The sequence below is a fragment of the Mirounga leonina genome, unplaced genomic scaffold (assembly GCF_011800145.1).
Source record: "Mirounga leonina isolate KUSES-001 unplaced genomic scaffold, KU_Mleo_1.0 Mir_55, whole genome shotgun sequence".
In the NCBI taxonomy this organism is placed as follows: Eukaryota; Metazoa; Chordata; class Mammalia; order Carnivora; family Phocidae; genus Mirounga; species Mirounga leonina.
In genome coordinates, this window is record NW_023270816.1 from 6,516,390 (window position 1) to 6,588,478 (window position 72,089).

Sequence of the window (72,089 nt, forward strand, 5' to 3'; positions counted from 1 at the left end):
CTGTTGCCAATCTAATGTTTCTACCCTTGTAGGTTACATATCTCTTCTCCCAAGCTGCTTTCAGGATTTTCTCTGTCTATGAGACTCGTAAGTTTTACTATTAGATGTCGGGGAGTTGACCTATTTTTATTGATTTTGAGAGGGGTTCTCTGTGCTTCCTGGATTTTCATGCCTGTTTCTTTCCCCAAATTAGGGAAGTTCTCTGCTATAATTTGCTCCATTATACCTTCTGCCTCTCTCTCTCTTTCTTCTTCTTCTGGGATCCCAATTATTCTAATGTTGTTTCGTCTTATGGTATCGCTTATCTCTCGAATTCTGCCCTCGTGATCCAGTAGTTGTTTATCTCTCTTTTTCTCAGCTTCTTTATTTTCCATCATTTCATCTTCTATATTACTGATTCTCTCTTCTGCCTCATTTATTCTAGCACTTAGTGCCCCCATTTTTGATTGCACCTCATTAATAGCCTTTTGATTTCGACTTGGTTGGATTTTAGCTCTTTTACTTCTCCAGAAAGGGTTTCTCTAATAACTTCCATATTTTTTTCAAGCCCAGCTAGTATCTTTAAAGTGATGATTCTGAACTCTAGATCTGACATCGTACTAATGTCCGTATTGAGTAGGTCCCTGGCAGTCGGTACTACCTCTTGTTCTTTTTGTTGAGGTGATTTTTTCTGTCTTGTCATTTTGTGCAGAGGAGAATAGATTAATGAGAGAACAAAATGCTAGCAGAGTAACCACGTCCCCAGAAAATATACTCTAAACAAATCAGAAAAGACCTGAAGTAGTGGGATAAGAAAGGGAAAGAGAGAAAAGAGAAAAAGAAAAAAAAGAAAAAGATAAAAACAAAAACAAACAAAACAAAACAACAAAAACAAAAGAAAAACCAGAATGTGATCAAATATGATCTATTTGGTATATAGATCAGTGCCACACACTAGATTTGGTGTGTATTTTGGTCTTTTAAAAGAAAGTGCCTCCCAAAATTTTAAAGAAAGAAAAACTTATATATGTACAAAATAAGGGTTGATATGATGAAGGGATGGAATATGAGTGTAAAAATGGAAATTATAAAAAATTTTATAAAAGGAATTGATAAGAAGTTGTTTGAAAAAAGAAAGAAGAGGATTTAAAAAAAGAAAAAAGAAAAAGAAAAAAAAGGGAGAGGATGTGATCAGGCAGGGGAATAGAAAACACCATATACTAGAGATTTAGGGTATATTTTAATCTGTTAGAAGAAACTATCTCAAAATTTTAAAGAGAGAACAATTTATATATATAAGCCAAAAATAAGGTTAACTACTATGAAGGGATAGAATATGACTCTAAAAATGAAAAATAAAAATGTTCTTTTTTTTAAAAAAAGGGATTGATAAGATATTGGGTGAAAAAGGGAAAAAGAAAAATTCGAAAAGAAATAAAAAGACAAAAAGACAGTTAAAAAAATTAACTTTAAAAGACTAAAGAATCATGGTAAAAAAGCCGTGAATTCTATGTGCAGTAGTCCCCTAGCGCTGGAGTTCTGCTGTTCTCATTGATCAGTAAACTTGGTCTTGGCCGGCTGTTCTCGCTGATCTTCTGGGGGAGGGGCCTGTTGCCATGGTTTCCAAAAGTCTTTGCTGGAGGCGGAATTGCCCGCCCTTGCCCCCTCCCGGCTAAGTCATCTGCTCGGGTTTGCTCTCCGGGGCTTTTGTTCCCTGCGAGCTTTCCGTCCAGCTGTGGAGGCGGAGAGTGAAAATGGCGGCCTCCCAATCTCCGCCCCAGAGGAGCCGAGAACTCGGGGCCCCGCTCCTCAGTGCGCCCCCAGAGAAAAGCCGTCAGTCACTCCCGTCTCCCCGGTCCCCAGCCGCCCTCCGTGCTCGCCCGGCCTGTGACCGTGCGCCTCTATCTCTGGCACCCGACCCCGGTGGAGTCTCCAAACCCAGCAGATCCCTGCGGTGCCCTCCCGCGCGGCTCCTCCCGGGGGAGGAAGGTGAGTCTCCCCGGATCTGCCGCTTGTTGGGTCCCTGCTGGAGGAGCAGGGGCCCGACTGTGCCGTGGATCACGGTTTATGGCCACCCCGAGCTGAGAGCCCGCGCCTCGGCTCCGTCTCTAAAGCCGGCTTCCCGCTCCGATACCTGGGAGCTCTGCCGCACTCAGGCACCCCCGGTCTCTCTGTGACCCCGAGGGTCCTGAGACCACACTGTCCCGGAGGGTTCCACCCCCCGCTTAGCCACCAGGGTGACGTCCCTCAGCGGAGCAGACTCTAAAAGTTCCGATTTTGTGCTCTGTGGTTCTATCACTTGCCAGAAGTGGCCGACGGAGGCCCCTCCCCCGCCGTCTATCCTCCCGAATATCGCCTCGGATTCACTTCTCCGCACGTCCTACCTTCCGGAAAGTGGTCGCTTTTCTGATGAGAGAGTTGTTGCTCTTCTTTTCTTTGATCTCCTGTTGAGTTTGTCGGTGTTCAGAATGGTTTGATCCCTATCCAGCTGAATTCCTGAGAGGAGACCAAATCCAGGTCTCCTACTCCTCCGCCATCTTGCTCCGCCCCCCATATATAACATTTTTATACTTCTCATAATTAATGTCATCTTCATGATGCCTTGGGCTGCTGGGCACATCACAATTGCTTAATAAATATTCAACATAGAGATGTTAATAAATAAGTTATTCCTTAAAGAAAACAGCTATACCTCAGAAAATATGAACCCTGTTCTCAAAGGCTACATCTCTTTTGAGAGGCATGTGGTTGAGTGGAAGTTGCCTTGAGCTTGCAGGAGAAGTCCTGCGTCAGACATCGGCTTTGCTGCTTCCGCCGAGAAGATCTATTTTATACGTCAGATCTTGGTGTCCTGACCTATAAAACGAGGTAGCCAGATTAATATTCTCTATGGTCCCTTCTGAATTTGAAAACTTTATAATTCTATCAACTGTAACATCCTTTAACATTTTCAGTCTGACTTCCTCTTCTTGAACATTTTCTTCTTGTTATTTGAGTTTATCAGCTTCCGAATTTGTTTAATTTTCAAGCTCTGAACCATGGAAGAAAAATAATCTTCTACTTGATTTCTTACCAACTCAGAGACAACATGAAAGATCTCATTTGCATGAAGATTTCTGAGCAGAGTCTCAGGTTGGGAGACCTGCAGACACTTGGAGATGTCTGGTGTCCGCGTGGACTGCAGTCCAGCCTGGGCAGTGGGGCAGCTCCTGAGATATCCACGTGCTAAGTGGGTTTGCAGGATGTCTCCCTGCCCTCCCCAGCCTTCAGTAGAGCGAGTCCCTGCCCCACATCATAGGCAAGGCTGTGCCACAGTAAAGAGACCCTCCAGGGACGCCTGGGCGGTGCAGTTAGTTAATCGTCTGACTCTTGGTTTTGGCTCAGGTCACGATCTCAGGGTTGTGAGATCGAGCCCCACATCAGGCTCTGTACTAGGTGGGGAGTCTGCTTGAGAGTCTCTCTCTCGCTCACCCTCTGCCCCTCCCCGCTCTAATAAATAAATAAATCTTGAAAAAGAGTCACCTGAGTCTCAGTGCCAGCGCCGGGGGGTGGGGGGTGGGGGGTGGGGGGAGGGCATGAGAGTCAGGTTCCGTACACAGTTCTCTTTGGGCCTAAGGAGGACTTTCAGGTTGCTGTCCTCCTTCTCGGGGGCCTGGGTGTGACCATCTATCAGAAGCGGCTCCTGACCCCAGATATGAATTAGAAAGTGCCTAAAATGCACCAAAAGGGAAAGAGAGACCCAAACACACTGGACGAGAAGCACATTCAGGTGACCTTGCTGTCTGGAGCAGGTGTGCAGGTTGGGAGAATGGGCTCCTAGCCCAGCTCTGCTTCTCACAGCTATTGACCTCAGGTACCTCCCAGCCCTCTCTTGCCTCAGCTTCCTAATCTGTAAAATGGGATTGGCGACACTCTCTACCCCAAAGGGTTATGGGGATGGTTACTGAATTAATTCAGGCAAAGAGCATGGCGCAGTGCCTGACATACATAAGTACTCGATGAATGTTGCCCGTCATTATTTTGCTTTGTTCTTTACCTCCTAACTCATCTGTCAATCCCTAGAAACACAAGACACACTCATGCACTCAGCCTGTGCTACTGGAAGAGTGGGTCTGGTGATAGCTTTTAGGGAAAAGGTGTGATGATCTGGAAGCTGGTGAAGTAGATTCTGTCTCACCTTAGGCTTCTACACAACGTTGAGTCCTAACGGAATGGCAGGGACTCCCAGAGAGGGCAGGGGTGCATATTTTCTGCAAAGCTATTGATGGAAAGCCTCCATTCTGGGCTTTGACCTGGAAGGACACCCTTCCTAGACACTGAGCCTCAGAGCAACTTTGAAAGATGAGAACCCGAAGGGAAGGGCCCACTGAGTGCTCTGGAGAAATGGGCCTGTGTCGTCTGGAGAGGAATCTTGCTCGATATTCCTTTAGGCAGGAAATTAATGGGATTTTATAAGCTACCTTGCAGCGATCTGAGAATCCTATACTCTTGGATGAGCCCAGCAAATATGCGGGTTGCATTCATACATTAAAATTCTCTAAACTTGTGCATTCATATGTGGCTGCCACAAAGCTATGAATTTTCTGATTTTTGTCACACTCTGATAAGATTAAAAAAACACAGTTAGATGTGCTCTTGCTGGCTGAATTGCAGAAGTAATTTCTCATACAATTGAAATTTAAAATTTGGTAGATGTCTTGCCCAGTGGGACAGGAAGCAATTTATCAATTCCCATTAGCTTCAGTCAACAATCAGGAGGCTGCTTTGGTCTGCATTTTCTTCCGTTAGTATGGAGGACTCACAGCTCACTAATTTCCCAGGCTGACTGAGGTTTCGTAGAGCGGTTACCCTTGGTGCTGAACCTCTGGCCCGCTCGTCCGAAAGAGAGATCTCTGATCAAGTGGGACATGCAGACTAAATCCTGTACTGCCAGGCCTGCTGGGAAGACCCACGTGGAGGAGCGAGGTCTTTCAGGATTCAAAAGTCTCAATGGGGGTCTGGTGACGGTCATGTTTTTCTGAGTTCAGAACATCCAAGAGAAAGTTTCTTGTGTTTTTGAACTTCCAGTGGGGAAGCCTTTGCTAAGAGGACTAGCATAAATTTTAGTTTGTATCCTAAAACTTAGAAACACTAATTAGGGACCTGGCATATTTTTCTCCCTTGTTCTTTCCTTTCTCTGCATGTTTCCCTTTAAAACAAGTCCGTGTGGTCACCGGGTCTCTGTCAGGGCAAACCTCGGCATGAGCATGGATTTTCTGAAAGGAAACTAGACTCCCCACGGTTGGAGTAAGGAGTCTTCTGCAGAAGCTAGTTGTATTGATTTCTACCCCTACGGAAATTGGGAGGAAGTAAATATTTACTAAAAACACCGAGGCTTGAAAATAGCCTAGACTGGAAATCTTCATTTTTTTCTTCTTCATGTCCTAGGCTTCTTTTAACTGAGAGGAGGTCTGAAGACTATTCTGAGAGAGGGTTTTAGTGAATTGCCCTCATTACTAAATTTCAGAGCCGTCTGGCTTGGTGGCTGTCAGCAGGGCTGATGGATCGTGAGGCACGAGGGGGCGTCTCCAGGGAGGGCCTTCTGGTCTGCACACGGGTGCACAGGTCTGTGTGCTGCTTTGTGTGTTCCGTCATTTGTTCAGGGCTGGGGCAGTGACACAGAGACAGGGGCTGCTTGAGGCAGGAGTAGATGGATGCTGTGGGTCATCACTGTGATTGATTTATCTGTATTTCCATGGGTTTCCTCAGGCATGATCTGTCCGGGAGCCGCCTGTGAGTCTGAGCTAGATATGTGACTGAAGAACACAGCACTTCAGCCCCTGAGCAGTGGGCAGAACCCCCCCTTCACAGCAGTGTTGGCTGGGCGACCATGGGTTCCTGGCAGGTGGGCTGATAGCCTCATGGGTGTGAACATAGGCACTTGCAAGATGCTCACGTCAGAGCTGATTCAGTGGGGAGAGGGGAGGACAGGGATGCCTAGAGGTGCAAGGATCACACTCTCTACATTCCCAAGGGCTGTGGACCAGGCCCACACCAGGTGAGGCGAGAAAGGAAGATGTTTGGAGGGCTTTGAGCTCAGAAATTGGAGTAATTTCTCAGGGTAGAGGAGAGTCAGGGCCGCTCAGAAGAGGTACGTCCATCTCTGCAGAACAGGTCTGCCAGGAAGGGCCAAAGGCAGATCCTGGGGCTGGGGGCCCAAGGATTATTTTGGGAGATATGGATGAAGGAAAGTAGGTGAGAGTAAGTGCTTGAAAAGCAAGGCTGTCCTCAGCACGTATTTACTACACCAAGGCAAGGCTTTACAGACAGAAAATCTCAGCCCTCAGGAGCTGGGGTTTGATGTGGACCAAGAAAGGGCGGGACTGGGACGTGACCTGGAATGAGTCCAGGGCACACCGTGTGGCGTGGGCCACACTAGCTCCCATGATGCTTCGTGAAGTCCCTGCATGAACAGCTGGAGGCCTTGTCTTTGAAGAGAGGCTGCTTCTAATCCCGTCGAGTTCCCCAGTGGTGACATTTGAGGGCACCTGCAGTTCTGCATTGATTTCAGTTTGCATTTTATGATCCCAAAACATGAATCAGGGGTCTTGTCCATCTTCCTTCCTTGTATGCTCCAGTCCCTCACTTCTCTGCATTTTGGCCTTTTAAGAAAATTTAATTTTTTTTTTTAAGATTTTATTTATTTATTTGAGAGAGAGAGAATGAGAGACAGAGAGCAGGAGAGGGACGAGGGTCAGAGGGAGAAGCAGACTCCCTGCCGAGCAGGGAGCCCGATGCAGGACTCGATCCCGGGACTCCAGGATCATGACCTGAGCCGAAGGCAGTCGCTTAACCAACTGAGCCACCCAGGCGCCCGGCCTTTTAAGAAAATTTAATTTTCTTAAAATGTCAGTGGTAACAGGCAAAAGAATTTTGATTTTAACCTTAGAAGTAGGGGAGATAGATAATCTTGCTTGTAAGCAGTAAAATCTTAGACTTCTGAAGGATTCTGTTTAGGTCTCTTCCAAGAATCATAACTTGCCTTTCAGGCCAAATTTTCCACAGTCTAGACTCTCTGGATGCAAGTTACAGGACTTCCTAGTTCCCACAAGTGAGGGGACCCATGTCCTTTCTGAGGAATCACGTGAGCAGTATGGAGACCTGCAGCACAGTTGCTGGTCTTACTTCTCTTTCCCCAGTCACACTCTGTAAACTCTTTGATGGCAGGTTTGGTCCTCTTTTCAATCCCCAGTTCTCAGCCTAATACCTGTCCCATAGCTGATGTTCTGTAATTATCTGTTCAGTGACTTGTGTGAAAGCAAATGCTTTGTCTGTGAGCTTCTCATTAATTCACTATTTACTCACCTTATCTCTAGGGCAGCAGTAAGAGGGTCATACTATCCATATATCTTAAACACCTATAGTTTATGGCATTATGTCTGATTTCATGCATGAGGTAAAGGAGTCAAAAATTGGGACCTTGGATAAGTTGTTTTACTTTTATTGAATTACAGTGTCCTTACCTGAAACATGGGTATGAGGATGAAAAAGAGAAACATGAGTTCCTGTGGAAAGTGCTATCTCTCCATGCCCTTATATTTTCCAGGGCCATCTCTTGCCCCACAGCACCAGATGCTGGCTGGGCCACCAGAGCAGTGAGCACTTCGAATGCAAGGAGTCTTCTATGTGACAATTTTTTTTTTAATCATCAATAGATGTTGAATTTTGCCAAATGCTTTTTCTGCATCTCAGCACAGTCATTAAGATGTTCATATGATTTTTATCCTTCATTTTGTTAATGTGGTGGATTGCATTGACTGATTTGCAGATGTTGAACCATCCTTGCATCCCTGGAATAAACCCTACTCGATTACGGTGTATTATCCTTTTAATATATTGTTGAATTCAGTTTGCTAATACTTTGTTGAGGATTTTTACATCTATGTTCATCAAGGATATTGTCCTGTAGTTCTCTTTCCTTGCAGTGTCCTTGTCTGGTTTTGGTGTCAGGGTAATGCTGGCTTCGTAAAATGAGTTTGAAAGTGTTTCCTTCTTCTTCTATTTTTTGGAAGAGCTTGAGAAGGATTGGTATTAATTCTTTTAATGTTGAGTAGAATTCACCAGTCAAGCTGTCTGGTCCTGAACTTTTGTTTGTAGGGAGTTTTAAAATGACTGATTTAATGTCCTTACTAGTAATTGGTCTATTCTAATTTTCTATTTCTTCATGATTCAGTCTTGGAAGGTTGTATGTTTCTAGGAATTTATCCATTTTTTCTAGCCTGTCTAATTTATTGGCATATAATTAATTTTTCGTAGTAGCCTTTTGTGATCCTTTGTATTTCTGTGGCATCAGTTGCAGCATCTTCTCTTTCATTTCTGTTTTATTTGAGTCCTCTCTCTTTTTTCTTGGTGAGTCAAGCTAAAGGTTAATATTGTTCCTATTTTCTAAACCAGCTCTTGATTTCGTTGATCTTTTCTATTGTCTTTTTAGTCCCTCAATCATGTATTTCTGCTCTGATCTTTGTTATTTCCTTCCTTTTACTAACTGAGCTTCATTTGTTCTTTTCCTAGTTCCTTGGGGGTGTAAAGTTTGGTTTATTTGAAAAATTTTTTTTTTATTTCTCTAGGTAGGCATTTGTCACTATGAACTTCCTCTCAGGACTGCTTTTGGTGCATTTCATAATGTTGGTATGTTGTGTTTCCATTTTCAGTTTGCCTCAAGGTGTTTTTCTAATTTTACTTTTGATTTCTTCATTGACTCATTGGTTGTTCAGTAGCATGGTGTTTAATGTTCACATATTTGGGACCTTTCTAGTTTTCTTCTTGTGATTGATTTCTAGTTTCATACTACTGTGGTTGGAAAAGATGCTTGATATGATTTCAATTTCCTTAAAATTTTTAAGACTTGTTTTGTAGCTTGACATATGATGTATCCTGGAGAAAGTTCCATGTGTACTTGAGAAGAATGTGTTCTGCTGCTTTTGGATAGAATGTTCTGTATATATCTATGAAGTCCATCTGGTGTAACATGTTGTTTAAGACTGATGTTTCCTTATTGATTTTTCTGTATGGATGATCTATGCAGTGATGTAAGTGGGGTATTAAAATCTCCTACTATTATTGTATTGCTGTCTATTTCTACCTTTAGATCTGTTAATATTTGCTTTGTATATTTAGGTGCTCTTATGTTGGGTGCATAAATATTTACAAATGTTATGTCCCATTGTTGGATTGACCCTGTTATCATTATGTAATGCACTGCTTTGTCTCTTATTACGGTCTTTGTTTAACTTCTTTTTTTGTCTGATATGTCTACCCCAGCTTTCTTTTGGTTTTAATTTGCATGGAAATTTTTCCCCTTCCCTTCCCTTTCGGCCTCACTATATTCCTATATCTGTAGTGAGTCTCTTGTAGTTAGCGTATAGATGGGTCTTGTTTTTTTTTTTTTTACATTCATGCAGCCACTGGTATGTCTTTTAATTGGGGAATTAGTACACTTACATTTAGAGTAATTATTGATAGGTATGTACTTATTGCCATTTTGTGAATTGTTTTCTGGCTGTCCTGTAGTTCCTCTGTTCCTTTATTTCCTTTTGCTCTCTTTGTGTGTGGTTTGATGACTTTCTTTAGTGGTATGCTTAGAGTCCTTTCTCATTATCTTTTGTGTATCTATTATAGGTTTTTGCTTGATGTTTGAAATGAGGCTTGCATATAAAAATTTATATTTATAACAATCTACTTGAAGATGATAAAAACTTAAGTTTCTAATGCTTTCTAAAGCTCTTCCCCATCCATTACCCCATTTTATATTCCCATTGTAAAACTCAACCTTATTACTCCCTCCATGTCTTTTGTTTTTGTTGTCATATTTTATATCTTTTTATCTTGTGTATCCCTTAATTACTATAGTTACAATTATTTTTACTACTTCATCTTTTAACCTTCATACTAGCTTTATGAGTGATTAATCTACTACCTTTACTGTAAATTTACCTTTCCAGTTAGATTTATTCTTTCATACATTTTTCTTATTTCTATTTAGTATCCTTTCTTTTTGGCTTAAAGAAGTCCCTTTAAGAACAGTTTATTGGTGATAACTCCTTTAGCTTTTGTTTTTCTGGGAAACTCTTATCTTTTCCTCAATTCTGAATGATAACTTTGCTGGATAAAGTACCCTTGGTTGGAAATTTTTTCTTTCAGCACTTTGAATATACAGTGTCACTTTCTTCTGGCCTGCAAAGTTTCTGCTAAAAGTCTGCTAACAGTCTTATGATGGTTTCCTTGTACATAACAAATTGTTTTTCTCTTGCTTCTTGTAAGATTCTCTCTTTGTCTTTAACTTTTGACATTGAAGTATAATGTAACTTGGTGTATTTCTCTTTGGGTTCACCTTTTTTGGAACTCTCCAGAATTCCTGGATCTGGATGTCTATTTCTTTCCCCTGGTTAGGGAAATTTCAGCCAACATTTCTTCAAACAATTTCTGTCTCTTTCTCTCTCTCTTTTCCTTTTGGGACTTCTATAATGTGACTTTTATTGTGCTTGAGATTATCCCATTAAATCCCCTAAGTTATCTTAACTTTTATTCATTCTTTTTGCTTTTTGCTCTTCTGATGGGGTGATGTCACTGATCCCCTTTTTTTTTCTTCATCCTGTCTGCTCTTGAACCCCTTTAGTTTATTTTTAGTTCGATTACTGTATTATTGTATTGTATTGTTCAGTTTGCTTGGAAATTTCTTTTTTTTGTTTTTGACTTTTACAAACTGTTTATTTTCCATCAACCTTTTCCATTTCTATTTCCATTTTGTTTGCCTTTGTGGAAGAGCAGCTTAAGACCACTCAGTCGTTGTTCCTACCCATTCAGTGGCCTGAGCACTGGGAGCTGCAGACCAGTCTTCAGTGGCCGGCTGGGCGCTCCAGTCTTCAGTAGGGAGTTGCTGAATATGTACTGAGGGCACCTGCAGGCCTTCAGACCAGTGTGCGACTTCAGGCTGAGTAGCAGTGAACTCAGGAGCTGGAGCCGTCCATTCACCCTGAAGTTCCTCCTTGGTCACAGCCTTTTCAGCAGCGTCCTGCTCTTCCTTTTCAATCTCTTCAGGATCTCTGTAGAAGTAGAGATCAGTCATGACCTCCCATGGGTGTTCATGGGAAATAGTGCCACGCATGCACAGACTTCCCTGGCCAGCATCCACCACATCAGACCCACTGAGTGAGCTCCCTTGTTGTGGCAAGGGATGGCAATGTCCACATAGCACAGAGGAGAGTCTGTGTTACACAGAGAAATGGTAGGCAGGTTAACATAGGACGCCCCTGTAAGAGGCTGGTGGTCAGCCCTGGGATCAGTAACCACCAGAAGTCTCGGCTCCCAGAAGGCTGCCTGGACCTGGTAAGTGAAGGTTCCAGGAGTGAAGCGGCCGGCAATAGGAGTGGCTCCGGTAGCAGCAGCAAATTTCAGCACAGCTCGCTGGCCAGTATTCCTGGACAATATGACACTGACATCAGCTGTGTTTTCAATGGCAACGAAGACCTGAGCTGCCAGCAGAAGGTCTTCCCAGGTTCTCTTCAGATTTACGATGTAGATACCATCACTTTTTCTTTTGTAGATGTACTGTTCCATTTGAAAGTCAAGGTTGGTGCCACCTAAGTGGGTTCCTGCTGCAAGGAATTTGAGGACATCCTCCTCCTTCATTTGCAGGACATCAAGGACTCTGGACTTTGTGAAAGTTTCCCTTTGCAAAACAACGCCGTATGGACCCTTCCCTGAGCAGCTTGGAAAGCTGCTTGGAAATTTCTTATATTTTCCATCTCTCTGTTAAAATTCTCACTGTGTTTATCCACTCTTCTCTTGAGTTTGCTGAGTATCTTCATGATCATTACTTTGAACTCTTTATCAGGTAAATTACTTATCTCTATTTCACTAATACTTATTTTCTGGGATCTTATCTTGTTCTTTTGTTTGGAGCATATTCCTCTGTTTCTTCATTTTGCTTGACTCTGTTAGTTTCTATGCCTAAGATGACATTGCCATCTCTCCTAATCTTTAAGTGTTGGCATTGTGTAGGAAAAGAACCTTATCATTCAACCCTGCCCTAGCTGTTGGTGGTTGTCTCTCAAATCTTGGTCATTGTCCAAGCAGCCTATTTTATTTTTAATAGCTCCCAGTAGTTGAGGGTATGCCAAGACCAGTCACTGTCCCCAAAGGGGAGGGGATCTCATTTAGCACCTAGATTCAGGCTGATTGGAAGCCAGACCCTCTGGCAGTAGCTTTTAGAGAATGCAAATATATATAGTTATCTGGGATTGCAAATATAAGCCCTGCTGGCCACCAGAGCCAGATGATCTAGAAGTGTCCCCCGACAGCACTGACAAATATCAGCACCAGAGAAATGTATAAACTCTTTTCTTTAAGATACCAATGAGCTAGAGCAAGGCAGAGGGAGAGAACAAAGATTGCATCCACTGTTCCCCATTCCCTGAGAACACTTCTACAGGCCCTTCTAAGTGAGGCAAACCAGAAGCCTGTCCCTCAGGTCAAAGCCCCTAGTCAAGCAAATATACCTCTTTCTCAGAAAGACGAGGGATATGTTTCAATCTGCTATCTAAACAGTGCCCTAGGAGAGGTAATCTGCCAATAACTGTCTCTCTGATTGTTACAGTTCCGTGGACCCAGGAATGCAAACCCCCAGGCCTCCATATCTTGGTGATCAAGGGGTGTCCCCTGGGTTGAAGCTTCAAAAAGTGTGTCACCAGATGTAAAAACTGGGGCATCAGATGTGTGAGGAAGCTCCTCTCTGGGAGATACTGAAGCCCTGGCATGTGGCAGAAGAAAAGTGTGAAGATGACACCCATTGGCTGGAGTAAAGCAAAGGGGGAGTATAAGATGGTACCTGCCAATAAAAGAAAAAACAACAAAAAGGAAAATAAAAAAGAAAAACAGGAAAAAAAAGACACAAAAGAAGAAAAGGAAACACACACACTCACACACACATGGATGGCAATGGTGCCTGCTGGCTCTAGCAACAGAGGGAGAGCAGGAAGGAAGATGGTGCCCACCAGTCTCTGTCCCTGGACAGTGTCCCAGCAAGCCCCTGCTCCTCAGACCAATACTTTAAAGTTAGGAAATGAGTCTCCTTCAAATAAAGTCTGAGCACTTTTCAAAAGACTGCTTTTGTGCTGAGCCCCGTGGCAAATGAGTTTGCATACAAGCACTTTAAGAGCCATCCCTCAGCTTGCCACGGCTCCGTGGGTCCTGCGGGGAGAAGCCCCATTGGTCTTCAAAGCCAGATGTTTGGGGGGTTTGTCTTTCAGGTGCCAGTATGAAAAGCTGGGGTGCCTGATGTAGGGTACGAATCATCCCTCAGGGAGAAACTTCAGGTTTTGTGTTCCTTCTTCATCATGGGTCACTGCACCATCGATGGGTTTTATGGTGAAGTTGCATCTCAGCCTTTTCTGCTCATTTTGATGTAGTTTCCCTCTTGTGTGCCCAATGTGAAGGGGGTGCTCTACAGTTTTTAGGGTTTTTCAGAGAAAAATGTTTCATATATAGCTGAAGATTTGGTTTGTCCATGGGAGGAGGTGAATTTAGGAAATTTCTATGTTGCCATCTTGAACCAGAAGCCTGGTCATGTCTTCCCTTGACCTAAGACTTGTACAGGAGTTCAGGGGATGGGGCAAGATTGGGCCCAGAGCTCCTGGGTTATACTCCAAACTGCCCCTTCCCTCCGAGGAAGGGTCTAATACGGTGTCACTTCCAGGAGACTCCATGGTCCTTTTTGCAAGACTACTCCTAGCATCAGACCAGGATTGCCAGTGCCCCAGAAGTCCTCAGCATGTTGCATTTTTAGTGTAAGGACACAGAATAGGCTATTCTTGAGGTTTTAAATAAATGGTGACACTTACATCCCTGGATGCTATCTTGGGTCCTTGTATTGTGTGCCTGTTGCCAGGGAAGGGCAGGGCCACCTCGAAGGGAAGAAACTCTGCTGGGTGTTATGCATACAGATTGGTGTTAAATTCAGTTCTATTAAACATCTTTATTAATGATGTGGAAGTGGGGTGTAAACAGAACATTAATTAAGTGCCTGAATACTAAATTGGGAGGTGTTGCAAAAGACAGACTAATCACTTTATCATTTACTCAGTGTACGGAATTGCACAATTCAGTGGATCTCCTGATTAAAAGTAGAACATATCTTTGTTGACAACACTATTTGCTCAATTTGTAGCTGGCATTTTGGTTGGCTTTCTTCACATGCATGTTCTTATGCTGGAAACCTTTCTATTTATGTTAGCTTCAGAAGGATGAGTCATCCTATTTGTATATTAAGAACCCTGGAAGGGAGGACATATTTTTGAAAGGGTGAGGATATAAACAGTATCAGGGACAGAGAAGGACATACAGTAGTCAAGTTACCTCAAAAGTCTGAAGACTGAGGTGTCTATCCTGACCCTCGGTGAGGCCTCTCCTGTTCCTTATGCCGCAGCTACTCTTCTAGCGAGTGTAGAGCAGGTGAAGAACCTAGCACACTCTTTATACCCATGGTATAGATTTGGGGTCAGGAGCCCTGGATTTTAGTCCTCATTCTGCATTTTTCTGACTCCGTAGCTTTGATGAAGTCATTAAACCTCTGTGAGCCTTGGTTTCTTTATCCATGGAAGGGAAAGAATATGTTTGTCTCACAGGGCAATGCTGAGAGATGTAAATAGTGTGATATTCTTCAAAGAATTTTGTAAACTGTGAAACTGTCCAAAGTTAGTATGACCTTGGATTAATTTTCAGAGAATGAGGTGTATTATCCCAGTGCATATAATGTACTCCACATAATTATCAGCAGAGTGGCCAAGAACATTTAGAAATATGGATAGGAAATTCAATCTGGAAAAATGCTAGTAAATACTTAGGGACAGTAGAAAATTGGCAGGGTTTTGAGTTGGCAAAATTAATCCAACTATTTTTCAAATGCTTGGGTTCAACAAACTATAATGAGTTTGCCAAGCACCTTTTCTTATAAATTTTGGATCCTTTGTTTCAGCTAAAACATGATCCATAAGCTTCTGATTAATTTACACTTAATTTGCTAAAAGGCTATTTGTCAGCAGGACTCAGATGTTCCGGAAACCTGCTGGGCCCACAAAAAGATGCTTTCCAGATTTGTTTCTTCAGAAACGTTACTGGCCTGGTACACAAAGGACATATTTAAACATTATTTAGTCAAAATCCTGGTTTTAAAAATTCTTGAATATATATATATGTGTATATATATTCTTGAAAAATTCTTGAATATATATTCAATAATTTTTAAAATAAGGATATATATATATATATATATAATATTCAGGTGGAATTTATTGCTTGACTCCTACCACTCATCCTTCTCTCTCTTAGCAGTTCTGACAAAGTATAAGCAAATGCAAAGACTGCGCTAGTCAGAGCCCAGACTATGAACCCCGTTAAGGGAAGTCTGGGTTGGAGAGGGTTGGAGAGGTCCCCCATGGAGCTTCCCATGTCCTTGCCCTCACCCGGAGGGTACTTGACATGCCTACCTGCAGGCACGCTGTGAAGAGCAGAGCCTGGAAGAGTTAGCCTGCCCAGGCTGTAGGCCGTGCACACGCACCCCGGAGCTGGGGTGGGCCGTGGCGCTGCGTGGCGTTCACTGGCAATTTTGACGGATCATCTCCCCTCCCACGTCCCATGGGCTGCTTGCCACGAGGCTCTGTTTCTGGGTCCCAGATAAGAGTCTCCAGTCCACTCGGATGCCAGAAACCTTGTCTGCTCATCAGATCTTCTGCGACAGGTTCCCTTCTGGGGGGGTTGGTGGATTATATTCAAAACAGAGTTGCAGGAACAGAATGACAGAGAATGACAGCGAATGAGTTGTGACTGTTCCCCCCTCCCAGATGCTTTCATGAATGATCCTAGGACTCAAGGACCACAGCTGAGTTTCTGGTGTCTGTTATTCCTGCTCTGGGGTCGTAGAATGATGCTCACACCCCTGCCACTCAGCTGTCAAGAATAGAAGGTTAACAGTGCTCCCCTAAAAAGGCCTGCTGAGGGGACAACTTTGTCATTGTAAGTGACAGGGGTGCCAGGCTGCCCCGGGGGTGAGCACTGCCCACTGCTTGAGGCACCGTCAGGTGGACCAGTCATGACGGCTCATGGCTCACGTGGTGACCTGCATGCAGAGCCATGCACACTGTCCTCAGCCACAGGGAGACTCGTGGCTCGGCTCTGTCTGCCCCTCGTTTTCCTTCCAGCAAGCTCTCATTAGGCAAGAATGTTGTCTTTTCTGATTACATCGCATATGCGCCTAGAAGGATGAAAGGAAAGAAATCTTGGACAGCACATCGTATCCCTTGTCTGGGTTTGGGCTTCCACCTCCAGGAAGGCTAAGTGATGTGTATCCCAAAGAACCTGACTGGCATTTAGGCTTTGTCACCTGAACTCCGATGACTGTGAGCCACTTAATATAACCCGTTTAGCCTTGGTGTTCTCATTTGTAAGATGTAGATAAAAGAAATAAGTTTAGTGTGAAGATTTCATTTTTTAATGTATATAAATCCCCAAACCCAGTGTCTGGCACATGGAGGGTGTTTAATAGATGATAATTGCTATTATGGTCCATTTAATTTGGATTTATTTTTATTTTGCTTCCTTTTCTACGTCTCATGCCCTGAGGTTGTGGGCTCGCTCCCCTGGGGACAGCCTGCCTGGCACTGTGGGGAATCCCACACTGGAATTAGCTGGGGGCTGGGAGCTTGCTCCTGTGCTTTCTGTGGGTCATCTGAGATGCTCTGTAAATGGGGTACAGATGAGGCCGTCTGCAAGACTAAATCTCTTCATGTTCTAAAAGTCTGCATGAGTCCTATAGTATATGCATATTGCATTTTGGAAGTTGTTTCCTTCGCGTCCACATTTAGTTAGCGTTGGGTAATAAATTGGAAGTTAGTAAGCTGAATGTTATCCAGCTTGGTGTTCAGTGTTAAGAATTTTTCTAGGTTGTCACCTGCCAGAGAGCCTCCAGAACCCTGAGCTGCAGTTCTGTTCCCTGGACTTGCGCCTTCTCTCAGGTGCCCCCCTCCCCCTGCCCCAGAAGGTTGGTGTCACATGCAGAAGCAGCAACAAGGGCTGCCTTATCGCATGGGATGGATAATGGGAAACTGCCGTCTTCATAGAGTGGGTTTGCAATTAGAAACAGTCTTCTAAGAAGCTTGAAAAATTTCCAAGTGAAATGAGTGAGTCTTGTGATTCCCGGGCATACTTAAGAAAGCAAAAACAAAAGTAGTGCATATCCTTAACCCTTGATCTTAATACCTCTGAAGAAACAAAGTATGAAGTTTTCACTTTCGGAGTTCAGGGATTTAACGCTACTATATGACGGTGGTTGTTTTAAAGGTGTGAAGACGGGCGCCTGGGGGGCTCAGCTGGCGGAGCGTCTGACTCTTGATTTTGACTCAGGTCATGATCTCAGCGTCATGAGATCGAGCCTCACGTCGGGCTCCGTGCTCAGCACAGAGTCTGCTTGTCCCTCTCCCTCTGCTCTTCCCCCCACTCGCACTTGCACTCTCTCTCTCTCTGTCAAATAAAAAAATAAAATCTTAAAAAAAAGGTGTGAAGAACTGTCCATCCCATTCTGTATATTCAGGGAGCTTTGAAATGAAAATATGGACACAGCAAAGTCCTCCACAAGCATCCCTTAGGCTAGCTCCCAGAGACCAAACCCAGGCTGGCCAGATGCTACCTTGACATGGAAATCCTCACATGCCTGGGGGTGCTGAGCTGTGAGAGGTAAGTAGGGAAAGGTGGGGAGGGGAGTGGCCTCGTTGGCCGAGCACCACGGGGCCATCCACGGTGCCAGCTCGAGGGGGCTGCTGGAGTTACAAACCTCTGCATCTTATGAATTCATTTTGGCCCTGGAGAATCTGTCACAACCATGCTCATACTGCCATTGGAAGGGAAGAGGCGTGAAAACCAAACTGGATGATTTCTCTGATCCTCGTTCTGGAAATGTTTACACTGAGTTTGCCTCTCCATCAGAGATCGTAATTCAGTTAAACTTTGAGATATAAAGAGCATCTGATCTGGAACCAGACCCGGACTTAAGTGTTCATCTCATCCCTTAAAGCTGTGCAAGCTTGGGCAGGCTGCTTAACTTCTCTCGTTCTCGGTTTACTCATTTGTCCAAGTGGAATGAATGGCACCACAGGTTTCCCCGGACCCGTGAGAACCGAGGAAGACAGGGGCTGTGCAATGTGCCTCAGGAACTGTTGTGGGTCTCAGGGATGCTGTGGGGACAGGAAGCTTCCTTTTGAACCCAAGTACTATTTACTCAAAGTTCCAGACCCAGCTGGAGGGTCAAGGGTGTCCCCTGGGGCTCTCTGTGCATGAAGACCTGCAGAACACCCTGGAAACAAACTCATCCTAAGGCAAAAAAGTGAGAAATGGGAGAAAAGCCAGGACAACGGCTAATGGAGGGAAGAGGAAGGGAATTCTGAATGGAGGCTTGTTACCTGTCTTTTCCTATGCCTGCCTTCTCCACTCACCCTCCCACGGCACATGTGGAGGGGAGGCCTCGACAAGACTGAGAAAGCAAAGAACCACCTCTTGAAATCTCTGAGCAACCTGGTGGCTTTGCATGGACTCATCCAAAGGGCCAAAGCACCAAACGGGAGAGAGGCCTTGTCCAAGCTGGTTCCCAGCCCCAGCGCCACCTGCACGGCTGGCAGCCTGTCCCCGTCGGCGGCACCTCCTGCCGTGGCTCTCACGCTGTGTGTGGCTGGAGGCAGGGACAGCGCTGAGAGCCTGGCCAGCTGCTGGACTCAGCAAGAAGCAAAGCCCTTGGCCTGAGTTTGTGCAGCCTCTCGAGGGAAGCGGGGCAGACATTCTTAGAGTTACCGGTGGTGCAGGTGGAGAGAGGGCCAAGGGATGTTGCTGCACCAGAACACCCTAAAGAAGGCCGGGAAGGGGGACGGGGCAGATGGTGATGTCTCATGGCACTGACAGAGCTTGTTTATGAATCTGTCCCCACCAAGGACTCGGGAGGATTTGGGGTGGAGGATGGAAGTCTTGCAATTGCAAGGGAGGGCGAGAGAAAGACAAAATGCATACTGATGGCTTCTCCCAGTAGAAGGTTCTCTTGCAGAACCTGCCGGGAGTGGCCTTGGGAAGCCTGGCTCACATGACAAGTGTCATTAATGTCCGGTTCTCAAAATACTCTTTCCCTTTCAAAAACAGGTACCTGTGTGTTTTTGTCACTGAATAGAAATGCTTGTCCTCCTGATAACTCACAAACATCGAAATGGTTTTTGCTTCCTGACCAGGACTGAAAAGGGATTGGGGTGGTTGCGTTGCTATTGCTCAGAGAGCAATCCACTGGCAAGTTCTGGAGTGGTTTCATTAGCAAGGAGGTGACAGCACATCAGGGGGTGCAGGATTTTTCTCCATCTTAAAACCTTGCTATCTGGTTGGGAAAGTGAACACTCCACATGCAAAAGGCAATTCATATTAGCTTTGAAATTCAGAGATAGTTGGCACCCCGGAGGAGGCAGCCTTATCGGAGAGGAACGGTGTTCCCTATCGCAGACTTCCCCTGGCGAGAGGAGGGGTTGTGATCACCACCACGTATGCACAGAGGCACCGTTCCCAGAATTGGAATTGTGTTGCAATGAGCTTAAATATATTACCTTTAAAAGATGTTCTCATTTGTCTGATTCAAAACAAACCTGAGGGTTGGCTGCATGTAAACGCCCCGCAAACATCTATTTCTAATAACACCCTAGTTTCTTTTATGCTTTTGCCTCTGTCTGCCCTCTGCTCCCTCGGTGTATATTTAACACTCACATTATTGCAGAACAGCCTGGGATGAGCCACTTAGGATCGTCTCTGTTCCCATTACACTTATGTCTCTTAGTTAAGGATGCTAATTCTCCAAGCAGCTCTGCACTGCCTCTTCACTCCTCTGGATCCTGAAGGCGATGCTAATCAGCCCTCCTAACAGCTGTCTCGGCATCCCAAATGTCGCGAGAACATTCCTTCCTGCAGTAGCAGCAACTCTTCCAACCCGCTGCCATCCTCACATCCACTCCTTTCTCTTCAGTCGGGACTTCTCGCTGGAGAGCTATTTGATGTCTGGATTCTCCTGCTCTCCTCCCTTGCCAAGGATTCACTTCAAGTTATCAGTGCTGGGTAATATTTGAGCCTGGTTTTTTGGATAATAACCATGGGAAGGGAACTAGAGCCTTGATCTCTCCCGATCACGAGCCACCCACGTTTTGCAGGTGTCCCCTCAGGGCCGTCATGAGGTTGCTTAGAGTGCACAGTGCCTCCACGAGAGGAGACCCGTGGAAAAACCACGAGGTCTGGCCACTGACTCCTTCTTCCGGGCTGCTTTCCCTTCATGTGACCAAGGTCCGGGGCCTGACTCCCCAGTGCCTGGCCATGCACCTGCTCCTAAGAAGCTGTGGTTGGTTTCCTTGGGAAGCAACTCCTTTCCTTAATTGTAGTCTGGGGGCTTTCCCCTCTCTTCAGGTATATTTCGCATGGTAAGGCATTTCAAAGAACTGTTTGCTGATTTTCCACTGCACTACCAACTCCAAGAATCTCATGCCTGGATCCCTCGCCGTCCCAACAGCTGCTCATCCATTGCTGTGATTGTCTTAGCCTCTTCCAGGACAACGGGAAAGAATGGAAAGGACAAAAAAAAAAAAAAAGAGTTTGTTAGAGTGGAACCCAAAGTGTGGTAGCCGGATGACATCCCTATAATTGAAGTATTTATGTGTCTAAATAGTTCAGTATCGTCTGCAAATAAACACGAGGTGCGCAGAAGTGAGTCTATCACACCTGCTCAGGCGGGTCCACGCTTGCAACCTTGTGACTTTTCTTGGAACGCTGGAAGGATTTTCTCTCCTTGAGTTCCCATTAATTTAAATCAAAACTAAAGTTCCCTGTGCCTCTCTTTGCTAGTGACATTTTCCACTTCACACATTGTCAACCTCATTTAACATGTTGCTACTCGGCTGTGGTCACCTCAGAGGGGAATAGCGCACCCCAAACAGCCGTGGCTCTTCTTTGCCTCCTCCCTGCCTCCCCCTCCCTCCCCGTCCCTCCCCCTTCTCTCCCGGGAAGCACTCCCTGTGCTGAAGGCCCGAGTCCAGGTGTGTGGTCTGAGGAAGCTCGCCATTGGCATTGCCCGCTGCGGGCACCAGTGATGGTCAGCTCCCTTCTCTCTGTTCTTCTGGGCGTTTCCAATGGACTCAGATGTCTGGATCGCCTCATGATAAAATTAACTTAAGCAACAATCTGCACCATGGAGCATTCCCTGGAAGGCAGGAGAGAAAGACCAGAGGTAAAAAAAAAAAAACAAAACAAAGGCGAGGCAATGATAATCCACCAAAGGTCAGCTGAGAGTCCGTGGGCCAACTCAGGGCCAGGATTGTACTCTGTTGTACAGGGATTCGTTGTCAGCACTAAAATAGTGTCCGGAGATATCATTTAAAAATTCAGACTCTGGCTTCTCTGTAAATATCAGTCAGTCTGCCAATGCAGGGCCTGTGTTTCCCTATGGAAATGAGCTTGCTGGCCTTCAGTGGGGCTGACTCCGGATATGCCACCCTCCCGAGAAGACATCCTTCACTTAGTCATGGACCTGACCTATCCCTCTTGGCATTCAAACTCCCAGCTCCTGCCCTGAATTTGGTAATGCTGGAGGCTCCCATCTGCATGCTACCTTCGTCTGGAAGTTAGAGGAAAAGCTTGCACACTGTATGAATTTGATTGAGGCTTATTTCAATGCATACCTGAAAGTCAGAGGTAGCCTTTGAACACTTCTCATGATGAGTAGTTCCCTGGAAATATTTTTTCAAAAATGAGAAAGCCAACTTTAGAAAAGAATCTAGATTTCTTCCTAGAGTCAAATATCACACCAAGAGCAGAATTCACTGAACTCAATGCATACCCACTGGTGTGTGTTAGTCTCCCGCTGTAAGGCAGGCACTGGAGTGACTGTGCCTCTCTCCTCACCAGAACTCAGGCTCCCTGGGCAGGAACTTTGTCTCCCCCACTGTCCCAACCAGAGCCTGAGACATACACTTTTTGAATTGAATGTTGAGTGAATGTGAAGACAGAGGGAAAAATGGACAAGGCTCTTCCTTCAGGTGGACATCTAAACACAGAAGGGCAGGGGAGATTTCTCCAGTGAAGGTGAGAATGAGGCAGGGTGGAGGGCCCAGCATGTGCAAAGGCCAGGGGGTTAGAGAGAGTGGATGTGCATGGGGAACAGAGAGGAGCTGGGTTGCAAATGAAGAGAGAAGCAGCTGGAGGGCTAGGCAGGAGCCAGAATCTGGAGGACCCACAGAGTGAACACGGGAGTCTGCAACGGTTGTCAGAGGAAGAGGACAAGTGGAGGCAGGAAGGAAAGGGGACAGAGCAGGAGAGAACTGACCCCAAAGTCAAAGACCTTTAATTAGAGAATGAGGAAGCAACCAACTGTTGGGCAGCTTCAGCATTTCCAGTGGGGGAATGGGCGTCCCCCTGGGGTGCAGGGGGGCCCTGCCTCTGGGTGTAGTCAGGCTCCAGTTAACACTAGAAGGTGGACAAAATGTGAGCTTTTGAGTCAGATGGCCTTAATTTAAATTCCAGCTTTGATATTTGGTTGCTGCTGGGGAAAATCCTTAATTTCTCTGTGCCCTGGTTTTCTAATTTGCAAAATGAGGACAATAATACTTATTTTTAATGGTGGCTACAAAGATTATATAAGATTATAAGATGATGTATATAAACTTGACAGTAGTAGTGAGAAATGAGTAAATGATAGACACTACTTAGTACTGGAATCTTCTACATGTGATGGTCTACACGGAAGACAAAAACCTTCTCAAGGCCTTTCTGTTCCTTTGACTCAGTGAGGATGTCTGACCAGACAGGAAACCTGGACCCAAGGTGGCCTTCCAAAAACAGCTTTTGCAGATGAGGATGAAGATATATTAAGGCAAATGCATTAGTCTTCTAGGGTTGCTGTAATGAAGTCCCACAAACTGGGTGAGATGAACAACAGAAATTCATTGTCTCCTAGTTCTGGAGGCCTCAGGTCTGAGATCCAGGTGTGGGCAGCATGGGTTCCTTCTGAGGCCATGAGGGAGATCCCCTCCACACCTCTCCCCCTGCCCCCAGTGGGCTGCTGGCCTTCAGTGCTCCTTGGCTTGTGGAAACATGGCCCTGACCTCCACCTTCATCTTCACATGGCCTTCTCCGTGTCCATGCTTGTGTCCACCCTCATGGCCTCATCTCAACCTAGCTAGTTCTACTTGCAATGACCCTATCTCCAAATAAGGTCATGTTCCAAGTTCCTAGGGTTTAGGACTTCAACATTTGGGGGCACACATTTCAGCCCATATACATAACATAAATGTGATGGACAAAGCTTTAAAAAGTGCCCCTTCCTTTTTTTCTTGACAAATGAAGACTTTTGTCACTTGGGTTGTTGTTTGCCTCTCTACCCTGGTTCTGCCATACACTCCCAGTGTACACTTGATGGCCTGCCTTCCTGGCGTATTGAACCTCATAGTCCCAATGGTTCCCACTTTGCGATGGCCACCCTCTCACTTGATGACACACTGTCATTGCAGCATCACTAATAGACACGTCTGTCTTTGATTCACTCGGCTGCTCCCATTAAACTGTCTGACCCATCAGTCCAGTTATTCATTCATCTTAACCTTCTCCTTATCCATTAGCCCCTCTCTTTACTTCCTTCCATATCCACCTTCAATGCGGTGGTCCATCAAATTATCACTTACCTAATATACTCCCTGTCTTGTAACTTTGTTAGTCGTAACTCCAGCTCTAGGTGAACACAACAATATATTTTCACTGTGCTACTCAAGCATCTCAGGAAGGCAGAGAAATTCACACCATTGGGCAGCTAGGAGAACACCAGCCTTGAGTGGATCTCCACCCTTCCCGGTAATCCTTAATTACTCTTTCAAACTTTCTTCCCTCTTTCAGAAACTCTAAAGCCTCAACAATATCCTCCCTCTCAGAAGTGAACCCTGATTCTTTTCAGGGAAAATGAGAGTATTTCGATTCAAACTGATCAACTTTCTTCTACCAAGCCAATACACCTGCCTATCTTGTTCACTCCCGTCTTCATTCCCTCCTTCTGCACTTGGAGGAGGGAATCATCCTCCTGATGATGCTTCCATTCTGTCTGCATTCCACACTGTTATCTCCTCCCATCTTTGAGAAATGTCTCAGTATTGATTATTCTTTCTAGCTTTAATTCTCTCTTCTTCTACATTCTTATTAGTATTTAAATATGCTTAAGTGTCTACCATCTTTATAGAAGAAATGCATCTCTTTTGATCTGACATTTGTCTTTTAGTTTCTTCTTTATCTCTTTTCTCTTCCACAACCAAATTCCTTGAAAAAAGTGTATGTAATTACTAGATGATTTTTTAGCTACAGAAATATGTAATTTATTTTATCCTATCTACATATAAGGGTTACATTTTCATAAGTTTTTATTTTTAATTGTGGTAAAATACACATAACATAAAATTTACCTTCTTAACCATTTTTAAGTGTACAGTTCAGTGGTGTTAAGTATGTTCACAGTTCTGTGTAGCCAGTCTCCAGAACTTTCATCTCACAAAACTAAAATTTTTGCCCATTGAACAAGTGCCCCCCTTCACCCCTCTCTTCAGCCCCTGGCAACCACCATTCTGCTTTCTGTCTCTATGAATTTGACTACTCAAGCTACCTCATATAAGTGAAATCACACATTATTTTCCTTTTTTGTGCTAGCTTATTTCATTTAGCATAATGCTATTTATCCATGTATTAACATGTGTCAGAATTTCCTTCATTTTTAAGGCTGAATAATATTCCCTTGTATGTATAGACTACATTTTTAAAATTCATTCATCTGCCAATGTATGCTTGTGCTGCTTCTACCTTTTTGCTGTTGTGAATATGCATCTATGAACATGGTATACCAACATCTCTTCCAGACCTGGCTTTCAATTCTCTTGGGTATACACTCAGTAGTGGAATTACTGGATTATATGGTAGCTCTATCTTTAATTTTTTGAGGAACCACCACACTGTTTTCCACCAGTTTACCTTCCCACCAACAGTGCACAAGAGTTCTAAATTTTTAGTCCACATCTTCACCAACACTTGTTATTTTCTGTTTGTTTGTTTTCTTTTCATAGCAGACATCCTAATGGGTGTGAGGTAGTATCTTATTGTGGTTTTGATTAGCATTTCCCTGATTAGTGATGTTGAACATCTTTTCACTTGCTTGTTGGTTATTTGTATGTCTTCTTTGGAGAAATGTCTATTCAAGTCCTTTGCCCAGTTTTAGCATTCTCTTTGCAGCATTTGGTTTGATAGATCTCTACCTTCTTTTGTACCATTGGCTTCCTTGACATCAGATATTTCTATTTTCCCCATTCTTATGGCTGCTCCTTTTCAGTCCACTTTTCTGGCTCATCTTCTTCTACCATGCTTTTGCTTTTTGCGCAGGTTTTTTTTCTCAGGTCTCCTTTCCTTCCCACTCTACTCTTGCAGGGAGAGCTCATCCTTACTCATGGCTGTTGCAGTCTGCAAGCACCATTTATATTCCAGTGGCTCTTAAATTTAAATTTCTAGATCAGCCAGCTTCTCTGAATTCCAGATGCATATTGTCTAATTGCCCACTTGACATTTCCACTTGCATATGTTAAGGGTACTTCACCATGTTAAAAACTGAATCTGTGATCTGTCCCCAGAAGTCATTCTTCCGCCTGGATTTCCTACCTCAGAAAAATCACCCTTATCTATCTGGTTCCCAGAAACCTCAGAATTATGACATTGTCCTCCTTTCTTTTGAATCTTGAGGATTTCAATTATTAAAAATAATAAACAATTCATACATATATTTCTGCTCTTGCCTACTTATATTCATCCTCATTGCTACACACGTGTCTAACTCTTATTGTTGCTTTCTAATTCAATTCCTATATTGAATTTTCTGTTTATATACTGCATGCATAGTGATGTTTTTGAAATAAACATTGGAGTGTCCCTATCCATTTTCTAAAATCCTTTATGGACTTCCTTTTTATAAAAATTTTTTTATTGTTATGTTAATCACCATACATTACATCATTAGTTTTTGATGTAGTGTTCCATGATTCATTGTTTGTGCATAACACCAGTGCTCCATGCAGAACATGCCCTCTTTAATACCCATCACCAGGCTAACCCATCCTACCACCCCCCCTCCCCTCTAGAACCCTCAGTTTGTTTTTCAGAGTCCATTCTCTCTCATGGTTCGTCTCCCCCTCTGATTTCCCCCTCTTCATTCTTCCCCTCCTGCTATCTTCTTTTTCTTCTTTTTCTTTTTCTTAACATATATTGCATCATTTGTTTCAGAGGTACAGATCTGTGATTGAACAGTCTTGCACAATTCACAGCACTCACCATAGCCCATACCCTCCCCAGTGTCTATCAACCAGCCACCCCATCCCTCCCACCCCACCCCCCACTCCAACAACCCTCAGTTTGTCTCCTGAGATTAAGAATTCCTCATATCAGTGAGGTCATATGATACATGTCTTTCTCTGATTGACTTATTTCGCTCAGCATAACACCTTCCAGTTCCATCCATGTCATTGCAAATGGCAAGATTTCACTCCTTTTGATGACTGCATAATATTCCATTGTATATATATATACCACATCTTCTTTATCCATTCATCTGTCGATGGATATCTTGGCTCTTTCCACAGTTCGGCTATTGTGGACATTGCTGCTATAAACATTGGGGTACACGTACCTCTTCGGATCCCTACATTTGTATCTTTGGGGTAAATACCCAGTAATGCAATTGCTGGATCGTATGGTAGCTCTATTGTCAACTTTTTGAGGAACTTCCAAACTATTTTCCAGAGTGGTTGCACCAGCTTGCATTCCCACCAACAGTGTAGGAGGGTTCCCCTTTCTCCGCATCCCCGCCAACATCTGTCGTTTCCTGACTTGTTAATTTTAGCCATTCTGACTGGTGTGAGGTGGTATCTCATTGAGGTTTTGATTTGGATTTCCCTGATGCCAAGCAATGTTGAGCACTTTTCCATGTGTCTGTTGGCCATTTGGATGTCTTCTTTGGGAAAATGTCTGTTCATGTCTTCTGCCCATTTCTTGATTGGATTCTTTGTTCTTTGGGTGTTGAGTTTGATAAGTTCTTTATAGATTTTGGACACTAGCCCTTTATCTGATATGTCCTTTGCAAATATCTTCTCCCATTCTGTCAGTTGTCTTTTGGTTTTGTTGACTGTTTCCTTTGCTGTGCAAAAGCTTTTTATCTTGATGAAGTCCCAATAGTTCATTTTTGCCCTTGCTTCCCTTGCCTTTGGTGATGTTTCTAGGAAGAAGTTGCTTTGGCTGAGGTCGAAGAGGTTGCTGCCTGTGTTCTCCTTTAGGATTTGGATGGACTCCTGTCTCACATTGAGGTCTTTCAACCATTTGGAGTCTATTTTTGTGTGTGGTGTAAGGAAATGGTCCAGTTTCATTCTTCTGCATGTGGCTGTCCAATTTTGCCAACACCATTTGTTGAAGAGACTGTCTTTTTTCCATTGGACATTCTTCCCTGCTTTGTCGAAGATTAGTTGACCATAGAGTTGAGGGTCCATTTCTGGGCTCTCTATTCTGTTCCATTGATCTATGTGTCTGTTTTTGTGCCAGTACCATACTGTCTTGATGATGACAGCTTTGTAATAGAGCTGGAAGTCTGGAATTGTGATGCCGCCAGCCTTGCTTTTCTTTTTCAACATTCCTCTGGCTATTTGGGGTCTTTTCTGGTTCCATACAAATTTTAGGATTATTTGTTCCATTTCTTTGAAAAAAGTGGATGGTATTTTGATGGGGATTGCATTGAATGTGGAGATTGCTCTAGGTAGCATCTTCACAATATTTGTTCTTCCAATCCATGAGCATGGAATGTTTTTCCATTTCTTTGTGTCTTCCTCAATTTCTTTCATGAGTATTTTATAGTTTTCTGAGTACAGATCCTTTGCCTCTTTGGTTAGATTTATTCCTAGGTATCTTATGGTTTTGGGTGCAACTGTAAATGGGATCGACTCCTTAATTTCTCCTTCTTCTGTCTTGTTGTTGGTGTATAGGAATGCCACTGATTTCTGTGCATTGATTTTTATATCCTGGCACTTTACTGAATTCCTGTATGAGTTCTAGCAGTTTTGGGGTGGAGTCTTTTGGATTTTCCACATAAAGTATCATATCATCTGCAAACAGTGAGAGTTTGACTTCTTCTTTGCCCATTTGGATGCCTTTGATTTCTTTTTGTTGTCTGATTGCTGTGGCTAGGACTTCTAGTACTATGTTGAATAGCAGTGGTGATAGTGGACATCCCTGCCGTGTTCCTGACCTTAGGGGGAAAGCTCTCAGTTTTTCCCCATTGAGAATGATATTCGCTGTGGGTTTTTCATAGATGGCTTTTATGATATTGAGGTATGTACCCTCTATCCCTATACTCTGAAGAGTTTTGACCAAGAAAGGATGCTGTACTTTGTCAAATGCTTTTTCTGCATCTATTGAGAGGATCATATGATTCTTGTTCTTTCTTTTGTTAATGTATTGTATCACGTTGATTGATTTGTGGATGTTGAACCAGCCTTGCAGCCCAGGGATAAATCCCACTTGGTCGTGGTGAATAATCCTTTTAATGTACTGTTGGATCCTATTGGCTAGTATTTTGGTGAGAATTTTTGCATCCATGTTCATCAAGGATATTGGTCTGTAATTCTCCTTTCTGCTGGGGTCTTTGTCTGGTTTAGGGATCAAGGTAATGGTAGCCTCATAAAAGGAGTTTGGAAGTTTTCCTTCCATTTCTATTTTTTGGAACAATTTCAGAAGAATAGGCATTAATTCTTCTTGAAATGTTTGGTAGAATTCCCCTGGGAAGCCATCTGGCCCTGGGCTTTTGTTTTTTGGGAGATTTTTGATGACTGCTTCAATTTCCTTAGTGGTTATAGGTCTGTTCAGGTTTTCTATTTCTTCCTGGTTCAGTTTTGGTAGTTGATACATCTCTAGGGATGCATCCATTTCTTCCAGGTTATCTAATTTGCTGGCATAGAGTTGCTCATAATATGTTCTCATAATTGTTTGTATTTCTTTGGGTTGGTTGTGATCTCTCCTCTTTCAGTCATGCTTTTGTTGATTTGGGTCATTTCTCTTCTCTTTTTGATAAGTCTGGCCAGGGGTTTATCAATCTTGTTAATTCTTTCAGAGAACCAGCTCCTAGTTTCGTTGATCTGTTCTACTGTTCTTTTGGTTTCTATTTCATTGATTTCTGCTCTGATGTTTATTATTTCTCTTCTCCTGCTGGGTTTAGGCTTTATTTGCTGTTCTTTCTCTATCTCCTTTAGGTGTAGGGTTAGGTTGTGTACTTGAGATCTTTCTTGTTTCTTGAGAAAGGCTTGTATTGCTATATACTTTCCTCTTAGGACTGCCTTTGCTGCATCCCAAAGATTTTGAACAGTTGTGTTTTCATTTTCATTGGTTTCCATGTATTTTTTTAATTCTTCTTTAATTTCCTGGTTGACCCATTTATTCTTTAGTAGGATGCTCTTTAGCCTCCATGTAGTTGAGTTCTTTCTGACTTTCCTCTTGTGATTGAGTTCTAGTTTCAAAGCACTGTGGTCTGAAAATAGGCAGGGAATGATCCCAATCTTTTGGTACCAGTTGAGATCTGATTTATGACTTAGGACGTGATCTATTCTGGAGAATGTTCCATGGGTACTAGAGAAGAATGTGTATTCTGTTGCTTTGGGATGGAAGTTCTGAATATGTCTGTGAAGTCCATTTGGTCCAGTGTTTCATTTAAAGTCTTTATTTCCTTGTTGATCTTTTGCTTAGATGATCTGTCCATTTCAGTGAGGGGGGTGTTAAAGTCCCCCACTATTATTGTATTGTTGTCAATGTGTTTCTTTGCTGTTGTTATTAATTGCCTTATATAATTGGCTGCTCCCATGTTAGGGGCATAGATATTTACAATTGTTAGGTCTTCTTGTTGGATAGACCCTTTAAGTATGATATAGTGTCCTTCCTCATCTCTTATTACAGTCTTTGGTTTAAAATCTAATTTGTCTGATATAAGGATTGCCACCCCAGCTTTCTTTTGGTGTCCATTAGCATGGTAAATGGTTTTCCACCCCCTCACATTCAATCTGTGGGTGTCTTTGGGTCTAAAATGAGTCTCTTGCAGACAGCATATCGATGGGTCTTGTTTTTTAATCCAGTCTGATAGCCTGTGTCTTTTGATTGGGGCATTGAGCCCATTTACATTCAGGGTAACCACTGAAAGATAGGAATTTAGTGCCATTGTATTGCCTGTAAGGTGACTGTTACTGTATATTGTCTGTGTTCCTTTCTGGTCTATGTTGCTTTTAGGCTCTTTCTTTGCTTAGAGGATCCCTTTCAATATTTCTTGTAGGGCTGGTTTCATGTTTGCAAATTCCTTTAGTTTTTGTTTGTCCTGGAAGCTTTTTATCTCTCCTTCTATTTTCAGTGACAGCCTAGTTGGATATAGTATTCTTGGCTGCATATTTTTCTCATTTAGTGCTCTGAATAGATCATGCCAGTCCTTTCTGGCCTGCCAGGTCTCTGTGGATAGGTCTGTTGCCAGTCTAATGTTTCTACATTGTAGGTTACAGATCTCTTCTTCCAAGCTGCTTTCAGGATTTTCTCTTTGTCTCTGAGACTCGTAAGTTTTACTTTTAGATGTCGGGGTGTTGACCTATTTTTATTGATTTTGAGAGGGGTTCTCTGTGCTTCCTGGATTTTGATGCCTGTTTCCTTCCCCAAATTAGGGAAGTCCTCTGCTATAATTTGCTCCAATATACCTTCTGCCCCTCTCTCTCTTTCTTCTTCTTCTGGGATCCCAATTATTCTAATTTTGTTTGTCTTATGGTATCGCTTATCTCTCGAATTCTGCCCTCATGATCCAGTAGTTGTTTATCTCTCTTTTTCTCAGCTTCTTTATTTTCCATCATTTGGTCTTCTATATCACTGAATCTCTCTTCTGCCTCATTTATTCCAGCAGTTAGCGCCCCCATTTTTTATTGCACCTCATTAATAGCCTTTTTGATTTCAACTTGGTTAGATTTTAGTTCTTTTATTTCTCCAGATAGGGTTTCTCTAATAACTTCCATGCTTTTTTCAAGCCCAGCTAGTATCTTTAAAGTGATGATTCCGAACTCTAGATCAGACATCGTACTAATGTCCATATTGAGTAGGTCCCTGGCAGTTGGTACTGTCTCTTGTTCTTTTTGTTGAGGTGATTTTTTTTCTGTCTTGTCATTTTGTCCAGAGGAGAATAGATGAATGAGAGAACAAAATGCTAACAGGGTAACAACGTCCCCTGAAAATATACTCTAAACAAATCAGAAAAGACCTGAAGCCAGGGGAAAAGAAAGGGAGAGAAAGAAAAAAGAAAAAGAAAAAAGAAAAAGATAAAAACAAACAAAAACAGAACAAAACAAAACAAAAAAACACAATATGATCAAATATTATCAGGCTGGTGCATAGATCAGTGCCACACACTAGATTTTGGGTGTATTTTGGTCTGTTAGAAGAAAGTGCCTCCCAAAATTTTAAAGAAAGAAAAACTTATATATGTAATCATAAGGGTTGATATGATGAAGGGATGGAATATGACTGTAAAGATGAAAATTATAAAAAATTTTTATAAAAGGAATTGATAAGAAGTTGTTTGAAAAAAGAAAGAAGAGGATTTAAAAAAAAGAAAAAAAAGGGAGAGAATGTGATCAGGCAGGAGAGTAGAACAAAACCATACACTAGATATTTAGGGTATATTTTAATCTGTTAGAAGAAACTATCTCAAAATTTTAGAGAGAACAGCTTATATATAAATGCCAAAAATAAGGGTAACTACTATGAAGGGATAGAATATGACTCTAAAAATGAAAAATAAAAATGTTTTTTATGAAAGGGATTGATAAGATGTAGGTTGAAAAAGGGAAAAAGAAAAATTTAAAAAAAAAGAGTTAAAAAAAATTAACTTTGAAAGACTAAAGAATCATGGTAAAAAAGCCATGGATTCTATGTGCAGTATTCCCTTAGTGCAGGAGTTCTGCCGTTCTCATTGATCTGTAAACTTGGTCCTGGCTGGCTGTTCTCACTGATCTTCTGGGGGAGGGGCCTGTTGCCGTGGTTCCCAAATGTCTTTGCTGGAGGCGGAATTGCCCCGCCCTTGCCCCCTCCTGGCTAAGTAATCTGCTGGGGTTTGCTCTCGGGAGCTTTTGTTCCCTGCAAGTTTTCAGTGCAGCTTTGGAGGTCGAGAGTGAAAATGGCGGCTTCCCAATCTCCACCCCAGAGAAGCTGAGAACTCGGGGCCCCGCTCCTCAGTGAGCCCCCAGAGAAAAGCAGTCAATCACTCCCGTCTCTCCGGTCTCTGGCCGCACTCCGTGCTCACCCGGCCTGTGACCGCGCATTTCTATCTCTGGCACCCGACCCCGGGTGGAGTCTCCAAACCCAGCAGATCCCTGCGGTGCACTCCCGCGTGGCTCCTCCCAGGGGAGGAAGGTGAGTCTCCCCAGATCTACCGCTTGTTGGGTCCCCGCTGGAGGAGCAGTGGCCCGACTGTGCCGCGGATCACGGTTTATGACAGCCCCGAGCTGAGAGCTGGGCTCCGCCTCTGCAGCCGGCCTCCCTGCTCCGTTACCTGGGAGCTCTGCCACACTCAGCACCCCCGGTCTTTCTGTGACCCCGAGGGTCCTGAGACCACACTGTCCCGGAGGGTTCCACCCCCCACTTAGCCACCAGAGTGACATCCCTCGGCGGAGCAGACTTTTAAAAGTTCCGATTTTGTGCTCTGCAGCTCTATCACTTGCCAGAAGCGGCCGACGGAGGCCCCTCCCCCGCCATCTATTCTCCTGAATATCGCCTCGGATTCACTTCTCCGCACGTCCTACCTTCCAGAAAGTGGCCACTTTTCTGTTCAGAGAGTTGTTGCTCTTCTTTTCTTCGATCTCCTGTTGAGTTTGTAGGTGTTCAGAATGGTTTGATCCTTATCCAACTGAATTCCTGAGACCAGACGAAATCCAGGTCTACTCCTCCACCATCTTGCTCTGTCCCCCAAAATCTGGACTTCCCTTTGTTCTGGGAGTAATGTCTAGTGATTTCTTTTGCCACAGGGTGGGAGTGTAGGGGAGAACAGAAGGGGACAGAGGATTGCGCCCTTGAGAACTCCGCTCTGAAGGTCTGCAGAATGGGAAGTCATGGGAGAAATCATGGCTAGGAGGACAGGAGGAAGACCAGGAAAGGGAAGGAAACTGAAGTTAATGGAGAAGTGCTTCAGAAAGGAGGAAGGATCAGACGATACTGAAATGTGCAGAATGCTGAGGGCTGGGAAATGTCTAGAGTGTGTTGAGGACAGAATGTGATGTGAGTAAATGGAGACAGTTCTCCTGAGTTTTGCTGTGAAGAAGAATTAGATGGTGTATTGGTTTGCTAAGTTTGTTATAACCAATGCCACAGACTGGGGACTTGAATGACAGAAACTTACTTTCTCATGGTTGTGGAGGCTGGAAGTCTGAGATCAGGGTGTTGCCTAGGTGGGCTCCTCCTTGGATTTTGGACAGACTCCTTCTCCCTGTGTCCTCATGTGGTCTTCCCTCTGTTCTTATCTGTGCCCAAATTCCCTTTCTTATAAGGACACCAGTCATATGGAATTAGGGGCCACACTAAAGCCCTCATTTTAACTTAGTCACCATTTTAAAGGCCCTGTCTCCAAATGGGAGATAGTCCTAACTGGGAGTTAGGACTTCAACATATGAATCTCTGTGTGACACAATTCAGTCCCTAATAGATAGGGCAAGGGATCCAGGGTCATTATACCACCCCTAGGTCCTTTTTACATAAAAACTGTGGGAGTGACTTGGCTGTTTTTTATTTGTTTGTTTTGCCCAAATTCCTCCCTTTTCTCTTCCTAGTTACCCCTCATCACCCCTCCCAATAGATCAGTGAAGATGCTGGTTCTTTAGATAACACTTATCTGATCCTTTCAGCTGAGGGTCTGTCCCTGCAGTGATTCTCCCTGTTTACTAAAGTTCACTGGATAACACTCACCAGTTTGTTGTCTCTCTCCCTACTAGACTGTAAAATCAAGGACTGTAGGCTCTTAGGTATTCTGCTCACCACTGTATGCTGAGGATCCAGCAGAGTGCCTGGCACATCATAGGTGCTGAGTAAATATTTGTTACATAAATGATTGATTGAAGGAAAAAACCAACATGCTCCCTGGTAAACATTTATTTTAATTTTGCATACTTCTAAAAGTATATTTCAGAGGTTCAGTGACTCATGCAAATAAATAGAAACAGGCACAGTTAAGGGGGAGGTCAAGACCACCAACAATAGGAGACTGCAGTAGAAGGCACCTTTCTAACTTTCTGCAGATGGCCACAAAATGTTAATTATCCTTTCACCCAATGTCCTTATATTGCACCATACACCAGTTTTGTAACCCTTTATGTATTTGAAAGGTGTTATAAATGTCCCTTTTTTCCAACATGTGCTATGAATATACACTAAAGTACGTTAGCAAGAAAGTTACCTACTTGAAGTTATATCCACATTTAGTTTTCCAGCAATTCTAACTCTATCAAGGCATTGGGAGTCAGATCCAAATTCCTCCCCCACGCTGTGACATCTGGCACTGGCTTCACTGTCCCCATGTGCTCCACTTTCCCACTGCTGCTAGCCCATGCAGGTTCCTCCAGATCTTGCAACTTTGAACTTGCTGACCGGGGAAGCTCCCCTCCCAGCTTGTAGGTGCCCTTAGTTCTTCTGGTCACAACTGAAATGTCACCTCTGCTGTGAGACCTGCGACTTACATAGTTGAGGGAGCAGCCTTCCTGCTATCCTTTGTCATGTGTGGCATCAGTCCTTACGATTCCCACAGTCACTATCACAGCCTGTAAATGGACTGTTATTCATGTCTCTCTCTGCCTGCTTCTCAGCCATTGCTCCCTCTGCTGGAACATGAACTCTGTGAGGACAGGGCGGCTTTTCTCGTGAACTTCAAATCCTCAGCATCTAACACAAGGGTGTTGTATAATAAATATTCGTTTGGTAATGAAAACGTTTTTAGGTGGACATTTAATTCCATTACGAGAATTTAAAGGACAGGAGAATTAAAGTTAGTTTGTCGAAAGCAAAAGCAAAGGCAGGCTTTGACTTTTAATTGAGCAAGTTTTAGATGAATAGAGACATTTTATGAACTGAAAGCTGAGAGTATAGGATGAAAAAGCCCCCTGGTGTGGAGGGAGGGCAAACTGTGTTTCCCTGGGGGTGCCCCGGTGGCCCCATCGGTTAAGCACCTGACTCTTAATTTCGGCTCCGGTCATGATCTCAGGGTCGTGAGATTGAGCCACGCATTGGGCTCCACGCTGTGCACGGAGCTTGCTTAAGATTCTCTCTCCCTCTTTCTCTGCCCCTCCTCCTGCCTTTTTCTCTAAACAAACAGACAAACAAACAAACAAATAAAAACTCAAACAAAACTGTGCTTCCCTATAGTGTTTAGCAGTATGTTGGGGACACCTGAAGCCACAGATAAACACGGTATGTGCTGAAATGTGTCCCTCCCCCAAGTTGAAGCCCTAACCCCCAGTGTGATGGTATTTGGAGATGGGGTCTTCAGGAGGCAGTCAGGTTTGGATGAGGTCATGAGGGTGAGGCCCCAATGATGGGATTAGTGCCCTTGTAAGAAGATACACCAGAGAGCTTGTCTTCATTCTCTCCACCACGTGAGGGTACAGCAAGGAAGAAGCCATCTGCAGGCAGGAGGAGGGCTCTAACCAGGACCCAACCATGCTGGCACCTTGATCTTAGACTAGCTTCCAGAACTATGAAGAGATAAATTTCCATTGCTGAAGCTGCCCAGTCTACAATATTCTGTGATGGTGGCCCAAGCAGACTAATACGTGTCTTCTTTCATTCTAAATTTATAGTGGTAATTTTACACTCCGGAAATTCGTTAAAGACAAGAAAGTATTTGCACACCAACTACACTAGGACCTCACATGGCTCAGTCCGTGCTTGGTCAATCAAAAATATCAAATCATGTCCAAAAAAACAATGAAAAGCAATCAATATCTTTTTCCAGTCTCTCGAGGAAACCACAAAAGGAAAAGCACAGTCTTATTCCATTATAAAGACAGAAAAGGTGCCCTCTCTCTGGTCACTCTCACTATCCTCCATAGGCAGTAGCTCTGCCACCATAACAAAATACCGCAGTCTGGGCCACTTAACCAACAGAAATTTATGTTTTCACATTTCTGGAGGCTGGAAGTCAAAGATCAAGGTGCTGGCAGGTTTGGTTTCCTCTGAGGCCTCTCTCCTTGGTTTGCAGATGACTGCCCTGTTTCTGCCTCTTCTTGTGGTTGTCCCTCTGTGCACAAGTGTCTGGTATCTCTCTGTCTGTATTTTCATCTCCTCTTCATATAAGGACACAAATCATATTGGATTAGGGTCCATCTTAATGGCTTAGCATTAGCTTAATCACCCCTTTAAAGACACTATCTTCAAATACAGTCACATTCTGAAGAACTGGGGGATGAGGCTTCAACATATGAATTTTGGGGGCAACACAATTTATCCCATTACAGCTATAAGGTATAAATATACTTTGTCAACGTAGTGATGTGTGAACATTTTTGATATGTGAGGAAATTCATTGTTTTTAATGCAGAAGGCTCTATAGAAGTTCAATAACACCAAGGCGAAGTTAAGTCACATCCCAGGGAAATGGAAATCACTGTCCATGTGTGCTGCCTTTGGAAGCTGTGGCAAGTGAAGCTCATTAATGTTCACTTTGGTCATGATTTAATGATGAGCCAATGATGCATTACCAGCTCATAAAAATCAACTCAAGAAGTTGAAATTATAATGATATTTTGTGTGTGTGTGTGAGTTGACTGTTGTGAGCATGACTTGAGAGGGAAACTAATAATGCCTAATGGAGAAAAAACACCATTCTCTGAACCCAATTTAAAGAAGAGGAACAAGGGGCACCTGGGTGGCTCAGTCATTGGGCGTCTGCCTTCGACTCAGGTCATGATCCCAGGGTCCAGGGATCGGACCCTGCATCGGGCTCCCTGCTCTGTGGGAGGCCTGCTTCTCCTTCTCCCACTCCCCCTGCTTGTGTTCCCTCTCTTGCTGTGTTTCTCTCTATCACATAAATAAATAAAATCTTAAAAAAAAAAAAGAAAAGAAAAAGAAAAGAAGAGGAACAAGCCCAGTGTTTAAGGAGGAAATATTTTAGTCTACAGTATATTCTAAGGCCAGAGTGTTTAAAAGGGCTGTGGCCTCAATATGTCCAAGGATTGTTTGACACCATCTTTGTGAGAACCTATTGGATATGAAAAAAAGTCCTCAAGCTATTTTATTCCTATAGAGCATAGAGTGCTATTTCACAGTGGTATCAGCTATTTTGGGTTGGATATTTTCTGCTGCTCCTTTCCTCTTTGAAAGCAAAAACTGGAACCCCAGGAGCTCAAATTGTTATGAAAAGCAGAGTGTCGCAGGTGTGGTGGCTGAGGTTGAATATGAACACGTCTTCCTTTGTTCCTTTGTCAGCAGGTTTGGACCAGAGTGAAGGCCAAGGTGTGGATAATAATGCAGTTCTGTCTCTCTTTATCTGATAATCTCACTTTCATGGGAAGATCTTTAATCTTGGAGTTCAGCACACTTCAGTAATGTGATGAAAGAGACTAGGATGGAAGATGGTTGCGAGCACAGGATGCTCCTCTCACGGCCAGAAAGTAGGAGCTTGAAGGGCGAAGCAGAAGTCCACAACTGAGGGCAGAGGTGACCACAAGCATCCTTGTATTTTCTTGAACCATGGAAGGTATAGTTTGAATTCTTGGCTATTTAAAATGATGATTTCTCCAGGGGAGCCTGGGTGGCTCAGTTGGTTGAACGTCCCACTCTTGGTTTTGGCTTAGGTCATGGTCTCATGGTGGTGAGATCGAGCCTGGCATCAGGCTCCATGCTCAGTGTGGAGTCTACTTGAGATTCTCTCTCTCCCTTTCCCTCTGCCCTTCCTGCTCATGTTGTCTATCTCTCATTCTCTCTAAAATAAATAAATCTTAAAAAAAAAGATGATGATTTCTCCAGACAAAAGTCTTGTAATCATTTAATATTGTTGAAAGTGATTTTTGGTTCTGGTAGGTGGTCTTTCCTTTTAAAACTAATAGTCACATTAGCCCAGTTGTTGTGGGGATTTTAAAGTTACTTTAAGTTTTCTGTAATGATTTTATGATAAATAAATTTAGTAAAAGTAAAGGACTCTGAAAAATAACACTCACATTCAAGGAATCTTCATAAGACCTATCCAACTCTATGAGTCTATGGCCCCAAGCTCCTCCTTCTTTCCACTAATACCTGATGGATCACCCTCTGTCTACAGCTTTAGTTATTATCCATGCATTATCTTTTCTCCTGACTTCTTGTTTCCTCAATCTCATTGAATCTAACCCTTGGAGTGTGGGATTGCTTAAATGGGGTGATCTGTTTCCAGGGCATAATAAACACAGAAAGCCTGAGAGTTCACCTAGATAATGTTTAAGGCATCACCTAGTTCAAAGATTTCCATAATCCCGTGTCTCATCTCCATAACGCATGTACTTCTCCATTTTATCCCACAGACAATATCGTTCTTTGATTCACTCTTCGATCAAAAGAGCTTCAGTGTTGTTTGACTATTTCTGGGCTTCTGTGTCTCTTATATTCTGCCAAATGCTGCCAGGGTGGTTTTCTATAGCATATTTCCTTGTTTTCCTTAGTTTTAAGGCAATGAAAGCTTTATAGCATTTCCAAAATAAGTAAGTCTCCAGTATCTGAGTAGGCAAAGCATTTGGCAAGTCCCAATATTTAAGAGACTTTGTGAAGTGTGTTCTAAATTTTTCCTTGTTTCTCTTTCCCCCCATACTAGGTGAGCAATGATCTTTCCCATCCTTTCATCATTTGTCTCTTTCCGTGGCCCCCTGAGGCTTGCAACCAGATCTTACGGAGGTAGTCTCTCTGAATGATAGCCTGTTCATTGCCAGAATTTCCCTGGGAGGGGCTGTATTCTCTTTACAATCCAAACAACCAAACCAGAATAAAATCTCTGCAATTTTTCTGGCCTCTAAACAGCCTGCCTTCCTTGGTTCACTTCCTGACACCTCCCCAGGCTGTTTGGGTTTCTGCAAACATCCTTATTGGCTTCAGGAAGGGTGGGGATGCAATTGTTTAGTTGTTCAAGGAGTTCTGAAGTCTCTCTCATCGGCCGGCAGTTCCTTAAGGAAAAAGGGCCAGAACAGGCACTCCAGAGGGAGTGAGGCAGGGAGCAGAATGAGGATAGAAGCCAAGATGAACCCTCACACCAAAGTGCAGATCTGGAAAGGTTTGGTCAAAGCAATCGTGTTGCATCTCTAGCAGGCTTGTTCACGTACAGCCATTCCATGCAATAGCACAATCACACTCAAAGCGACCTGTGAACCACTCTGCTTGACCCTGTTTAGCTCAACTAACAATCTTGTAAAAGCCTCCCAGCCTGCCACAGGGACATCTCTTCAAGGGGAAATGGCCATGTCTTCCTCTACTAAAGGGTGGAGGCAGATCCTTGGCTTAGGTTACTCAGGGTGGCTTTGTGGGGGTCAAGAACTGGGCTGATATGAGAGCATCTCCTGTCATGGACAAGAGCGCTTGGATAAACCTGCAAAGAAAACAGGTCCCCCTTTTTTCTTTCCTTTTTAAACCCAAGAGCAAGGAACAAAGACTAAATGGATTATCTTTCTGCTCTTTGTCCTCCTTCTGACAAGAACAGCTGTGATATTGTGAATGACAAAGAAGGAACAATTTGCAGAAACACTGAGCCAAATAATCAAAACTGAGTCTCTAATTTACACGTGGAAAAATGCGTGACTTTGGGGCTGATTCTTGGAACAAATACAGACTTGCACCAGTAGTTGGAGATCTGTGCACCTTGGCATTTCCCCCATGATTAATTCTGCCATCTCACAAATGCCACCATGCTGAAGCCTACGAGGCCTGTGCAGTTACTAGCCAGGCCTAAGTTCCTGGACAGCTGATATTTCAATTTTAAACCTTTCTTTTTTGATAGTACATCTATAAACCACAAAGTAGATTACAAATCCATTAATATGTACTTTCCTACTTTTTCAATGTTACAGTGTATTTTGTAGTATGGTTTTATTATTATTATTTTTATTATTATGTTATGCTAATCACCATACATTACATCATTAGTTTTTGATGTAGTGTAGTATGGTTTTAATGTGTTACACCCATCACTAGGTACATACGATAATATTTAACAAAGCTTCTTCAGTATGTTTTCATGAGTTCATAGTGGGAGTGCCTTTAACATTCAGGAGTCCTAGGGACCTAAAAAGTAGCTTAGAAAATAGCTCAAAACTTACATGGTGGCACCAGCAGATTCTAACTATTCTTTTCTCCATCTTTAAGCTACTCTGAATTGGGTGCCACTGTTTATCAGCTTAGGATCTGGTTCAGTGGTTCCTATGATTTAACTCTGTGATCTCAGAGAAGTCTTTGTTTTTCAACCACTTGTATCTGAGGATGATATTCTTCAAATGGAAGTTGTCAGACAATTCTCCCAGGGGCCCCTCAAGCTCTCAACTTAATATGTGAGCTAGATACCTTCACTAATGTAAATCCTGGTTCCCCTGGACTAGGACTCCAGCTAAAGAGGGACGCTGAACAGTAGAGTACTTATGCTGTACTGTGTTTCAGTGTTGGTCGCTTTTGTCTCCCCCAGTGGACCTAACCATCAGTTAAGGGTGTGTGTGTGTGTGTGTGTGTGCGTGCGTGTGTGTGTATGCTTGCACGTGTGTAAAAATGGCACCATGATGGTCTTTGTCTGTTGTTCATGAGTCAAAGTCTATGGTGAACTTGGTTGGATATCAAGCATACCAAGATGTCGATAAGTTCCCTGATCTTCAGAGTTATTTAGAAGCTCCAGATGGCACTGAGGAAGGGTCATTAAGAAATCTTGTCTAGTCCTTGGTGATAAGTAGGGCAATGAGAGAGTAAGCTCTGGGCTGGCTAAGTTTTATTTACTGTGAGGGAACTAGAACATACATAGCAGGGCCCTCAGGTCTAGGATTTGGGATGGTGAGGGAAACAAATGTCCCAGAATCAAGTAGAATCTCTTGAGTAGATACACAATTCAGAGTTTGGGACCCTCTGATTTTAGTCATAATGACTGAGACCTTTTTGTAGGTGTGTTATCTCTTAGCTTCTCACATAATTAATAATATAGCTTATTAAATGGAGTTCCAAGGCTAAGGGTGGTGTCCAATTTGCTGATATAAATATTTTAATATTGTGCTTGAATAAACCTCATCCTGCCCAGGCTCATAGCTTTGCTTTTGGTTAGAGTATTAATAAAAGGTGATGGTGACATCCACTTATGATTTCTGTTCTTGTCAAGTTCGGTTTGCAGTTTTCATAGTGTGTAGGTAATTATATTTTTCTTTGACATTTTGTTACCTTTTTTTTTTGATTGCCACTTTTTTTTTTTTTTAATTCAGAGGTGTTAGAGGACAAAAGGATCATTCCTATCTAGGTTAATCTAATAAGCACTTAAGAAAATCTTCTTCAACACAATATGGTAGAAAGAACCCAGGAAACAGTATTCTTGGCTTTAGGTCGCAACTCTGTCCCGTGTGAGCTTTGGTGAATTACTTGATCTCACTGGCTCTCATTGTTTGTTTGTTTGTTTTATCTAGAAGCTGGGGATAAAACTGTGTGTCTACTCCCTCAAAAGTTGTGATAGTCAAGTGAGATCTTTGCAATGCTTTGTGATAATGGTTCTGTTTTTGAGATTTACTCTTGCACCCATTACCTATAATAAAGATGACCACAAAGCATCAGTAGCATACAAGCTTAAAAGGTTATGTTCACAAGTCTGGGACATTTGGCTGGGGGCTCTACCAATCTTGGCTGGACCTGGCTGAGCAATTCTCATTTCTGCTTGAATTGCTTATATGGGCGTCAGCTGGCTGTCAGCTGATCTAGGATGGCCTTGGAAGGGACAATTCTGGTGACTGCATGTCTCTCCTTCAGCAGGCTAGCTTAAACATGTTCTCATGATGAGGGTGAAGTACAAAAGCAGGGGTGACTCTGATGGCTCAAGCAATTTCAGACAAATCTCTGCTTGTGTTCCATTTGCTACCATCCCATTGGCCAAAGCAAGCCCAGAGCCTTAATGAAAGGGCAGTGGGAAGCTACACTGTAGGGGTGTGGATTCAGGTGAAGAAAGGGCACATGTTTGTGATATGCCACAGTGCTAAATTAGGGAGAGTGGGCAGGGTCAGAACTGGAGTAAGATTATCCATGAATTGGTCATTGTTCAAGCTGGGCAAGAAGAGTGCATGAGAATTCATTATACTCTTCTGTCTACTTTTCCATAATAGAAAGGTAAATCAAAAAGGCCCAAGTTCCTCCATTTGGGAAGCCTAAAGCAGGTTTTCTTGAAACTTTTTCGTGGATCCATTATTCTCCAGTGTTGTTTTCTTGTTCTCATTAGGCTGAACCAGATCATAATGTCAGGATTCTTCTGCACAGGGAGCTGGTCTATGGGTGGGGAAGGCAGTGGGGGAAGGCACAGATTTCTGAACATTTTGGAATTTTTACTTTCTCTGTGTTTGACATTGCAGTTCTGCCCTCAATTACCAAGGTTTGATATAAGAATTCTTTCTACCTGTGCCTGCCTGCCTTTTCTTATGAAGCATATGACAGAAATATTGTGTCCTTTATGTGCCATATACCATATAGTTACTTAAACACGTTAATTATTTGAGCATATGACAATTTCAACCTGCTTGCGTGAGACATTCTTTCTTCTTTGTCTTCTTTCTCTCTCTTTTTTCTTTCTTTTCTTTCATGTACTCATTTAAAAAATATATTAAACTTAAACCAGGAGCAGGCACTGGGTTAGGTCTTGGTGATGAAAGGGGGAACAGAAAGTCAGATCTGCCTTCATCCAGGCTGTAGTTCATTATTTCAAGCTCAAATTCATCAGGCATGCAAAACTCTATTGTGGTTTAGATCCATCAAAATACTTTTGATTATGATATTAGATCCATCAGAACACATGATATTTGAATGGTAATCCCCCTTTCTAGTGACAGAATGCCTGGGCAAAGTCTTCTGAAACTAAGCAGTCACCTTTTATAAATCCAAACCTTCAATCATTCTGTACTTCCAAATCTTTATATTTCAAGTCATAAGTCTCATTTTTTTTCCCTGAACATAATTTTTACAGTCAAATCTCTGCAAATAGCATATTTGGGCCACGTTGAACAATTCACATACAGTGAGGCAATTTACACTCAAAACTCAGGAGAGGTGGGCCTGGTTATGTTCATTTTCCAGCAGCACATGAAAATAACAAAGCTGGGAAGACCTATTAATGCAGTTCACTCTGAACTGGTTTATTAATGCAGTTTCACTCTGAATTGGTTTTACCTTTTCCATTTGCTTGGCCAGAAACTCTTCTTTGTGACATTTCTCTCTTTTTAGCATGGTGCGTTCACAACTAAGGCTCTTAGGTAGAGGAGGGATGGTCTATGTCAGAGTAAACACAACCTTATATTCAAGGTTGCCCTCTTAGTTCACTGCCAAACTTATGTCCTTAAGGCACCATCTTGGACTTTGGCAAACTTGAGAGAACAAGGTCTCGCATAGCCACAGCCAGGGCGGTAGGTCCAGCTGGACAAGAAGACGTTCATTCATCTTTGAAATGTAGCCAGGCCCCTGCTAATTCCAAAGGGCATCACATGAGAATAAAAGCCCCCTTTACAACAAACAAAGGTGTATTTCTGGTCTGTTTCCCACCAGGGTCCATTTGTAACTTCCAGTGGCTGCTAGGAAGATCAATGCACCTAAACTGGTTTTGCTTAATTGAGGAAACCCAGTCCACCCACTGTCAATTTCCAGGTAATGGGGAGTCTTTTCGCAATATCTGTTTTAAAGTGAATTTTATTTCTGGTAGTTTATGAAGAATTCAGTCTTTATGATCCCCTTAGGAGCAGATTCTGTTTTGTAGCAGGGTTATTTCCAAGAAGAGAGACAGTTCGGGCTGGAGCCTGTGTGCCCTCCAGCTGGCTTCTTCTACAGTCTCCTTGTGGAGAAAAAAACCCACTGCAAACAAATGCAGGAGGGCTGGTGAGGGCGATGCTATACATATGCATTAAAGTGTAAGGGCAATAGGTCTTCCCAGCTGTTCACTAAATGCTTCCGCTCCGGGCACCACGGGTGAGCTTGTTAACCTTTCACCTCTGCAGAGGGGGATTGGCAAGGGTGAACTGGCTGGTGTTCTTTTGAATCTACTGCTATTTGTGGTATCAATATGCTCATGATGGGCCCAGATGGTGATAAAGGATTTTAGTCATGAGCATCTTTGAGCAGGATTCATGTGCCATATTGCAAAGTAAAGGAGCAACATTGTGGTTTAGTTTGTCTCGTTTATAGAATGGGCTTTGGATAGTGGAGGTTTGGATTTGAATCTGGGCTTTGGAACTTTCCAGTGATGTGACTGCTGTCAGGTTATTAACTACTGAGTCTCATCTTCCTTGTCTGCAGAATGTGAATGACATTTTATATCCCTACCTCCAGGAGTGTTTGAGGATTAATTAAATACCACTTGTAAAGTGGAGAGCATAATGTTTTAACAAAGGTCAACTTTTACAAATACTGATGATGAGGATGAGGAGGAGGAGGAGGGGGATGAATATGAGGGCAATGAGCGTGTTGAGAGATGCTTTCCAAAGTCATGTGACCTGGGGAAGCAGCCCCAAAAAGATGAATTAAATGCCACCAGGCATCCATGTATCTCATTTGTTTTCAACTCTCCAGATCTTTATCCATGGAGGGTGAGCTTCCATATCTGTGCCTCTTTTATGAGGTACCAGTGACCTCCTCCTGGTCTCTTCTTTGATCCAAGTCAAGCAGGCTGTTGACACAGAGGTTGATGTAGCATTTCTACCCCCCTCTCTGTGCGGAGTATTTTCTCCACTGCTCTCTTTTGATATTCTTTTTGAATTGACTCTCCAATGGGGTCTCATCCTTGAGACTGAAACTCCACCCAAGCCCGTGGGCGATTGTGTTCTGCTTGCCTGTTGAGACTGTGGCAGGTGTCTGCCGCTCTCCTTAGGTGGTTGCTCCCACTGATAATAATATGGTGTTGGCTCAGAGCAGGGGTCTGAATCCCCAGTCTGCAAGCTAAATCTCAACTGCTGCCTGTTTCTATAAACCAAGTTGATCAGAACGGCCGGCCCATTTGCTTACATGTTGGGGATGGCTGCCTCCTCCTCCAACAAAGAATCAAGTCATTACACAGACCTGTGGCCCACAAAGCCAACCTTATTTACTCTCTGGGCCTTTCCAGGTAAAGTTTACTGACTCCTGGTTTAGAAAGTGGGAAGGGCTGGACTTTTGGTCACAGCTCCATTATTCAGCATGGGACGTGGGCAAGGTCTCTTTGCGGAAGTAAGAACTTCCTTCCCTCAACCTCCCAAATTTTCAAGTTAGGTGGTAGAATTATTGTTTATTTTTTTCCCCAGAATGAAATGTTGAAAAATAAGCATTCTCAGAACAGCATTTTACCAGAAGGTTTAGATCAATATTTTTTCAGAAGCTTTGGTGACACCCCGTTCTCAAGTAGTTTTGCTAACTCTACTGAGCCATGAGGGGGGAGGTCATACAAGCTACTTGAAGAATCAGATCCCCGGCTACCAGATCCGGGTCTCCCTGGAACCACACGATGCAGCTGTGTGCAAGTGACAGAACAGAAGCTGAGCAGTATGAAGAGTTGGGTACAATCATGTGCAGACGGCGATCCGTGAGACCGCACACAGAGAACGTAAGTGAGGGGGAAAAGGATCGAAAGAGAACACATTTAAATGTAGAGAGAAACCCGTTGGAACACGGCAAGAAATCTCAGAATCTTTCATATAATAATTTCCAGGTGTCCCTTAGACCCTACAAAAGAGTAGGACACAAAGGAGGGAGGAGAATGGGGGATGGCAGAGCTATGGGGAGCAGGGCTGCCTGGCATGAAGCAGGGGAACAATGCATGGCTGGACAGGACAGGACAGGACAAGAGGTGTTTGTGTAAGGACAGACAGACGAGCAAACACTGTTATCTAGTCTCTCCTGTTCTAAGAAAACTTCTGGAATGGAATAAGAGTCAGCCAGAGCCAGAAACCCCTACCCAGGCTGAGGAGCCAGGGTGTGTGGCCAGCGAAGAATAATGGGCCACCAGGAGGTGCCAGTAGAAGAAATGTCTAAATGCTAGTTTTGTGGGCGGAAGAGTGAACGTTTGGGAAGAGTGAGATGATTCTGTATAACGGAGGAGTTAGAAGTAAGCAGGGCTGCTGTATTGCAAGACGAGGATATGGAAATAGCTAATGCGAGACCTCAGTTTCTCTCCGCGAGGCAGCTGTATGAGTCCGTGGGAAAGCCCGATCGTGGGTGAAGGGAATGGGTCTCAGGTTCCATCTGTCACTATCTCTGTGAATATGACAGCCAATTTCCCACAGGCTCAGCTTTCTCATCTATAACATTGGGTCGGGTGGGATGGGGCAGAGACTTGACTAAATCTAGGGATGCTTCTACCTCCAAAAATGCTACTGCTTTATGTCTGCTGTATCATATCCGCATTTCACTGTTGGTGGTTCAAGCCTCTCATTCTCAATAATTTATCATCTATCTATCTATCTATCTATCTATCTATCTATCTATCTGTCTGTCTATCATCTATCTACCCATCTATCATCTCTCTCCTATCATTTCTCTCTCTTATCTATCTGTTCTTTGTTGTCTATCTTAAAAAAATGCTGTCATTGTTTGTTTTGTCTTCACAGGAATAAAATGCATTTTTTCCCCATAATTTAAACATCGCTGTTGCTCTTAAGAGTTTGAATCACTCCACACAGCTTGGTAGTTGGGAAAATTCTGATTGGATGAGTTCTGGTTTTTACTTCATTGTACAGAGTAAATACAATAAGCAGGGGGAATAATCTAGCAAGTCACAAATAAAAAGCAATAAAACTTTAGGCATGTGTGTGTTTTTTTAAGATTTTATTTATTTATTTGGCAGAGAGAGGGCCAGCACAAGTAGGGGGAGCAGCAGAGGGAGAGGGAGAAGCAGACTCCCTGCTCAGTAGGGAGCCTGATGTGGGGCTTGATCCCAGGACCCCGGGATCATGACCTGAGCCGAAGGCAGACACTTAACAACTGAGCCACCCAGGCGCCCCTTTAAGCATGTTTTTAAAAAATTATGCTTTGAAAGTCACAGAATGTACGCCTTCTGGTAAAGCTGCTCTGGAGAGAGGTGGGAAGGCAGACCCAAGACAAGAAGAGAAATCTGCCATTTCTAAAGTGCTTAGCACCACATCCGCATTAGCTCCTTAATTCTTGTGCTCTGTGGCTCTACCCCCCTGAAAAGAGGTGAGTTCTGTCCCGGGGAAGCTAATGGGCTTGCTTGGGGAAGGAGTGAAGGTGAAATTTGGATGCAGGCAGGTAGTCTCCACAGGGTCTGCTCTTAATTCCTGTGCCCCCCTGCCCCCGCATTTCATCATGGTGAAGCACGCCGATTTAAGTGCAGTTCAGCCCTCAGCTTTGTGCTGGGTGGTGTGGCAAATACAACAACACGCTCGGCAGTCTCCAGCCGCACATGCGTATTCCTGCTCTACCAGAAGGGTGAAGTTGGACGTCTTACTCAATTTTATTTTCCTATTTGTTAAATGCAGACACAAATATGCCTCTCAGGGGATCACCGCATGGATTAAAGAAGTTACACTTGTCCATTATCTGGCACACAACAGGTATACCCAGGTAATAATATGCATCTTCTCTTCTCTTCATTTAGCGTCCAGAGTGTGCAGTGTTTTCTTAGGGAATGTGCTGGGAACAAAAGAAAGCTAGGGGCTGGTATCGGCAAGTTTACAGTTTAGTTGACAAGAGGAGAGAACAAAATCATGCATCCTGACACTCTCCATTTGTCTATGCTTCCAGACTCCAAGGAGATACCAAGTGGACCAGTAGAGAAGGGACATTTGTCAGAGGGATTCTGTTTGGATTTGAGCTTTGAAGATGAACATGGCTGTGCATTAGGAGGAAGGAGGTACAGGGCATTTCACTCGAGGGAAGAGCACGAGGCATGTACATGTGAGAACAGGCTTGAGATAATAAAAGGACTCATGAAGTGGAGTCGTTTTCAGGTTTAATAGGGTGTATGTTGGTGAGAAGTTGTCTGATGATACGTCGCAGGATGAAGCTTGACAGGAAATGCAATTCCTGATGGAGGTTACAAGAACGTGGCAAAACACAGACCTAAGAGGCAGAGCCAAACGTGACACAGAGCCGAAGGTTTACAGCTGATCTCATGGGGTATGGTGGGAGGGGAAGTAGAGGGACCAGTTGCCCCAGGGTTGTGGCTGAGTGTGACCAGGAGGGTGACAAGAAGGTTGGTGATCCTGGTGGTGGGGAGGGCAAAGTTTGACCTGCTTCTGTTAATTAACTTTGAAAGTCCTTCAATGGTGCTTCCAAATGTCACTCAAAAGGCTAGTCTTTCCCATCTTTCAATTGGTTCCTGAGGGTCCTGAGAACAACAGTGTCAGGGAGGGTGAAACAATCTTCTAAAATGAGGTTTCTAAGTACCTTGAAGCACCTGAACGTGCTGTTCTTTGTTAGCTCTCCCGGAATAACTGGAAACATTCTGCTTAAAGGTATATATGTTTGTTTTCTATTGCTACTAACACATTAGTCTGTATTTTAGCCTGTGGGAATGCTCATGTATTCTACCAGTTTCTGCGGCTCAGGAATCCGGGAGTCTCAGGGTGTTTCCATCAACGTGACAGCCAGAGCTACCACCACCTCAGGCTTCCACCCAGGGAGAACCGCTTCCAACCCTACTCAGGTGGACCTCCCCACGGGGCCGCCTCCCAGTATAGCAGTGGCTTCCCCGTGCGTGAGCCACCTGACAGAGGGCAAGGGGAAGCAGCTGAGATGGAAGCCACAGTCTCTGATCTCAGAAGAGACATCTGATGGCTTCTGCCATGTTCTGTTTGTTAGAAGCGAGCGAGCAGTTTCGGTCCACATCCAGCAGGACGGTGTAACCCAAGGGCATGGGCACCAGAAGGTGGGGACAACTGGGGCCATCTGTGTCCAGTGTGAGGGCTTTTGTCTTGTGCTTCCAAGCAGGGCTTGAAGCTGGTCTATTTCATTATCAACATTCGAGCCTCCCCCGACAACCATGTATTAAGGTCCTACTGTGTGTGAAGCCCGAGTAAATCAGAGTCCCTCCCCCACATCGCTGCCTTGGAAATGTGAGTTACCATTTGAGAGTCAGATCAAAGCCTGCTTCTCCCTCTCCCGCTCCCCCTGCTTGTGTTCCCTCTCTTGCTGTGTCTCTCTCTGTCAAATAGATAAAATAAAAAAGAAGTGGTAAAAAAAAAACAAAAAAAACCTGCCAGTTATTTAAAAAATAAATGCAAAGCATTACCTTACAGGCTTTCACATGTAGAGGGGAGAAAACAGTTCTTAGGATTTTATGTAAAGAGGGATGATGTCCTTGTAGATAGTTCCTGAAGCTACTATTAGCAAGAGGATGTTTTTTACTTTTCTTCCAGAAACTGTGAACAAAAGATGTTGAATCACAAGAATCTGTGCCATTTGCATATGTTATACTTGCTCTTTCAAAAATAATTAGTAGTTCATATATGGAGTGGGTCCCTAACGTGGTTCCTAAAGTCCTAAACTAAGTAGATGTCGGTAAGAATCCTTTTCATCAAATCATGTACTCCTATTAGTTTTAGAAATGATTCTAAGAACCTTCAGAACATCTAGTCTTTCTGTTGCACACATTTACATTTGTTTTGCTTCAACTTCAAGCACATTCATGTATTTTAGTGACTCTTTAAAATGTCTTGGGATTTTTTTTTTTTTTTACTGAAAAAGGCATTTGAACAGAGGGAGTCTTCTTTACATTGGTTTAAACTTTAAGGGGTTTAGAGATTGAGTAATATTCTAAAAACAATATTTTCTAAGAGTCTGAAAAAAATCACGTGCATGCAAAGGAAAAAAAATACTTATTACTACACTGGTCTCATCAAACTAAACTTGAGTCAAAATAGTGTTTCCAATTTATACAGGCTCCTCGAAGAGCCTCATTTTGCTTACCATGCATCCTTCTCAGGTGAGGTGACTTTCCATTATTAACTACTGGATAAATTGAATAAATTTCCCTCAGTGAAGGTCACCCTTAATTATCAGGGCTTGCCTAATCAGGAACCTCTCTCTCCCTTTGTGTTGAAATAGCTGTTTGTCCAAAAACACTTGCATAATATCCTTTGCATTGCTCTTTTCCCACCTGAGGTAATCAATCACCCTGTTGGCTTTTTAAATGGGAGTGTTTGTAACTTCTAGCGATTCAACCACTATGGGAATACTAAGATAGGAGAACGTTTGAAAATATTTGAAAATGTTTGCAAAGCCCTTCCAGATGCTTAAATAAAGACCTATTTTGTTAAGAGCGTGGTGTTTTCTTGCCTCATTTTAATCTTTTTACATTAATGAGAAATCGATTTCACATAGTCTATTTGAACATGAGTGTATTTCCCCTCTCTCAGAGTTGCACACTAAGGAAGCAGAGAGCCTAGTGTGTGTTCCCACCATGTCAGAGAAAGCTTTGTTGTAAACACACGGGGGAATTCTGCCGAGGGCCCACTGGGCTCTGGTAAGGACAGCTGCAAGTAAGTCGATAGCTTTGGGCCAGGCCTCAGATCCACGGCTGGCCCTGGGCTGGCAGCTGACCTGGGCATCAGTATGTAATAACAGCCCGACTCCAGCAATGCTGGTCCCGACTCTGGAAAATCCCGGGCAAACGGGACAAATGCTTTAGGGAACAACTGGTTTGAAAGAATAGACTGTTTTAAACTCCCAGCTGTGAGGGCCATTTGTGAGAAAGACTCTATGCTAGGGTGAGGGTCAGAAACAGCTGTTGCCTGGGGTTTAGATTTCAAACCAAAGTAAATTGCTGGCTCCCGGACAGGATTTTGATCATATATGGATTTGTTGAAATTCAGCTGTTTACTTCTATAGGGTATGGTTCAGTCCACAGGTCTCCTGTCATTTCAGGCTTTACCGGCCTGAAGGCAGAGCCCACCCAATAATCCTTTAGTCCCATGTGCGGTACTGAAAGCCTGGCTTTCATAGCCACGTGGGTCACAGCCATTTCACCTGTGCAGCACCTAATATTTGCTAAGTTCTAACTATGTGCTTGTTAAGTGAAAGAATAATTTTCTAAGTTAGAAAACTGTTTTTCAGAAGATCTGTGTGGGGTGGGAGGGGTACTTCCCTACATCAGACGATGGAGTCAGGAAGATGTTGTTTCCTTTCCTTTAAGAGATCACATAATGGCAAAAAGGAGAACAAGGAAAACACAACCTTGGTTAAACTGTGAGATATGACTAACCTAAACCACAATATATAAAAGAGAGCATTGAAGGTCAAAGATGGATTCCAGAATATGTGAAGCAAGGAGACCGTAAGTGCAGATTGCTGGCACAGCACGCTTTTCCAAGGCATAAGGAGCACTTGGAGAGGTGAATCGAAGTCTTATCTCAGGGGAAAAGGAGTTTCCCCAAATTATTTGCATAAAAGAAAATCAAGGAAGATGAGAATCAAGAAGTGGTTTGTTTTAGATCTCAGTTGTGTGGAGAGGACCAAAAGCTAAAAAAACTCATGATGTGTTATAAAGAGAATTCCAACCAGCCTGTAGGAGAGCCCTGCCTCATGACTCTTCTAATAATGAATTGGTCTGGGGGTGGGGGCATCAGTGGATTAGAATACAACATATTCTGTGTAAAAATGTTACAAGAAAAAAGGATAAAGGTAAAAGGAAAAACAAATGGCCGATAAAAAATGAAATGTCACAAAGCAGATTAAAACTGCTACTGGGGCCCCTGGGTAGCTCAGTCTGTTAAGCGTCTGCCTTTGGCTCATGTCTTTATCTCAGGGTCCTGGGATCGAGCCCCGCTTTGGGCTCTCTGCTCAGCGGGAAGTCTGCTTCTCCCTCTCTCTCTGCCCCACCCCCCCGCTTGTGCTTTCTCTCTCCCAAATAAATAAATAAAATCTTCAAAAAAAATAAAAACAATAAAAAATAAAGTAAAATTGTGACCAAAAATGTCCATGGATTTAAGAATAAGAGAAAAAACAAGGATGAAATAATCTAAGCAATAACCTCTATAAAACTAGAGCAGAGAGCAGAGATATGAGAGCTGAGGGCAGAAATGGTGACATGAAAGAAGATGAACATGCATTGTGAGAGCTATAGGAAAGAAATGAAAAATAAAACCATCATCATAATGAATATTTTATTGGAAGCAGCACAAAGGAGAATACACAATGCTAAAGAACACAGTAAGAGATAAGAAAGATAGGATTGGAAGACACATGATATTCAACATGTGAATAATTGGGGTCCCTAAAAGATTAAGCCAAAATAATATAATAGAAAAAATATTTAAGGATACAAGACAAGAAGATATGCCACAAATAAAAGAAAATTAAAATCTACACATTGAAAGGACAAGTGGAATTCCAGGAGAAATTGACACAAATTGATATACTAGAGATATCCTAGTAAGTTTATTGGATTAAAAAAAAGGAAATAAATTTCTGGCAAAAATTCTTAAGCAAAAATTCGTCTAAGAATAAAGCGTTCATACTGGTCTTGGACTTCATAGCAACATTCAGTTCCACATAGGGAAGAATGCATTCAAGAGACATTGGCAAAATGAAGAAAACAAACATACAAAATGTCTAAAGTAAAAGAATAAGTAAATTGCTAGCAAATGCAGACAGAAATAAATCCAGAGGTCATGATTTTATATCAGACTTTAAACAACATTAAACAAGATAAATGTAGGCACGTGAAAGAGTAGAGAGTGCAAACGACAATGAAGGTGTCACAGAACGCCTATACCAAAGAAAATAGCAATAATATTCTTAAAAGTTAAACAAATATTCGCTGTGGGTTTTTCATAGATGGATTTTATGAACTTGAGGAATGTTCCCTCTATCCCTATACTCTGAAGAGTTTTGATCAGGAAAGGATGCTGTATTTTGTCAAATGCTTTTTCTGCATCAATTGAGAGGACCATATGGTTCTTCTCTCTCCTCTTATTAATGTGTTCTATCACATTGATTGATTTGCGAATGTTGAACCACCCTTGTATCCCGGGGATAAATCCCACTTGGTCATGGTGGATGATCCTTTTAATGTATTGTTGGATCCTATTAGCTAGGATTTTGTTGAGGATTTTGGAATCCATATTCATCAGGGATATCAGTCTGAAATTCTTTTTGATGGGGTCTTTGCCTGGTTTGGGGATTAAGGTAATGCTGGCCTCATAGAATGAGTTTGGAAGTTTTCCTTCTGTTTCTACTTTTTGAAACAGCTTCAGTAGAATAGGTATTATTTCTTCTTTGAATGTTTGGTAGAATTCCCCAGGGAATCCATCAGGCCCTGGACTCTTGTTTTTTGGGAGGTTTTTGATCACTGCTTCAATCTCGTTACTGGTTATTGGCCTATTCAGGTTGTCAATGTCTTCCTGTTTCAGTCTTGGCAGCTTATAGGTTTCCAGGAAGGCCTCCATTTCATCCAGATTGCTCAGTTTATTGGCATATAGTTGTTGATAATAATTTCTAATAATTGTTTCTATTTCCTTGGTGTTAGTCGTGATCTCTCCCCTTTCATTCATAATTTTATTAATTTGGGTCCTTTCTCTTTTCTTTTGAATAAGTCTGGCCAGTGGTATATCGATCTTACTAATTCTTTCAAAGAACCAACTTCTAGTTTCGTTGATCTGATCTACTGTGTTTCTGGTTTCTAATTCATTGATTTCTGCTCCAATTTTAATTATTTCTCTTCTAATGCGTGGCTTAGGCATCGTTTGTTGCTTTTTCTCTAGTTCTTTAAGGTGTAGAGTTAGTTGGTGAATTTGGGATTTTTCTATTTTTTTGAGTGAGGCTTGGATGGCTATGTATTTCCCCCTTAGGACCGCCTTTGCAGTATCCCATAGGTTTTGGACCGATGTGTTTTTGTTCTCATTGATTTCCATGAATTGTTTAAGTTCTTCTTTGTTTTCCTGGTTGACCCAAACATTCTTGAGCAGAGTGGTCTTTAGCTTCCAAGTGTTTGAATTTCTGCCAAATTTTTTCTTGTGATTGAGTTCCAGTTTTAGAGCATTGTGGTCTGAGAATATGCAGGGAATAATCTCAATCTTTTGGTATCGGTTGAGACCCGATTTGTGGAGAAAGGGGAACCCTCTTACACTGTTGGTGGGAATGCAAGTTGGTACAGCCACTTTGGAAAACAGTGTGGAGGTGCCTCAAAAATTTAAAAATAGAGCTACCCTATGACTCAGCAATTGCACTCCTGGGTATTTACCCCAAAGACACAGATGTAGTGCAAAGAAGGGCTATATGCACCCCCAATGTTCATAGCAGCAATGTCTGCAATAGCCAAGCTGTGGAAAGAGCCGAGATGCCCTTCAACAGATGAATGGATAAAGAAGATGTGGTCCATATATACAATGGAATATTACTCAGCCATCAGAAAGAATGAATACCCAACTTTTACATTAACATGGATGGGACTGGAGGAGATTATGCTAAGTGAAATAAGTCAAGCAGAGAAAGTCAATTATCATATGGTTTCACTTATTTGTGGAACATAAGGAATAGCATGGAGGACATTAGGAGAAGGAAGGGAAAATGGGGGGAGGGGAATTGGAGGGAGAGATGAACCATGAGAGACTATGGACTCTGAGAAACAAACAGGGTTTTAGAGGGGAGGGGGGAGGGGGGATGGGTTAGCCCGGTGGTGGGTATTAAGGAGGGCACGTACTGCATGGAGCACTGGGTGTTATATGAAAACAATGGATTGTGGATCACCACATCAAAAACCAATGATGTATTGTATGGTGACTAACATAACATAATAAAATTAAAAAAAAAATAAATAAAAAGTAAAAGTTAAACAAATAAACACACATGTAAACAGAAATACTAAGGGAAACAGACAAACTTTATGGGTAAAAGGATACTTTGAGTCATTCCCATAGTTCTTCACAGTCAGGCAGACAAAAAGTAACATTTAAAAAGGGATATCTAATTGAAATCAATCAATATTATGTCCATAAAATAGAATATATCTTTTCTGGTATCATTAAAATTTTCACAAAATATCACCAAAAGCAAACAACACCCCCCCGCCACACACACTAATTTCCAAAGAGTAGAATTGTATACATAATATATTCTGATCATATTGAGACAAACCAGATATTAAAAAAGAGAAATCACTATCCTCTGTAAAGGAAGAATAAAACAGTATTAAAAACCATGATGATAATGACAAAATATATTCTTTGTAAGCAGCTGTTGAAGAAAAGAAAAAAATAAATATGGAAACTGGAGGATATCTGAAAAATAAGGAAAATAAATCCCACACAGAAATTATGGAACAAGAAACTGCAGACTTGAGTAATATTCATAGTCTTAAATATGTGCATTCACATCAAAGGAAGATGAATATAGTGCATGGTGAATGCAACTGGAGAAGTAGAAAAATAATAATAAAATAAGCTAAAGAAAGGAGTTAATAACAACAGATTCTGTTGCATATTATACAAAAACTATAGAAGAGATAAATAAATTTAAAATGAAAATAAAATTATTTTTTTATATTTATAAAAATGAATATTTCTTCAAAATAAAAAGGAAGCAAAAATATAGATAGCTTGTTGGCAAATCCAGTTAAGATAAACAGCAGGAAAGCACAAATGCATAAAATAATAGGTAATAATTATAAGTAAGCAGAAATTAAAGAATCATAACAAGTTACTTTCCTTATTTCTGCATAAATAATTTCAGACCCTAAAGCAGATGATTTACCAAAACTGACCCTCCAAAAGGGAAACATTTAAAGAGATCAATTGTTGCATGTGAAATACAAAATTTTTCAAAGGCTACTTTTTGAAAAAAAGAATCAGGCCCAGATTATTTGATAAGGAAATTCTACCAAACACTTCAGAAATACAAAATTCCAACATTACAGAAGTATTCTAGAGTACATAAAAGAGAAAAAAAATGAGCAGCTTCTAAATTCTTTCTGTGTATTTGGCATTATCTTGTCAACCGTAACACAAATAGGATACCAGAGAAAGCCACAGAGACAATCATCCTCATAGATGAGCAATATTACAAATACAATCCAGGAGCATCATAAAATAATAAAATAAATAAAATGGACTTATTTCAGGAATTCAAATTCAGATTTAAAGAGAGAAATGGTGAGATCATTTCCAAAAGTGCTGAGAAGGCTTTTCCTAATATTCAATGTACATTCTTGATTAAAAGAGGAATAAGGGATAAATATTTATAACAGCTCCTATGTGTAGACCCAAAAGGCAGCAGCGCATTGTCAGACATACATTCCATTAAAGTGAAGAACAGTCAAAAAAGATACCTGCCTGTCATGACTGTTATTTAGCATTGTTTCAAAAATGCTAGCCAAAGGTATATGACGAGAGAGAGAGCGAGCGCGCACGCTAAGGGGTATAACCATTGCAAAGAAGAGAGAAAATTATCTTTATTTGCACATGATATGACTGTTAACTGAAACATTCAGGAGACCTAATGGAAGAACCATAGGTAAGGTGCTGGGTACAAGATTGATATGCACGGATCAGCAGTCTCTGTGCATATAAACAAAAACCAGTAGAGATATAGTGGAAGAAAAAGCCTCACTTAAAATAGTGACCAAGAAGACTAAGATGTGTGGATATAACTTTAACAACAGTTGCACATGATCTACATGAAAAACATTTTAAGGCTGTACTGAAAGACACAAAGTCAGTTTTGTACAAAGAAAAGTTTATTTTTTAAAAATAGAAAGACTGAATATCATAAAGCTTTAGTTCTCTTTAGGTTAATCTATAAATTTAATGAGATTTAAATAAAATTACTGATGGGTGTTTTCTTTGGAAGCCAGATAAGCTGCTTTTAAAGTTTCTGTGGAAAAATAAACACATAAATTTAGCCAGGAAATTTTGAAATAAAAGAATAAAGAGGGGCATACTTACTATATTTAAAATAGTATGGTTGGGGCGCCTGGGTGGCTCAGTTGTTAAGCGTCTGCCTTCGGCTCAGGTCATGACCCCAGGGTCCTGGGATTGAGCCCCACGTTGTCGGGCTTCTTGCTCAACGAGGAGTCTGCTTCTCCCTCTGCTTGCCACTCCCCCTGCTTGAGCTCTCTCTCTCTGTGTCTCTGACAAATAAATAAATACAAAAAAAATCTTAAAAAAATAGTGAAATCAAATCTAAAATAAAGTAACATTTTTCACCTATCAAATTGACAATGACCAAGAAGTTTGGTATCATAAGGATTCTGCAACCATGTGCAGAGACAAGCACTAATTGCTGGGGGAGTATATAGTTGTACAACCCTCATAAAGGACAAACAGGCAACATCTACCAAAATTAAAAATATGCATGCCCTTCTAGGAACCAATAGTTCAGCAGTTCCAGTTTCTAGGAATTTATCCTACACACATTCTCGTACTTGCACAAAATGACCCACATACGATGATATTTATTATAGTACTTTTTTAAGGTAACAAAAGAGTGTCATCAGACTAGAAGTCCATCAGTAGGAAAATAGGAAACTGGTTAAATAAATTATGATTCATCTACATATGAGAAAATTAAGCCTCTGTTAAAAAGAAAGAAACAGCTCAATATGTCCAGATAGGGAATGATCTCCAAGAAATGTTATATGGGAGAGGTGACATAACAGCATATTTGGTATGTTACCATCTGTGTAAGAAATGTGTGTGTTTGTGTGAGAGAGAGAAAGAGAGAGCGAGAGACAGAGAGAGAGGGAGCGGGAGAGGGAGGGTGGGACAGGAAATAGAGTGAGGGAGGGAGGGAGAGAGAGGGAGAGAGAAAAGGAGGTTGAAGAGAAGGAGGGAAAGGCTGACTATCTCTTTGAGATAATTCACAAGAACCTGGAAGCAACGGTGGGGTCTGGGTATAGAAGGAAGTTTCCGTTTTCATTGACTCTGATCTTGTGCCGGAAACCCCGGGCACATACTACCCATTGACGATAATGACAAAACGAAGTTCTAGGAAAAGCTATTTCATAGTGCCTTACCTCTTAATCATCACTCCTAGAACTAAAAAGGTCTTTGTCATGTTTTAAAAACATACTATGATTGTAACCAGTATCTTTATATTTGACCATCTGTAGAAATAGAAAAAGTGTCAGCAACCTCTGAGAGATGCACGTTTGAACATACTATTGCATTGCTTTACAACTTCTTCCCTTTATCATGATCTCGGTGTCCTGGGATCCAGCCCCCATTGGGCTCCCTGCTCAGAGGGGAGTCTGCTTCTCCCTCTCCCTCTCTCTCTGTGCCTCCCACCTGCTTGTGCTCCCATGCTCTCTCTCAAATAAATAATAATTAAAAAAACATAAAAAAAAACCCCTCCTTCCCTTTCTCCCTTACATAGGGTAAAGTTCTAGCAACCTGCTGCAAAATTCAAGAACTTCCATGCCCTACCCTTTGCTTAGCTCTCTGATCTCATCTGCGAACACTTGCAGGAAGCTCCTTCATGCTCCAACTTCTAGAGGGGTGACCTGTGTCCCCATCTCTCTTCTTGCTTCTGGTTCTCTTGCTTCCGGCTCCACACAGTGTGCATCTTTTCTTAGGAACTCTTCCCCTTTTCTGTGTGAAGCTTGTCAAAAGGCTGCCCTTGAAGACATAGCTTGGGCATTTTGATCTCTGGGACCTGCACTGGCATCTGATCCTGTGCTGGGCTCGCCTTAGTACGTGACACACTGTGCTATCGTTGCCCCATTTGTCTGAGCCCCTTCCTAGATCTGGGACTCCTTAGGGACAGGAGTTCCACTGTAGAGCCCCCGGGGACAGTTCTGCAGTTAGTCACTGAGGCAGAGCTTGAATTTGGCTCCTTGCTGCTCACTCTCAAACGGCCCCATTCCTACCTATCTCCTTACTGAGCTCACATTTCCTGAGCCAGCATCCCAGAGTGCACTGCACACCTTCTCACCTGCCCCCCAGAAACTTGATGTCATGGGCTCTTCTTGACCTCAAGGAACATCTATATTCTCCTCTCCAATTCTTTGCCTGTTTCATAAAAATGTGTGACATTCCTGGATCTCTATCCTCTTCCTCTGCAAACCAACCATCTTCAAACTCAGTTTCCACCTCTTAGGTGACTCCTCAGTCTGTCTCCTTCTCTCTAGCCCCACTGCTGAAATCATTTCTGCTGCATTTGTTGGAATGTCCTTTGAACCTACCTCCCCACCCCCTGCATCTCTCTCCTCCAATCCATTCTGGCCTTAGCCCCACTAGATTCTCTGAAAAGTGACTTCATCGGGTCATTCTCCTGCTCAGAGCCCTCCAAGAGTTTGTACAGGACAAACCTTGAGCTCGTTGGTATGATGGATAATGCCCTGCACCACCTGGCAATTGCCTCCTTCTCTGGGCATGTCACTTGTCTCTCCTTTTTCAACTTCAGTTCTTGAACATTCCTTCTTTCACCTTTTGGGAGTCTCCCTCCCTACACATCCCCTCACCCAGCCTCAGTGACATTTCTACCGGAAACCCTTCCTTAACCCCACAAATATGGATCAGCACCCCTTATAATGTCTCCATCTGCATCCCCTTTGGCTGCTCTCTCTGCACTTACAGTGCTTTGTTAAAATCATCTCTTTAAATATGGTAAGTTCGGTGAGGGTAGGCATGATGGCATTTTGCCCCAGTTCATCCCCAGTCTGGTATAGTCGGTGGTCAACTAATCTTTGTTGAATCAATCAAGGAATGAAAATGTGTGATGTCCCCAGCAAACCCAAGGGAGACAGTGTTGGGGTCCTTGAGGTTAGGATGGAAGCAGGAATGGATGAGTCAGGAGGGGAGGTGATCTGAGAAGTGAGGAGGATCCTGCTCTGTCCTCTCTCTCCTCTGTCTTGTCTGTGGCTGCCATACATGCTTATCTAAACTGTCCCCATTAAATTTTATGTATTTCATATAACATTGGTATATTATTAGTATATGGATTATAATATGTAATTATAATATTATATATTATAAAGGAAGTGTTAAACAGACACATTTTATCCCTAATCTCATCAGTGTATCCATTGCTTTCACCATTATTTTGTCTTCCTATTTTTTATTTTTTATCCTTACATAGCCATAGTCATATTTTACATTCTATTTGCTCACCTCATATTTCACTGTAAGCCTTTTCCCTACATTGTATATTCTTGAAGAAAGTGAATAAGTGGGACTTTAGTGTCCTCTGTTCCAAGTTAAATAAGCTTGAATCCGCTAATGTTTACTCAAGGGTCTTAGTTTCCATTAACTTATTCATCGTGGCTGCTCATCTCTGGATCCTTTCCAGACCTAACACATTCCTCAAAATTCAGGAACCAAAGCCACACCCTAAACCATGCTGATCCCTTGTTTTCCATCTTTGCAGAATAATCTGTACTGCTCAGCTGCCATCTCATTGCAGGTGTGCCCTATTTTAAGAAATGTAGGATTTAAAAATCCAAATTTACGGTACAGATTAACTGGAGAGCAATTGTTATTCACAAAGAGTTTATTTATTTATTTATGAGAGAGAAAGAGTGCCCGTGGTGGGGGGGGGGGAGTGGAGAGGGAGAGAAGGAATGGTTTGGTTTTTTTTTTGAGAGATAGAATGCTAGAGCCCACATGGGGCTCTATCTCATGACCTTGAGATCATGACCTGAGCCAAAATCAAGAGTCAGACGCTCAACTGACTGAGCCACCCAGACACTCCCCCCTTTTAAAAAAATTTTTATATTATTTTTTTTTAAAGAGTTCTTTGTTTTTAAAAGGATCACCATAATATATCTTTAAATAACAAAACTTCTGGTACATATAAAATGGGTTTGAGAACAGCACAATTTACATATGACTTTTGGGGAGCAAAATTGCCATGTAAGAGGAGGCACACTTTCACTTTTCAGAGGCAAGTGTCCACATCTTTCTCTCAGATGCCCAAGTGTCCTCCATTCCGATCTGAGAGTTGAGTCTTCAGCCTAATTTAGAGGTGTTGCTAATTCTTAACTCAGACTAACCGTGGAGGAGTTTAATACCTGGTGTAGGGCTTGGTTGGTTTTATGGTGTTGTTCATTAGACATAAGAATAATTGCTTCTTGAAATTTTCAGTTAGCAGAAGGGGAAATTATTAGAATGCTTTAGTCTTTCATATGGCTATTCAATGAACTGAACTATGAGTCCATGCTATTTGTCTAGTTAGATGGTCTAATAATATGCTGTTTATTTGTTTGGCATTCAAAATTATTATTTATTAAAACCTCACCTTTTTTAACCTTTCTTTTAACACTAATATTTAGATAAGAGTAGACATTTCACACAGAAAAATTACTATTATTTTGATTAATGTATATTATAATAATATTTTACAAAAAGCTAAGCTTCTAGAATTCCTGGAGACTTAAGCAAACTTACATTATAGGGAAGACTTGCAGACTATGAATGTCTCTTTTGTGTGTGAATTTGTTGGGAAAGGAAGTGAAAAAAATCCACAGAATGAGAAAATATCTGTAAATCATACATCTATAAGGATCTAGTATTCAAAATATATTAAAAATCCTTATAACAATAAGAAGAAGTAAAAAGACAAATAACCTTATTTAAAAAGTGGGCAAAGGGGTTGAATGAATATTCCTCCAAAGATGATATGCAAATGGAAAGTAAACTCAAGAAACAATAAATTCAGCATCAGGAATCATTAGGGAAATGAAAACCAAGCGCATGTTGAGATACCACTTCACATTCACTAGGATAGCTATAATGGTCATTGTTACCATCATCGTTGAAGAAGAACAAGTGTTGATGAGGATGTGGAGACACTGGAACCCTCATACATTCCTGTGGGAATGTATAATGTTGTGGGCACAGGGGGAAAGTTTAGTAGTTCCTCAAAAAGTTAAACATAGGATTACTATATGACACAGGAATTCCTCTCCTAAATATATACCCAAGAGATTTGAAAACATGTTCACATAAGAATGTGTACAAAATAGTCATTATTTATGATCACTCCATAAATGTTCATTAGCAGCATTGTTTATGATAGCAAAAAAGTGGGAACAAACCCAAATGCCCATTAACTGATGAATGGATGAACAAATGTGGTATGTCCATACAGTGGAATAGTATTCAGCCATAAATAGGATCTATGCTATCTTGTAACAATATATGCTATAATATGGAGGAATCTTGAAAACATGAAGCTACATGAACAAAGGCAGACACAAATGGCCACATATTGTATGATTCCATTTCTAAGAAATGTCCAGAACAGGTAAATCCATAGAGATAGAAGGTAGATTAGTGTTTGCCAGGAGATGGATGGAGATGGAATTTGGAAGTGACTGCTGATAGATGTGGAATTTCTTTATGGAAAAGTTGTGGAATTAGATAGTACTGATGGTTGTAGAGCATAGTGAATATATTAAAAAATATTGAATTGTGTACTTTAAAATGATGAGTTTTATGATATGTGAATTATATCTCTGTGAACTACCCATACCCCTGATAGATTTATAGGAAGCCCCTTTAGAAATGCAGATTTACTCTTGGTTGCTGATGGGTCTTATCTTAGGATTGAAACAGGAAAATATCAGATGAGTTAAGCTGAAACAAATTTCACCTCACCTCTAGAAAAAGATTCCTTACTAGAGGCAAAATCTGGCCAATGAGCAGATAGAGATGGGAGGTTAATATATATACTGGAAGTAGCTGTGCTTTGGGGATAGTGCATGGTTTTTTAATGCTTTGTAAACAAAGAGAGTTCTTGACCTTAGTAGGAACCTCAGTTAATGGGCAGCAAATCAAAGAATGACTGAGTGCCCTAAGGCTATTATAAAAGTAGATGCTCAAACACAAGGGAGTAATATGGAGGCTAAAAGAAATGCCTTGGCTGATTATTATGTCAGACAGGGAGCCCCCACTAAGATTCTAACCTTCATAACACACCAAGAGACTCAAATCTTTGGAGAGATTCAAGGAGGCTATTATAGAATATAGATCAACTCCAAATATAGATCAACTAATATAGATCAACTCCAAAGTAAGAAAATCTCAAACAGAAGCTTGCAAAAATTTTTCATATAATTCCCCAACACAAGATGAGAAATGACCAATGTGTTCAATCAACACTGAAGGGGAAATTTTACTAAAATTGTTAAGGTTGAAAGTGGGAGAGGTCTCTGGCACATATCTCATTTGTCACCAGCAGAAATCTGATGAATTTGTAAAGGTGGGTAAAGGTGGGACATGAGCAAGAGCCCAAACCTCAGGACTACTTTACTCAACTCCAAAAGGATTTCATACAACTGCCCTCTGAAGTTGGTTTTGCATATGTCTTTTGAGCACTGTTTGATTATTTTTAGGATGGACTGAAGTCTTTCCTTTTTGAAATTCACCAATTTTCATTACAGCAAAAAAAAAAAAATTATTTGGTTTTGAGTTCCCAACTTGGAGAATTACTACTTACTTCTCAAGTGACAGGGAATTCCATTTTATTGGGACTATTATTAAAGAGTTTTGCAAAAACCCTGCCACTTGCTCAGAAACTCCAGGAAAGAAAGAAATAACAAAGAGAATTCTAAAATTCAAATCTGCAAAACTTGCAGGTATTCTAGAACTTTCATGACCTAAGGTACTACCACTGGCTTTAATGACAAGGTCAAATGACTCTAGGACTTGTTGACTCAGTGCTCATGAATTAGTAAGAGGCAGGCCCATGTATTATTTCCAATTCTAAGTTCCACACTATTGTAAGAGGACATGGTCAAATATTGCAGGGACTCATGTAATACACCCAATGTATCAATGGGTACAGCACTGACACAATAACATCATCCTAGACAGACTTTACACTATTTAAAACTCAGATACCTGGTCTTCTGGAGGGGACATCAGAGAAAAACAGCTCCCAAGCATCAAAGGAAAGATATTATTAAGCACTATTAACAACTTAAATAGTAAAATTCCAAGGGAATGATTCTTGAGTTATAGGTCCCAATTAAAGAGGCAAAAACTTTATCCTCAACTCACAGAAGACTTCTGTTGGAGACTTCAAATCAAAGGTTCTGAAAAACCCCCAGAAGCAGATGATCTTTAGAATGAAACAGCTTCTCCCCAGAACTTTGAACCAGGTTAATGATTTTATGAAATAGAGACATCTTTCACGTAAGACCTACAGGACAAGACCACAGAGGGTCATGTTTTAATCTGTGTTCTTTTGTTCTTAATTTTTCTAGAGATCCTCTTTCTTTTCTAGTCAGGTTAAGGCTACTTTGACCTATGTAACTTATAAGGCCCAATTCTTAATATTGGTTTTTTTCATTCTTAGTCATTCTTTGGTATGGGCCCACTATCCAGCTACAATTTACTTGTTAAAGCATACGACCAAACTAACTGGTGGGATTTTACACATTTTACTTTGGAGCTACTCAGCTTCCCTTTGTTCCACTTTCTTGTGATGGAATTAGAAAATTAATTAATTAATCAACTGATTTCCTGGGTAACTGGACTCAACCATTAGGTGACTTTTGATTTGGCAAACACCACAATAGCTAGAAATATATATACCTTATCTTGCATGTCTGGAAAAGGAAATTAATGTCTCCATCAAAACAATACTTGGGGACCTTTTGTGGGAGCTAGTTTTAGTAACTGAACTTCCACAGAAATAGGCAGTTTCATTAATAGTCTCTCCTCAATGCAGGCTGAAGAATGATGACAAGGAGGATACTGAGAAATAGAAGCATCTCTATTACCACATAGCATACTGTCCACCTTAACATAACTTTACTATTACAATGTCCATATTAACATATTTTTATTATTTCAGGGATTTTTGTCCAGAGAGATAAAAGTTGCAAATAACTTTCTGAAAGACATAAGACATTATTTAATAGAAAGCATCAAACTACAGTTTACTCATTGAACCTCTTGCACTGAATTGGAATTCCCAAAGCAGCAGGAACATAGAAAAAAAATATTTGAATAATGGTCACTCATGATGAAAACTATAAACACACAGATTTAAGAATCACAACAAACCCCAAGCACAACATGAAGAAAACTATACCAAAGCACAGCATAAATGAATTGCTTAAATCCAATGCTAAAAAGAAAACCTCAGAATCAGCCAGAATAAAAAGTCCCGATGTCCACAGAAGAACAGATAGAGTGACTGCTAACTTCTCACTGCAAATGACAAAACAGAGGAGTAACATCTTTAGAGTCTTGAAAGAAAAACACTGTTAACTGTTTAAAAATCTATACTCAGCTAAAACTATGAAAAACAAGACATATAGAACCTGAAAGTATTCACCACCAGTAGACTCAAACTAGCAGAGATTAAAGGAAGCCCTCTATGGCAGAAGGAAAATGATACCAGATGGGAATCTAGATCTATACATAGGAACTCAGGAACACAGGAAGTGGTAACTACATGGATAAATATATAGGACGATTTTTTAAAGATTTTTTTTTTTAAGAGAGAGAGAGAAAATGTGCATGAGTGCTGTGAGGGGAAGGGCAGAGGGAGAGAGAGAATCTCAAGCAGACTCCACACACAGTGTGGAGCCCAGTGTGGGGCTCCATCTCATGATGCTGAGATCATGACCTGAGCCAAAATCAAGAGTATGACGCTTAACTGACTTAGCCATCCAAGTGCCCCTTTAGATATTTTATTTTTAAGTAATCTCTACACTCAATGTGGGGCTTGAACCTACAACGCTGAGTTCAAGAGTGGCATGTACTTCTGACTAAGCCAGCCAGGCACCCCTATACAGGAATTTTTATTATTAACTCTCTTTAAAAGATACCTAACTGCCTAAACAAAAATAATAACAATGTATTATAGGGCCTCTAATATGAAAAGGTAAAATGTATTAAAGTAATAGTTTAAAATCAGGCAGGGCAGAAATTAAAGTATATGTTTTCTAAGTCCTTTAAATTATACATGAAATGGTATTATGTTGCTTGAAGGTAGACTGTGATATTAAAGATATATACTGTAAATCCTAAAGCAACCCCAAAATAACAGAGCAGAGTAACAACTAATGAACTAAAAAAAAAAGAGAAAAAATGGAATCATAAAAGAGATTCAATTAGCCCAAAATACAGAAAAAGAGAAAAAGGACAAGAAAGAACAGATGTGAGCAAAATGACAGATTAAACCCTAATCATATCAATAATCACATTAAATGCAAATGATTTAAACACCCCATTTAAAAGGCAGAGAGTGTCAAATTGAATGAAAAGCAAAGTCCAATTATAAGCTGTTCACAAGAAAATTAAAGGCACAAATAGATTAAGTATGCAAGATTGGAAAAAGATAATCCCATGCTAAAAGACCAGTCCAAAGAAAGCTGCTGTGTCTGTATTAATACGAGGATACCAAAGAATATTACCAGGAATAGAGAAAGTCATTTCTTCTTCCTCTTATTTTAAAGGGGACAGTCAAAAGAGCCTAAAAAATTGTAAATGTTTATGACCCTAATAACAGAGCTTCAGAATATATGAACTGGAAATTGAAAGAACTTCAAGAAGAAATAGCAAATCCATAATTATAGTGGAAAATTTCAATAGCCATTTCTCAAAGTTAATAGAACAAGTAGACGAAAAGTCAGCAAAGAAATAGTAGATGCAAACAGCACTATCAATAATCAGGACCTGATTAACACTTATGGAACACTCTGCTCTGTGACAACATAACGTTCAATATTATTAGCCATTGAGGAAATAACGTTAGTGCCACAATGAGATGTTACTATACACCTATTATAATGTCTCAAATTAAAAAGGTTGACTCTACCAAGTGTTGGTGAGGATGCAGAAAAGTGAAATTCCATACATCACATGGGTGGGAATATAAAAGGATACAACTTTGGAAATCACTTGGGCAGTTTCTTTCTCTTTATTATTGAAGTATAGGTGGCATACAGTGTTATATTAGTTTTGGTTGTACAACACAGTTATTTGACAATTCTATACATTACCCAGTGCTCACCACGGTGAGTATAGTCATCATCTGTCACCATACAGTGTTTTTACAATATTATTGACTATACTTCCTATGCTGTGCTTTTTGTCTCCATGACTTATTTATTTTGTAATGGAGGTGTACCTTTTAACCTCCTCTACCTATTTTGCCTGTTCCATCAGCCCCTCCTCTCTGCCAACCACCAGTTTATTTTGTGAGTCTGTTTCTGTTTGTTTGTACATTGTTTGTTCATTGGTTTTGTTTTTTAGATCCCACATATAAGGGAGATCATGTGGTACTTGTCTTTTTTGTGACCTTTTTCACTTTGCATAGTAATACCCTCTAGGTGCATCCATGTTGCAAATGGCAAGATTCAATTTTTTTTGTGGCCCAGTAATATTTCATTGTATGTGTATATATGTGTGTGTGTGTGTGTGTGTGTATACATCACATCTTTATACATTCATCTACGGGATGAATGCTTGGGTTGCTTCCATGTCTTGACTCTTGTAAATACTGCTGCAGTGAACATGGTGTGCATATATCTTTTAAAATTAGTATTTTCATTTCCTTTGGGTAAATGCCCAGAAGTGGAATTATTGGATCATATGGTAATTCTTCTTAATTTTTTGAGGAGCATCTATACTGTTTTCCATAGTGGTTGCACCAATTTACCTTCCTACCAACAGCACATGAGGTCCCTCTTTCTCCACACCCTCATCAACACTTACTATTTCTAGTCTTTTCGATCCTAGCCATTCTGGCAGATGTGAGGTGATATCTCACTGTGGTTTGGTTTGGATTTGCATTTCCCTGATGATTAGTGATGCTGAGCATCTTTTCATTTGTCTGTTAGCTATCTGTATGTCTTCTTGGGCAGTTTCTTAAAAGGGTAAATATCAACCATATTATCCAACCATTCCACTCCTAGGTGTTTAACCAACAGAAATGAAAGCATCTGTCCTTATAGAGACTTGTACACAAATGTTTAATGCAGCTTTATTTGTAGAAGTTCGAAACTGTAAACAACAAAAATGGCCTTCAGTGGATGAATGGATACACACATTGTGATATATCCATACAATGGGATACTTTACAACTATAAAGGGAATGAATTATTGATGCATGCAATGCAAATAAATCTCAGAATAATAGTGCGAAGGGAAAGATACCAGACAAAAAGAGTACATGTGTTAAGATTCCACTTAAGGAACTAGAATCCACACTGACAGACAGCAGATCCATGGTTGCCTTGGTGGTGGTGGTGGGGGGGGGGGGGCGGGGAGTCATCAGCAGGGGTGGGAAGGAATGATTAAAAAAAAACACAAGGAAACTTTTGGTGGGGGATGGATATGTTCACTATTTGGACTGTGGTGTTTGTTCCATGCATGTATATGTATGTCAAAACTTACAAAATTGTCCAATTTAAATACGTGTAGTTTACTGCATGTCATTTATATGCCAATAAAACTTCTAGAAGGTAAGCCATTTTACAAAAACTGGAAATAGAAAATTCTTATTAATGATTCTTACCCAACCTAACCAAACCTTCAAATTGGAAGAGTCACCTTAAGCCCAACTTCAAAACCCCAGCAAATATCCTTACTTTGCCCTTCCCTTTCTGAGGTGTTGAAAGGCTCTGTTGAGTGGGTGCCCCCTTTACCCCACTAAGCCATAAGCTCAGCTTTGGCTGATCAACAGGTTGGTCTGGTGATAGTTTGATGAGCCAGATTTTGAGAGTGTTTCAATACCATGGACTACCCTGAATCTCCAAAACAGAAGCAGTCCTAAACCAAGAACAGAGGATTTTCAGGACACAGCAGGTAAGTAGAGAAGCCAAGGGCAGAGAAAAGTCTTACATTTTTACAAAGCACTGATTAAATAAAACAACATTTTAGATGAAGAGATATGTATGCATGTGCCATGAGGATATGACCCATGCAGAAAACTCTGAGTAGAATTATGTCAGTTGGTAAACATTGGTTGTCTGAGGAAGTGACAGGCCAGACAGGAGAGGGGGAAGGGAGGGAGTAAAGTGAAAAATAAGCAAGCAAGTAAACCTGTCTAAAGAAGAAGAAAAGTGTCCATAATGAAAGCAACAATTGTATAGTGAGCCCATTTCTGTGCTTCAGACATGGCTTTAAACTGTTCATAGCCATAGTGTCAAGTTTCCTCGAATTTTCCTGAATTAACAATCATACAGTATAAAGTATTATTTCATTACACTCACTGTTACCTCTCTCTCTAACCTTAGCAGGCTATTATCTCATTGGTTATAATAATTCTCTTGTAAATAATAAATTTTGGAATAATAAGATCTCCTTAATGAGGATTTTTTTTTTTTAAATGAACAACCATAACTTTCGCTTTCTCGTTTCTTCTACAGATGTCATCAACACTTGACTGCTTGATCAATGTTTCTTGGTTTTTAAAGATATAAATCTTCTAGTGTATTTTTTTTTAAAAAGAAAACTGCTCCAGAGCTCATGTGATCACTTCTATAAAACTAGCCTAATTCCATACAAATTGAAAAGACCTTGGCACTGCCTTTGTCTCTGGTGAAAAATGAGCCCCATTTGATGGCTGACCTTCCAAACAACCGTAGCTTCCACAGAAATATAGAGGATCCATCGGCCCACAGCTGTTACCTTCCCAGAATCATGACTTGAGTGCTCAGGGGAAAACTCATTCCACTGGTAAGGCTGAGTTGATGGAACCCTCAAAACTACGATAAAATGAAGTGGATGCATATAAACCCTGAGAGAGCTTTGACTGGAAGCAAGAGGGGTCTGTTCCTGAAGGCAGGCGCAGTTGTGTCATTGAGAATATTGGCTGCTCACGTTCTGGATTATTCGAGAGCCTTAAAATGGATGTTTCTCACGGCCCTTTCACAAAATGGATATGCGTGAAATTTTCACAAATACTGATGTTTATAAAACAGACTTGTGGCTGAGAGTGTATTAGGTTGTTTGGAGAGGTGAATTAGCATCTTTTGTCTATTTGTGGTCTCCTGCGAGATGCTCAGGAATGCAGTGACCAATTCCTTTTCATGCTGTTGACAGAATTGCTTCTTATCCGCAAACAGATTCCCGTTGTCCTTTTATGCTGCCAGGCAGCTCTCCGCTACCCAGATGGCCAGAAACAGATTCTTCCCTCCCATATTTCCTTGGAGGGCAGGACAGTAGAGCTTGATAGATGGCACGGAAGCAGTTTCCTTTATGACCTTCCCTTTCCTTGATTTCTGACACTCCCATCACATTGCAGTGGTCACCTTGGGAAGTATGGGTACATGTCTTATGTCGTGTTAGGATGGGAAATTTGGCTAACGCCTGGGTAATCTGAAAGGACTTGCTTGCCGTTTGGGTATCGACTTCCTGTGTAGCTTACAACGTGTGCTTTTGTATCCCTCTTCTTGCCTTCTTACCTGCTTTCTCCTTGTCCCAAATGGGCCACTCAGGTGCTGTTCAGAGAATTGTTTTATTGTTCAACTGCAAAGGTAAAGCGTATGATGCAAGGAATTCCAAGATGAGATTGCTGGGATGCTGACAATAAGCCCTTGTAGATAAGCAGAGGGAAAATTTTTAATTAAAACTAATTAACATGAAATTGGAGTTTCTGGTCATTAATTGTGCAGTCTGATTTAAATTTCGGAAACTCCTTAGGTCTTGCACTAGTGATTGAATCTGTGGGAACAAGGATATTCATGGTTTTTTGTCTTTGCAAGTGACTTTGCTCAGACTTTTCTGCACAACTTTATTTTCGCTCTGGAATTAGACTGAGCTAATAGGCCCGGGGATAGAAGCAAGGGATGAAGTGGAGAAATGAAAAACTTAGTGATACTCCCTGGAGCACAGGAACCAAAGTTTTCTAGGTGTCCCTCATCCTCTTCCTTCCTAGCAAAGAAAGCAATTCTGTGAGGTATGAATGGCCTTTGTGAACTGTTCCAGAACCATTGAAGGCATTTTCAAGAAGAGCATTTCTTCCCTTTGGGCTCCCCAGTGTCTCCAGGAGGAGAGCAGAGGCCTCAGGACAAGCAGGCCCCCCGGGGGCCGGGGGCAGAGGCGGCCTGCCTTCCAGGTCCCGGTCTTGCTGGAGGTAGGACTGCCAAGGTCAAGGCCCCATGCTGCTGTAGGTGAGCTGTGGTCTGAGGGAGGCCACTCTCTCTCCCCCTGTATCTGGGATCTGGAGGGAGTCATCCAAACTTCAGAAACCTGATTTTTATCACCAGTGACATAGAAATAATAGCATGAGTGCCGTTGATGCCAAGGGGGCCCCAACCTCTGCGGATGTGCTGGAAACAGAGGGGATTGATTGTGCTAGGCTGTTAGGAGAAGGACAAATGAGTGGCAAGAGATGCTGGTCCTGGCGGGGTCTACTAGTCTGTGTTCTCTGGAGAAATGGAACCAATAAGATATATTCTTTGTCTTAAAAATTATTCTTATTAACATATTCTTTTGATTATAAGTGCAATACCTGCTAATGTAGGATATTAGTAAAATACCATAGAAGTAGAGAAAAATAAAATCACCTGCAAATCCCTCATCCAGAGATGATCATCTTTTTATATTGTGGTGTATTTTCTTCTGGCCTTTACTTATGAAAAATTAATTTTGATGCAACATAAATGGTTCTACAAAAGTATTGCTGGAAGTTTACATTTAGCAATTTTATAGCTCATGGCTTTAAGTTTGAAATACACACACACACATATTTGTGGGGGAGAGAGTGAGAGAAACTTATTTTTAGGAATTGGCTCCTATGATTGCGGGCCTGGCAAATCTGAAATTTGCAGGGTAGGCCAGCAGGCTGGAAACCAGGAAAGAGTTGATGTTGCCGTCAGTCCGCAGACCGTCTGGGGGTGGATTCCTTCTTCC

General features: G+C 41.9%; 1 pseudogene; it reads right to left on the reverse strand.

The window, feature by feature from the left end:
* Positions 1-10,771: 10,771 nt before the first annotated feature.
* LOC118001926 lies at positions 10,772-43,587 on the reverse strand (annotated as a pseudogene).
* Between the last annotated feature and the right edge of the window lie 28,502 nt (positions 43,588-72,089).